General features: G+C 35.3%; 5 protein-coding genes across 12 annotated transcripts in view; 4 read left to right on the forward strand and 1 right to left on the reverse strand.

Moving 5' to 3' along the window:
• Positions 1–6,721, forward strand: part of LOC130614593 (uncharacterized) — an 11,727-nt gene extending 5,006 nt beyond the window's left edge. The window contains exons 6-10 of the mRNA XM_057436022.1: positions 1,156–1,375; positions 1,851–2,071; positions 2,655–2,735; positions 5,947–5,979; positions 6,573–6,721. Coding sequence (XP_057292005.1) covers positions 1,156–1,375; positions 1,851–2,071; positions 2,655–2,735; positions 5,947–5,979; positions 6,573–6,601 — 584 coding nt within the window. The 3' untranslated portion in view covers positions 6,602–6,721. The remainder of the gene's footprint in view (positions 1–1,155; positions 1,376–1,850; positions 2,072–2,654; positions 2,736–5,946; positions 5,980–6,572) is intronic.
• Positions 6,722–14,665: 7,944 nt separating this feature from the next.
• Positions 14,666–18,272, forward strand: LOC130613396 (eosinophil peroxidase-like). Its single transcript, XM_057434747.1, has 4 exons — positions 14,666–15,669; positions 15,923–16,164; positions 16,682–16,908; positions 17,152–18,272. Exons 1-4 carry the CDS (start codon positions 15,418–15,420, stop codon positions 18,270–18,272), a joined length of 1,842 nt encoding a protein of 613 aa, XP_057290730.1. The 5' UTR covers positions 14,666–15,417.
• Positions 18,273–25,757: 7,485 nt separating this feature from the next.
• Positions 25,758–49,802, reverse strand: LOC130614594 (oxidative stress-induced growth inhibitor 2-like). Of its 8 annotated transcripts, none has more exons than XM_057436024.1 (6): positions 49,700–49,802; positions 48,136–48,215; positions 33,327–33,373; positions 28,713–28,806; positions 28,457–28,593; positions 25,758–28,168 (listed from the first exon to the last, which is right to left on the reverse strand). In XM_057436024.1, the coding sequence occupies exons 4-6, from the start codon at positions 28,783–28,785 to the stop codon at positions 26,954–26,956; spliced, it is 1,425 nt and encodes a 474-aa protein (XP_057292007.1). In that variant the 5' UTR covers positions 28,786–28,806; positions 33,327–33,373; positions 48,136–48,215; positions 49,700–49,802; the 3' UTR covers positions 25,758–26,953. The 8 variants fall into 8 exon arrangements, with proteins under 8 accessions (XP_057292007.1, XP_057292006.1, XP_057292010.1 ...); XM_057436023.1 differs by having other exon boundaries at positions 49,598–49,730; XM_057436027.1 differs by having other exon boundaries at positions 48,106–48,215; positions 49,598–49,730.
• On the forward strand, positions 41,969–42,691 carry LOC130613397 (uncharacterized). The gene has a single exon (XM_057434748.1). The coding sequence runs from the start codon at positions 41,969–41,971 to the stop codon at positions 42,689–42,691; it is 723 nt and encodes a 240-aa protein (XP_057290731.1).
• A 13,598-nt stretch (positions 49,803–63,400) lies between the features above and the next one.
• The window catches only part of LOC130614596 (trimethyllysine dioxygenase, mitochondrial-like), a 12,402-nt gene continuing 3,713 nt past the window's right edge, over positions 63,401–72,089 (forward strand). Inside the window, exons 1-11 of the mRNA XM_057436031.1 lie at positions 63,401–63,566; positions 65,272–65,502; positions 66,192–66,273; positions 66,399–66,459; positions 67,533–67,617; positions 68,894–68,963; positions 69,226–69,270; positions 69,770–69,817; positions 70,444–70,613; positions 71,026–71,176; positions 72,032–72,089. The exon at positions 72,032–72,089 is cut by the window's right edge and continues 19 nt beyond it. Of these exons, the coding sequence (XP_057292014.1) occupies positions 65,312–65,502; positions 66,192–66,273; positions 66,399–66,459; positions 67,533–67,617; positions 68,894–68,963; positions 69,226–69,270; positions 69,770–69,817; positions 70,444–70,613; positions 71,026–71,176; positions 72,032–72,089 (961 nt within the window). The 5' untranslated portion in view covers positions 63,401–63,566; positions 65,272–65,311. The remainder of the gene's footprint in view (positions 63,567–65,271; positions 65,503–66,191; positions 66,274–66,398; positions 66,460–67,532; positions 67,618–68,893; positions 68,964–69,225; positions 69,271–69,769; positions 69,818–70,443; positions 70,614–71,025; positions 71,177–72,031) is intronic.

The raw sequence follows: 72,089 nt of genomic DNA on the forward strand, positions 1-72,089 counted from the left end.
GATACGAGATGCTGTTTATGTGTTTGTTACGTTCTACACTGTTGATGGTTTTTTTAATCTTCCTGGCCGTTGTTCTGGATTCTCTTTCAATGAATTTCTTCTCATCCCAATTAAACTGATGACTTCTACTCCAGCTGTGATCCGCAATTTCGTTTTTCTTCACATCTCACTTACTGCGCGCATATGTTCTTGTACTCGTTGCTTAAACTTTCTTTTTGTTTCGCCTATATACACTGCATCACAATCTTTACACGGGATTTCGTAAACAACATTGCATTTTTCTTCCAGGTTTATTTTGTCTTTTGGTTTAGACAAAGTGCTTCTTAGGGTGTCTTTAGAGTTAAGAATGCATTTGATCTTGTGTTGCCTTAAAACTCGACGAAGGATCTCGCTGGTACCTGGTACGAAGGGTAGAAAAAATACCGACAGGATAACGGTTTTTAGGTGAAAAGAAACCTAGGAGAATTAAAAGTTTGAAAAAAATCAATACAAAAATACGTGGACCAAAAATAACAATTCTAATGGCATGCTGCCCGCTAACAATGTTCACTTGACAGTGGTTATAATAGTTGCTTACCGATTTAAATGCGATGTCTTCAACTCTATCTATCACATTAAAATGCAATTTCCTTTTAACTGTCAATTCCGTTTGAAATCAGATTCTTAATGCTTTGAAGTGTGTAATAAATTATCAAAATTCGGTAACTTTTGCATACTATCTATATTAACTTAAAACTGAAAGAGAGTTTTTTAATCATCAGAGACAAACTTACACTAAAAACTCATAACGTTGCCTTTATGGGCAAATCTATTAATCTTATGGTATTATTAATGTGTACGGAGTTCATTGAACTATGTGGATAAAGTAGGAATTGTACGGCCAATACCTACTTTCAGTTGAAAAAATTGTGGTGTATTAATAATTATTTTTTTTTCTGTTGATAATTTTTTTCTGAATTACCATCATTGATATGTACAGTTGCAGTTTTAAGATACCTGTCTTTAATATCTCAAAATCGCCTAGCTTGAACAGGGCAAGGCATCTGAAGAAACCATTTTAGTATTCATAGTAACAATTAAACCTAAATGCAAGTTCTATTCCGATAAAAAAACATTTTCAGTACACCGCCATTGGCCTATATTTCTATTTATTAGTGGGAAGTTTGTATTCGCATAATTATCTCCGTGCGTTGCATGGTGCACCTCCTCTTCGTTGGGATGATAACTTAGCATACAAAGCAAGCAGTTGGGCGCATCATTTGGCGTTATCAAACCAAGGAATGAGTCACTCAAGTATGCAAGGATATGGAGAAAACGTGTACAGCCATTCCGGTGCTTCGTCTTATGTACACAGTTACATAGCTGCACATCGCTGGTTAGTTCTTCCTTAAGTCAAACTCTTTGTTTTTTCTGTTTATCGCTTCACTGCGAGTTTTATTTTTGACTATAACAGTAGCTATACATCAAAGAACAAATTGTGCATATCCATTTTTTTAGTGAACAAAATATTGGAAAATATTTCTCGTCAGTTTTTTATCCACTAAAATTTTTTATCGAATGGATCAAAGTTACCCTAGAAGGTAAAAAATCGTTAAACAATTTAAGAGAAAAATCTTGTGACACGGTCTGCTTTTCTTTTTTTTTTATATACTTCTGTATTTTTATATATATTATATATTATACTTCTATAATTAGCGCTAAGAAATTACTGTTTTTTTTTTTATTTCGCGCTTGAGTGTTTTCTTTGGTTCGCACTGGTGAATCAGATTCACTAGAATGTCTATTGGATGCTCGCCAATACAACCTTTAAAGTAATTTCACGGAGCATTCAAGTCAATCATTTTCTCTAGGTATGAAGGGGTGAAGAATTATGATTATGGTCATCCTCATTTCACGCCCTATGCTGGCACCTTCACGGAAATGATATGGAAGTCAACTACCAGCCTGGGCGTTGGTATTGCTTACCGCCCTGACTCAAAAAGAACATACATTGTTGCTATATATCAACCAGGAGGAAATCTGTTATCTGTTCAAGCTTATAAAGAAAATGTGTTATTGCCTCTCGCTGGCTGTAAGTCTTCAACAAGTTTATTGTTATGGCACAGTAGACATTTTGTCTCATTACTTGTTATTATGAGATATGCGGGGTTTTTTTGTATATGTGTACTAGTTGTTTAAGAGAGTCATAATAATTGTCTTCCTACATCAAACTCGTGATTGCTATTCTTAACTTGTTAAAACCATCTTCTTTACATGTTCATGAAAACTAAAAATGGAAAATTTTTCTCTTTAAAGAATGGATACTTTTTTTGCACTGTTAAGCCAAATGCTTGTGTCTAGTTGATAAAATTAATTTCCCGGAGCCTCTATATCTCAAATGCGCAAGGGACCGAAAGATTTGTTCGAGATAAAGCTATTTAACAACAAAGAAGAATGAGCATAGGAGGAGAAAGGGCAAGAAGGGGCATCAAACTATTTGATAAAAATTCGGTGATGTTGGAGATCAAAACAGGTTAAGTTAAGGGTGAAATATAGTAGGGGTAAAACCGAGAATAGAACAAAGTAATTGATCGAGATAGGCGGAAGTTTTAAGAATGATGAGTTTTCATAAAAAAGAAAGTACACCGTGTGTAACGTTATCAAATATATTATAGTGCCTGCAAGAGTTCCTGATGTCAACAAATTAAAACCGCCGGAATATTTGAAAGCCTCCGATACGTCGCCAATCAATCAAGGTAGGTACAACTTTTTGAGCACGAAAAATACTTAGCGTGTCAATTTTTATGCGTTCGACTGCGTTATGACATAGAAATATGGTGTTACGGCAACTTAGCGGTAGCGAGTAGTAAGGGGCGGATTTACTGACACGAAGTGGTTTTAAAAACATTTATTCAACACTTTCGCGACGCTACAAACAAAAACAAAAAAAGTAAGCTACAAACTACGTATAAAATAACAGAAATTAAACCTAACTACAAAATTCCTGATGCCGAACGGTTAATGCAACATAAAGAAAAAATAACACATACAAAATAACATATACTTACTATAAAACACAAAAATCCCAATACTTCACCTTTACAATAGCACACACATGGCACAGATACTTCACACTAACGAACAAGAAACTTACGCACACAAATTACGACAAATACACGGCACCCAAAAGACAAAACACAAGAAAAACGTTGCATACAATAAACAAAGGCGAAGCGAATACATAAAACATATAGCAAAACACTAAGAAGGAGAACCAAGTGTTCCTTCGTAGAGTCTGAGGCCTACTCGTGCTCATTGCGTGAACATATTGTTATGACAAATCAAGCTGTTTATTTGGGTTAACTGCCTAAAAATGTTATGATTTTAAAAGTAGTTTCTACTGCTACATTATTATTATTATTATTACTATTACTTACCCAGGATAGCCTCTTCAGTTCCTATTGGTACTGCTATCAACGAGGGTCCTGCGAACGGGGTCCTAGCGCATTTAAAGCTCCCATTTGAGCTACGAAAGTCGTGGAAGCACAGCAATCACTAGACAACCTCCTAAGATATCAATCCTATTCTCATGCTGAGCGCTAAGCAGAAACGATAGATTCACACTTTTATAGTCTCTGGCATGACTCGGCCGGGGTTTGAACCCAAGACCTCCCGCACTGAAAGCGAACGCTCTACCACAAGGCTTTCAGTCGGTAAATTACATTGTATAAAATAATTAATTAGGTGATTAACCCTACTATACCTGGGGGGGGGCACAAAGTGTCCGTGGGCTTTTTGACTAGGCATAACTTTAGATACACATGTAAATAAGTGCTAAAATTTTGTCACTATTCCTAACTTTTATTATTGCTTCAATTGAAAAAAAAATTTTTAGAAAAATTTTGTACTTTGCTGGGGGTATTGCTTTTTTGGACGGAGGTAAATTTTTTGGAATTTTGAAAACCGTTGACATTCATGTAAGAATGTTATAAGATGTTTTATTGGGTATATAATTATTTATTACATGTATGTTGGTTACTAAGAAGTAACCAAGGTGTTGCTGAGGTGATATATGGTTACTAGGGACAAAAAGTAGGCCAGATTTGAAGGAAATATCGATCCAGCAAATTGACGTCATTTTGGATCTCAATGACGTCATTATATTGTTTTCCTTACCTCGATTATTTTTCAATGTCATGTTCTACATATATACCAAGTTTAATGACATGAGCATCAATATTTCTGGTAGAACGGACCTTTTTATCTTTATCGTTAAAATAAGAAATTTTCTTCATCCCAATGAGGTCATTAGAATTACTTTTTTCATGTGAAACACATATTTTGGTATTCATTCCACAAATCTACAAAGAATCAAGGCCGTATCATTAGTAACACGCGAGAAATTAAAACGTACTGAAAAATTGGGAAAATGACCATTTTCCACATGTGTGACGTCATTTCTAATCCCTTGACGTCATCAAATTACTTTTTTTTACCTGGATAGAATTTCTAATAAGATATTCTCCAATTGAGCCAAGTTTCATCACTTAAGCACAATTGGCTCAGGATTTATGGCTCGCGGGCACTTTGTGCCCCCCCCCCCCCCCCCAGGGTTACAAGGGCCAAAAAAGCTCAGGTATAATAGGGTTAAACTAATAAAAAGGTCTATCCGATCTCCAATTTCGCTTTCTTACGCAGAAACAAATTATAATTGCAGTATGTAACAAGCTTTGTTATACCACTTTTAATATTCGTGATTTAATTCTAGTATAGCTAATATGGTTCTTAAGTCTTCTAGCTATTCACAGAGCATCTATTTACATAACTCTTTTTATGCAAATAAATTTTTATTCATGTCGACACTTCATAATTCATACATTAGGAACGAAAATTTTCGGACAGAAAAACTTTAGGTTTTTTTTTGTCCGAAAATTTTTTCGTCGGAAATTTGTGTTTGCCAAAAGTTTTTTTGTCCGAAAATTTTGTTTTTTCTAATTTTCTTAAAAAAAGGACCGGTGCATAGAAATTATATATAGGGTAATTAAAAAATCAATAAAAACTTTTTTGAACTTATTATTTTCGTTATTTTCACATTTGACTGAGGCTAACTATAAAGTTGGATACTGAAGACCCATTTTTCGATCTTAATTAAATATACGTACATAGATACTTCTAGCCTTCTTTTTGTGTCGTTTTCGCAAGCATTACTTTTGAAATTTCGTTTAAGTTTGTTCAAAAAACTTCTCATACATTTTTTGACTTTATAAATCTTGTCCGAAAATTTTTCCGCCGAAATAAAAAATTGTGTCCGAAAGTCTTTTCCGCCGCAGTTTTTTCCGCCGAAACATTTTCCGGCAAAAATTTTCTGCGACATACTTTTAGTTTATGAAGGTAAGGCAAGACATTTTAGCTGGAAATTTACGGCTTAAGTTGGGGATATTTTAGTGATTGGAATATATGTCTTGAACAACGTCATTTATGTTTCAAAAAATGTAGGAATGTAGAAAATTCTAATACTTGTTGATTATTAATATTATACGTGTCTAACATGTTGGTTGTTGTATGCGAGCTTTCAAAAATATCATTCAGTATTTATCTAGGAAGAAACTCCAAACATTGTCTTTGTCTTTTTATTCTGAGCGTATTGAAGTGACGTACAAATAATAACTAACGCATCATTGAACAAAATTTTATGTGCGCGCATGCGCATGTGGGAAAACATTAAGTGTCCAAAACTTTGTCTGATCGCGTTTAAAAAGTACTGCGCGCAAAATACCTTTTTACGTGCAACAATGACCCTTTAAGTCAATGTAATGTTAACATGGAATATAAACTTTTGCGTTAAATTATACAAGACCACAAACTACATCATTTACAATGAAAATATCAATTTAAAGTTTTTTTAAAATCATTTTGCAAGCATTGTGCGTACAATGAAGTAATTGTGATGCAAATTTTTATTTATAGGAATGACATCAAAGGAACCTTTAGCGACGTGTGGTACGTTTTGCTTGTTTATTTTCTTTGTGCATTAGCTGCTAAAGCAACAGTTGCAGATTCAATCTGTATTTCGAGGGAAATGGATTTAGATTTGCAAGGCATGGCATGGATAACAATTTTCTTTGCAAATGTTCGTCCTTAGAAACACGCGGTGCAGTGGCTTTATCACCTGTTCTTTCGACTGCGGATCGAATTTTAATTACTGTTAGGCAAACGTTGTTAAAAGTAACACTGTTTTGATATCAACAATATTTTACGCTTTATTTTCCTGTGTGTATGTTAGCCATTTCTCAGGACAGAAGTCAAGGATGAGATGCAATACCTACCCTGAAACTTTATCGTTCATGGTTAATATGCTAGAGACTTTTTTACCAATGTCAAAATCTAAATATTTTCTACTTCACAACAGTCTCAACCGCAGAGCCTTATATAATTTTAAATTATGAACTAACTGTCGCTTTGGCCTTTGGCCTTGTTTCCGCTGCATTAGAAGTAGCCTTATATTTTTTTTCTTTTTCTACCCCTTTTATTAGAATTGTGATTATACATCATAACTTAGGGATTTGTTATTAATTTTAACACCTTTTTCATAGATGGCTGTACTGAAGATATACTTGCATGATAGAAAGTACAAGAAGCAGTATTGGACATGACAATACACGAACACATGTTTTTACATCATTTGTACAATATCAAACTATTACACACATATTTATTTTTGCATATTTAAAGAAACGTGTTTTCCTTTTTTACTACCCGAAGAATAATCTAAGACTAATAATAACGAGTCTTAAGATTTCCACAAAACGTCAAAAAATGTATCAGGTAGGATATTTCTGGGGAACACCTATCAGATTTAACATATTTATTAAGGAACCTTCCCTTCAGAACCAAAGATGTTTCAGCAAAGGACAGCATTATTGTTGTTTATAATAGATCCGTGTCGTCAATGTTGTCGTTGTTGTTGTTGTCGTCGTCGTTGTAGACGTCGTGTATTAATTGTCGTCTTTGCTGTTGTTTTCATCGTCGCTGCTTCTTACATTATTGCACAAAAAATGCATGAACTTTTACTTATTTTATACTTCTCCATATCTCTAAAGTTATTCAACTACTTAATTCGGACTTTTATATTGGGATTGAGGGTTTAATCCACAAAGTTATGCTTAATATTGCAGATTACTCGACCACCGCCTGTATTTACGCGACAACTAACTCATTATATCATCTGATAATGATCATCAGCACGTGAAGATAAACTGAAAAATTATTTTAATGGGCGGGCTTCTTGTGTGAATACCTCCATTTACGATGTGATTACACAATACTGCAATTACTTTCCTTGTTCCGTTGCTTTCCAATTGCTCATGTTGTAAGAATTCCTTGTGGTGTATGACAGGCGACAGGACGATCCACCACGTGGATATAAAATGTAGACCGAAATAAATTATTAACTCCTTCATCTCCATACCTCGAGATAATTAAACATTTCTAAATTAGTCATTATGGGTATTAAATGAGTCGTTATAGTGTATATAAAAACACAGTAAGCTTTTTAAGATTCCCTAAAATAAAATTTCGTGACTAGGGCTTTGGTTGTTTCCCAAAAAATAGCGCACAAGTGAATATTAAAAAGTGGTTATCAAGTTAAATATGCTCAATATTTGGAGCGTTTTTCTTCTGGCAATACTTTGCCAACTATATTCTGCTCAGCCAAATTGGGATCGTCATACTGAACGATATGGTGGTGACAGAGTAGATGGCTACGGACATGGGGAAGGTTACAACCCAGGAGAATATACAGGACAGAATCATGGATATGAGACAAAACACAACAATAACGGACATGGTGTGAACACTTACGGAAGTAATAACGGACAAGGAACGGATTTTCATGGTAGATTATCAACTTCATCTTCTCCTGTTACTGAAGAAAAGGTAAATGGCATTGGTAAGGCGAGAATATTTAACTTTGTACAAAATTGAATTTTTTTAAAGCTTTATTTTTAAACATTTTGTTTGAGATGTTTTTGTGATTATTAGATGAGATTTTTCCAACTTCAAATAATTTATTTTATTAAGTTTTAACAGCTGGCAAGCCAAGGTGTCTAGTGGAAAGCTTAAAAGTAGATCTTTTACGTGTTCTAACTAGCTCAAAGGAAATTTTGTCCGATTGGAGGATTTAAAATTACAACAAAAATAATAACAAAAGTAAAAATCAGTTAGAGGGGCTCATTGATAATTTGCTGTTTAAGAGACTCACGTTTTTAAATACTTTAGTGCCAGTACATTAAACTTGAAGACCCATTTATACAGGAAATTTACCTCCTAATGTCATTATCTTCGGCAGATGGCGGCACCATAAGGCTTTCCTGGGCTTCTTAGTCTGGTTTTTGGCAGTTCTTTATAGTTTACCATACCAAAGACCTTTAAAAGTTGTCTTAGAATCTTTACATTTTTAGGAAAAATCATTATTGGTTTTTGAGATGTATGTCTTAAGAGTTTTGCTAACTACCCATAATTATGACGTCATTAACTAGCTCTAGTATATATGCAATTGCATATTTATAGTAACTAAGTATAAAAATTCATATAGTAACTAAGTATAAAAATTCATATAGTAACTAAGTATAAGAATTCATATAGTAACTAAATATAAAAATTCATATAGTAACTAAATATAAAAATTCATATAGTAACTAAGTATAAAAATTCATATAGTAACTAAGTATAAAAATTCATATAGTAACTAAATATAAAAATTCATATAGTAACTAAATATAAAAATTCATATAGTAACTAAATATAAAAATTCATATAGTAACTAAATATAAAAATTCATATAGTAACTAAATATAAAAATTCATATAGTAACTAAATATAAAAATTCATATAGTAACTAAGTATAAAAATTCATATAGTAACTAAGTATAAAAATTCATATAGTAACTAAATATAAAAATTCATATAGTAACTAAGTATAAAAATTCATATAGTAACTAAGTATAAAAATTCATATAGTAACTAAATATAAAAATTCATATAGTAACTAAATATAAAAATTCATATAGTAACTAAATATAAAAATTCATATATTCACAGAGAACTTACGACTTCTTTTCTTATGTTTATTGGTTAGATCACTCTCGAACTCTTAACCCTATTCGGTCCGGGGTTTTTCGAACATACTATGACCGGGGGGGGGCGGATTCCGCCCCCCCTCAATAACTTTTCATAGGGTTGTTCAAATTGAATCAAACTTGGCACACTTATAGTACGTCATAAAAGGAACAAAATGGCGCCAAAAAAAATTTGCTTCCGTCAGCACATTTTCTGTGACGTCATCAGAAGCTTGAAAATTGTTAAAAATGCCACTATCTGCTTAAAATATAATTACTTTTGTTCTAGAGCGAATTTTTACATTCTGTTTGAAGTTTCTGAAAGCTAAATAAAAGTTATTTAACATATCTTCCGGTTTTTACATGGATCGGATAAAAAATTGCCAAAAATTGCCCGAAAATCCGTTTTTTTCCGATTTTCGGGTAAAATCCGACAAAATCGGGAAATCGGATTAGTCACGTGTTCAAATTATTCAAAATGATTCTTCTTGATGAAACAAAGTTGTGTTGCAAGTTTCAAGTTCTAAGGATAATCCTAACAGGAGTTATTATATTTTTCCCATTATAAGGATTTCATAGAGATTTTTAGGGGTAGTTTCGAGTAATGGCCAATATCAAAGCCTCTGAAAGGTATGGGACCTAAAAAATTAGCATGCAGGTGTCTAATAGATAAATGTTGAAACTCAGTAAGTATCATAGCCATATAACAAAGCAATCAGGAGTTATTAAAAAAAAACCGTCAGGGGGGGCGGAATCCGCCCCCCCCCGGACCGAATAGGGTTAAAATGATCTAAGTGCTGCTGACGCCAGTGCAAATTTTTTAAATGGTTGGAAGTAACCTTGATGGTTGGAATTAACCAGTGATGGTTGGAAATAACTCAATTGATGGAAGTTTTCGGAATTTCAGTAATGGTTGCAAGTAACTTAGAAAAAAGAATGACCCGTGATGAACTTTGTATACAACTCCTCTGTATACAATTTATTTTAATCTCGTCTCATTGGCATTATAGAACGATCAGCTATATTTTGATGTAGTTTTATGTCATTTGCACATCGATTTATCAAACCTTTATTTATTTATTTATTTATTTATTTATTTATTTATTTATTTATTTATTTATTTATTTATTTATTTATTTATTTATTTATTTATTTATTTATTTATTTATTTATTTATTTATTTATTTATTTATTTATTTATTTATTTATTTATTTATTTATTTATTTATTTATTTATTTATTTATTTATTTATTTATTTATTTATTTATTTATTTATTTATTTATTTATTTATTTATTTATTTATTTATTTATTTATTTATTTATTTATTTATTTATTTATTTATTTATTTATTTATTTATTTATTTATTTATTTATTTATTTATTTATTTATTTATTTATTTATTTATTTATTTATTTATTTATAGGCAAGTCCTGGTGTATATCTACGTTAAAACATTCCATTGATTTGATCACAAATTTCAGACGGTATGTCTTTGAAGCTGAGTGCTTCGAGGGCCTTTACAGGGTGATTATGATTCTATTCCAAATCTATACAACATGCTGAAGGGGCAGTTAGTATTTTTTAATCTTTTCGAAGGTTTCTTTCGCAAAACTTCTTTCGGATTCATTGAAGGTTGATGACCTGTTTTGTGCTGGCAACGATAATAAAATCATGCTGAATATTAATTTTTTTCGGTCAGATAAGTCGCTGTTAGCTTTCTCAACGTTTCGGTTTTTTTATGTTGTACTATGCAACAAATTTTCCCACATCTTCCACACTAACTAGTCGACAATCAATATAAGACTTGAACTTATTCACATTGCCCTCTATTGATTCAACTTTGTATTCTTCCAAACTAACAGGGATAATTTCTTCAAGACATGCGAAAAGTTCTTCTGTATTTTTACCACCTCTGAACTGATTTTTAATCGCGTTTAAACAATAAAACACATCTTCGTGATCAGCCATGTTTGTTTGTAATGATATGTTACTTCTAACCACAAGAATTCAGCCGAAATAGCATCGGAATATCAGATTGACTTCCAAGTTACTTCTTTAGTTGAGTTACTTCCAACCATCACTGGTTACTTCCAACAATCACTGGTTATTTCCGACCATCAAGGTTACTTCCACCATTTAAGGAAATAAAATTCACGACGCTAGCATGACCTTTTTTTCAAAGTCCAGAGTCTTTGTCGACGTGGAGTATGTAAAGGATGAAAGGATGTAAGGTGGACGTGTTAGAAAGTTCGATAGGGGAATTTGAACGCTACTCCTTACCTTATCTACGCATCTCAAACAGTAGTATTTTCGCAGCGACCAGGTCCGAGAATTACCGAGTTGATACCATTCTTTCTAAAATGGGTAAAAAAGTGTCATTATCTCAATATTTTCGTGAAGAAGCAGAAAAAGTAAAGTACAATCATCAACGCACATAACAGTTATGAATTACTAAAAGTTATAGTAGTAGTCTGAAAAACTCAGACATGTGGTCAGACGGCCTAAAATGCTCAGACATGAGGTCAGACATCGTTTTCATTACATGAAAAAACAAGCAGTTTAAATTTATATATTTTAAAAAAAAATTTTTGTTCATATTCAAAAAGATAAAATAAATGAATTATGTTTCTATATTTGATTAATCATGGAAAAATGACATTTGATCATGAAAAAATGACATGATTACTGAATTTAGCGGTTAGCGTCTCACAAAGTTTTAGTTTTTAATTGGAATATTACGGTTTTGTTTCGTGATACAACTTCTAGTGTACAACTACATAACAAAATAGAGGATTTGATTTCTAACAAACTCATTTTAAAGTTTTCAAGTTTACCAAATTGGTTGAATCCTATTTGTTTCATTCTTGCCCTTAAAAGCTTTTAAAAAGACTTTGAAAATAGTATTTGCAGTCAAACTTTTGTTTTCGAAAGGAATATTTAGCCACCTGCTGTTCCAACGTTGACGGAGTTGGACACCGATGCAAGAAAATCTTACCCTCTTGTATATGGAACTCAATTTCTATATCTTGAGCTCAAAGTCAAAAACTTATAACACTAAAGAGCTTTTATGAAAGGCTTTCTACTTCAAGCTGCGAAATTAAAATGAACCTTGTAACCGATCTTAAGTATCTTTTTATTAAAATATTAATTGTAAAGTTTTGTGAATTCTTTTTGATTTATTAGTCAGTTCTAATGTCCCATCATATGCACTTTATTTAACTAATAAAAAAAGAACTTAGTTCGTTTGTCATACATATTCATTTTACCATAAATTTTATAATTAGCCCCCAATCAAAGACTTTTAACCATCGCTGGCCATAACCAGCTTAGACAAAATTTAATAAAGATATCACTTTTGCTTTACCGGGAATGATGCCTTTCACATCTTCTTGTTATAAAAAAATAGAATAATATAAAAGTCGTAAGATCTCTAATCTATTTTTTTTTCTAGAAAAAGTGGTAAAATTACAAGGTTCGCTAACAATCTGCCAATGGAAAAATATCTGTGTCTTCTCTACAGTCTTTATTGCTTTTAAACATATATTCGAACAAGCACAGTGTATGGTGTGCTGTTTAAATACTGCTGATTGAGACGAAAATGACAGTAAGGCTATAAAAAGTAAATTAATTCACCATATATACCCTTCATTAAAACACTAATGATCTGCACGTGTTGGTTACAATGCAAATGTAATTAGTAATTAAACCAATCCAATCACCACATGCATTCTTGAGCAATTCAAACAAATTATGACATGTGGCCAAGGTAAATATTGATACGGACGTACATTTTTATTGTTGGAATTCGATATTATTATCTGACGAAATGTGTAAAAAAAGAAACGAGAATAAACTATGATGCATAAATGCAATGCATAAAAATCTGACAAAAGATTACAAAATGCACCTGAGAAAAAAAAAACATGACATTTAGTCTTAATGTTGTAGCTCTTCGCTTTTCTCTGGTCCAACCCATGGGGTTACGTCTGCCTCGAAGTTGTTTTTTATTATAATTTTTTAAACTTGAGGAAATTAGATAAATTGAGATTTTTTATTTTTGCAGGTTTTAAGAACTATCAGTAACGCCTAAATTAGAAAGTTTACTACTGCTTACTAAAAATATAGGGAGACTAGAGTATGTTGACCTACCAAACGTGAGATAAGTATATGAATTTCCTTGTTCAAAGTAATTAAGGTCATTGGCCAGAACTTATAGGAAGGTCTATAGGAAGCAAATTCTTTGTTGCTGTTGTTGATTTCCAAAGTTACAGGCAGAACATTTTGCAAATTGACATCTACACCTTGACGATTTTGTAAGAAGATATTTTATAAGAAAAAAGCTTCACAAACCTCAAAATTTTAGGACAAATGTAAGAAAATCCCCAGCCTTAACGTATTAAGAACCAATTTTGGGAGACTGTGTTAATTACATTTACAGTTAGTGAATCACCATAATTTCAAAACACAACACAATCATAGGTTTCTTTTTTTTTAGTCAAATTATACATTCCAGTTGATTCCAGCAACGTTTAATCCTAAAAATATCAAAAATTTATTTATTAATTAGAAAATTTTATTTACAGCTGCTAATAAAATATCGTAGTTATTTATAAAAAAACAAAGAATATGGAGGAAAAAAATTTGAAAAGAATTTCAGCCTAAATTCAGGCATTCTGTTAAAAATATTAAGGCTCAGGTCAATAACGGTTTTTGTTATAAAAATCAACGTTATTTAGACATGCAGTTATTATAATATGGAATCTCATTATTGGTTGTGGTAATTTATGAAAAGAAATATTAGCTTCCTGGTTACTACGACTTTGTAATTAGCAATTTTGTGTAAACCACATATGGGAAAACCTTTTACTGAGAGATCTTGCGTTATTGTCGAACGTATAATTACAGCACCTAAAACCGCGGAAAAAAAATTTGATAAAACGCTTAATTAAATCTTTTTTCCTTAATTTTTATGTCAAACTCCTTTTAACTATCCCCCCCCCCCCAAAGTCAATGTTGTTTACCTCTAAGGTTTCTGGAGTACTTTTGCGAGCGTCAGCTAGGCAAATACCATCTTCAACATTGACTTTGGGGGAAGGGGGGGAGGTCACAATGAAATTCCCAATATATTTTTTCCAGGGTTGTATTATCATCTATGTATTCGTGATCCATTACTCAACTTTCAGCTCTAATTGTCTACTTTGCTATCCTGTACACGTGTAATAATTACACTTTGATGAGGCTGTTGTGGCGATATTATTAGTTGGAGTTGCTAAACGTCGAAATAATTAAGAGATTTATTTCACAGCAAGCTTTTTCAAAACTCAGTTCTACGTTGAAGTGATTATTTATTGTGTTTCCTTTTGGCTCTGTTAGTTTCTAAATATTTGTAATCTAAAAAAAATTGGCAATTTGCCAATTATTTGAATGTTTAGTAATCTATTTACAAAAACTTTTTTTTTCGGAAATGTAAAAGCTTCGCACAATGGAATCCACAACAATGACTCTTTGTTCTATAACTTCCTACTTCCTCACGTGTTTTGAGACAATCTCAAACCAAATACAATGTATTGTTTTTAGTTTAGTTTTTAGTTTTCTGTGCCAAGAACATGCAATCTATTGTTTGAATCCCTGACAGATAAGAACAAGACAACCTCATCAGACAGTCTAAAAACCACTATTTTGCCCCCATTTTTACGATGTGTTTAGGAAGGAAAGCCATCTGCCTATCAGACTGTGTACGCGGGATTTTAGAGTTCTCTTGGTTGATTATAGAGATTGTGATAATTAGAAGCTACCTTGTTTTTAGATACCGCACGTACTGCTCCTGTAAATTGCAATAATTGCTGAAAGGGTGGTTGTAATAAGCACAAAAAAAAGTTAATTAATAATTAGCCGGCGAGGTATTAAAGCACAAATAATGCAAACGTGTGGGATGGGTGAAATCAATACATTTTTAGTTTCCTCACTTTCATTCATATGACTTGTTTCAATGTGTTTTTAATCTCTTTAATATTCTGTTAACTTCTTTTATGACTTCCTCAAATAATCTATATATAATGCTCGTTACAGTAAATTTCATTCGTCCGTCAATTTTGCTCAGTTATGAGGAAGGTGCATGTTGTGTTCACAATTTGCTTTTTGCAACATTTTTGCAAGGGTTTCATTTATAATCTCGGTATGGTTATTTCATTTATAATCTCGGTATGGTTATTTTGTATTCATGGATTATTTATGCCAACGTAACCTAAGTCGTGTTTTAATTAAAATGCCCAGACAATTAAGTATTCGGTAAAAAATTTCGATCTTTTTTATTTGACTATGCTTCACTTATTGTTTGTTCTAGAAGATACACTGAGTGATTGTAAAGAACAAGTATCTACACCCAATTGTAAAGGAAGACTATACAAACGATCGTGGCGAACACTTGATGGTACATGTAACAACATCCGTAACCGTATTCTTGGAGCAGCATTTACACCAGTAAAAAGACTACTCCGTAAGTTTCTAACCTTTGTGTTTGCACCTGGTCCGGTTAATATCAACGTGCATATGACTTTCGAGAATTCAGCGCTAGAAATAAAAATCAATAAAATAATTTTCTTTCAATTATAATTGCCCAGCATAATAGAAACTAACCAATTGACCATCCATTGACCTATTTAGATCCAAATAATTATTGTTCACCTTTGTGAAACTCGTACATTCAGCGAAAATTTAACTACGGGTTTTAGAAATTTACGATGAAATAGATGTTTAGAAAAGGAAAATGTAAATTCCTTTACTTGGCTACTAACCTATTCCTTTTTACTTACCTTAATAAAACTTTCTAATTGTTTTAGCTGCTGTATACTTTGATAAAGATGGCTTAGATACACCGCGTGGATTTCCTGGTGTGAAATATCCCAAAGTGCCTACACCCCATGAAATGTCAGCCAAATTTCTTACAATCGTGGAAGCTGATTCTGGTAACCAAGGCTTAGTGTCAAACTTGCATATGACGTATGGACAGTTCCTTGATCATGATTTGGATTTCTCATCAAACGCTGGTGGTTGTTTAAATCCTAGGTAAAAAGAATGGTTTAGATGCTCTAGCCATAATAATAATCATAAATAAATCTTCAGTCCATTTTATAATAACTGTACATGTATTGTAACCGGAGTTGCGTATCACGAAATGCGATAAAAGGACAGAGGAACCTGTGGATTTATCCGCTTGTCTTATTTAATAGCTCAAAGTGTCTGTCTGTAATATTAGAAAAGGTTGCTGTCTGTCTGTTTAATGAGAAAATATGTGTTGTGTGTCTATGGTGTGTTTAATGATCTGGCGTGTCCTAAGCAAGAAATTGTTTTTTATTCCAAAGGCCGTAACTAACGCTATGAATTTCTTTTTCCAATTCACTTTGTGTTTATACCCAGAATACAGAAAATAAAAAAATTCAATGAGGGCAAGGTAAAATAAGCCATACATCAATTTCGGCAAAAGTGCGTATTTTTTAAAACATGTTTTATTATAAAGGTTTGTAACATAAAGATGTGAAATTTTTTTTAATATACTCTTAACTAATATTATAATACCTTCTAGATGCAGTCCACATGGTTCAAAAAACGATTTTAAATATCCTTGTTTTCCGATACGTTTCTCCAGCACGAAAGACAAAGGTTGTACGAAATTCATTCGCTCTTTTGCCATGTGTCAGAAAGGAGAGAGAACAGTTCGAGAGCAAGTCAATGTCTTGTCCTCATATATAGATGCTTCTATGGTCTATAGTAATAATAAAACGAAAGCAAAATTGCTTCGCACAAATGATGGTAAGAATTGGAGGATTTATTTTCGGATATTTTCGGATTTTTTTTTGGATATTTTTTGGGTATGTTTTTTCTCGGATTTTTCTCGGATTGTTTTTCGTTGCTGCATAAACTGGTCTTTGCAAAAATCCCATTAATGTTTTTTGGGTCTAATTTTTTTTTTTAAAAAAAGCCTCTGTTAAACCCACGATTGTTGACCTTTGAGTGAAAAATAACAAACTAACATTCTACTTACAATAATTTTAGGGACTGGAAAGTTAAGAGTGACCCCTAAGATGCTTTTGCCGATCGATCTGGAAGCGACAGATGATTGTAAAACACGAGGTGGATGTTTTCTAGCAGGTGACAGCCGAGCAGATGAACATATTGGATTGGCTGGTTTTCACATTTTATTTGTGCGCGAACACAATCGAATTGCTACTAAACTCAGAAAAATCAACCGTCATTGGTCTGGTGAAAAAATATACCAAACAACACGGAAAATTGTTGGAGCTATTGTTCAACATATCACATATAATGAGTATGTCCCTACACTGGCTGACCTAAAACCTTATCGCGGTTACAAAAGTTGGGTTGATCCCTCTGTTTCGAATGCATTCAGTACTGCAGCTTTTCGTTTTGGTCACAGCCAAGTAAAGAATTCATGGGCACAGTTAAACTATAAATTTGAAAAGATATCAAACAACATTCCTCTTCGACAAACATTTAAAAACAACACGGTTCTCTTCAACAAGGGAATTGAACCAACCTTCTTTGGATTGGTTGGCAATACTTCAGAAACAGTGGACACCAACTTTGCTTCTGGGGTTGGAGAAAAACTTTTTATACCACCTGGAATGTCTGGAACCGCTAATCTTGCAGCCATAAACACCCAAAGGGGAAGAGACCATGGATTACCTGGCTATAACGAATATCGAGGTTTCTGTGGACTTGGAAAAGCAAGAAATTTTTACGGATTCCGAAAACAAATTACAAGTCGAAAATCTCGGTGGGCACTTAGAAAGTTATACAAAAACGTGAACAACCATATCGATTTATTTCCAGCAGGTTTAGCTGAGAAACACATGCGTGGAAAAGAGGTTGGCCAAACATTCGGTTGCATTATCAAAGATCAATTCGAGAGAACAAGAGATGGTGACAGGTTTTTCTACAAACGCCCTGGCATCTTTACATATCACCAATTGAGAGAAATTAAGAAAATCACTATGTCGAAGATTTTGTGCGATAACTTAGAAGGTATTGTTTCCATCCAAAGAGATGCGTTTAAAGCTTTCAAGACACATCATCGTCGAGTTGAATGCAGTCACATCCGTGGAATTAACTTACGAGCATGGGCAGAATATTCTTATGGCGATCCAAAAGAATAAAATAATGACAACTTTTTGTAGTTGAAAATCATACCGATGAATATTTGCGTCTGCAAACTGTGGACAAAATATTTAACCCCGCAAATTTCTTGTAACATGACTCGAAATTAATCTCAAAAAAATCAAAATATATCTAATGTGTTTGATTCGACAGTTTTTATTTTATGGCATTTCGAAAGAAGAATATTGTTAAACCTCTTTAAAATTACTGCTTGTATTATGGGCTGTACTAATTATTTTGTTAACTTAGACTAATTATGATAAGTTATACTAATTATGATAAGTTATACTAATTATGATAAGTTATATTAATTATGATAAGTTATACTAATTATGATAAGTCACTGGTTATGAATGCTGTTTGGCTATTGTGATAATTGAATATTCCCCAAGTAGTTACAAAGGTCATTTCTATACTACAATCCTGGACATAATATTATTGGAAAAGGCCAATTTTTTGCTATTTCTCGAAAAGCAAAAATTAGTATGGGTTAAGAATTTGAAACTAACCAAATCACCTAAGTCCTAAGTTCGTTTGCGACAAATGAACTTTGACAAGTTCGTAATGCTCTTGTCTTTTGTAGAAACAGTGTTTATAACTGCTTGTGGGACGAACTATGAAATTTGGCCCTCTTTTCCAATAAATTAAGTCCGGGATTGTAGGTTTACGAATCTTGAACTTGTGAAACTTTACTTGCCAGTGTTTACAGCGGACTTAGGATCTTGGTTGACTCTCTCTCAAACACTTCTGAATTTTACAGGCTGTTGATACTGTTTGTCAACTTTGTAAAATGGCAGAAAAAAACCTTGTCTCAATATTTTTGAGGGGGATTGTAGCGAGCAAAATTTTTTATACGTTGTACGCGATTTACTTCTCCAACAATTATTGTGACTTAATACTTAAATTCTTACATTGATTTCAAAAAAAAAAATAATTTAATAATAATGTTTCTGATTGGTTTAATCACTTGATGCTGATGTAAGCAAATCCATTGGGTCGTTTTCCCAAAATTAGTGTTAAAAAACCTTCGCTACAGACAACTATTAATGCATAATGTATTTTCAGTGATTTTGATTTAGGGCTACTTATACAGTCTCAAAGTTTATTACGTGAGTGTGTTTGGAATACTATACATCGTCACTTTTGCAAGTTTCTTTGATATTCCAGTTATGCATTCAGGTAAAATCATTATAAAGAATTCATTAAAAATCATTAAGCCTTCAGTTTGCAAATGCGAAATAATATACCTTTTTAAGGCTTACATATCCTATATATTTCATTTAGCAAACTGCCACCTTTCACAGAGAACTTGTTTTGCAAGAGTAGTTAGTTCTGCTGCTACTTTGAGAATATGAAAATTAAAGACGAGATTAAAACAAAAAACGCCTTTAATTCGGCAATCCAGACGAAGTTCTCCTTGCTAATTAAGCGTCACGTTAATTACTCGGATGGATATATTAACCTATATCTGGTAACTTATTAAAATTTTACGAACTCGTTTAAATGATAAAAAGGCCAAATAGCATGGCTGATCCAAAATCAGGCATGCATTCATTTAGATAAGGCATCATCATATACATGTTATTCAAAATTTTAGTCTCTTTCCAGAATTTTCGTCCCTTCCCAAAATTTTCGTCTATTAATTTTCATAAATATTCGAGAGGTTTTACAATGTTCAAGTTATTTTTCATAGAAGAAGTAACAAAATATAAAGTCTTTTCAAGAAATTTTGTTAATGACCCTACATTTTCGTCGACCTAATAAAGTTAGCCATCTCGTAATATACATGTTCAGGTAGTGTTTTCCTATTTCTTTTCGCTATTTCTTCTCGCCGTCCGAGATTGCCAAAAAGAGAAAATGAGCCCTGGGGACGAGGTTGATACATGTGCATATTTTACAGACTAACAATATGGTTTAAAATTGTCTAGGGCTTTTAAATTGAAGTCTTCAAAAAGATTCTAAACAACCTTTTCGTTTTTGATTATAACTTATCCGTTATATATGGCAAAGCAGTTTTTACTTTTATCTCACTTTTTAACTTAAAACATGCTGGTAATTGTATGTGTTTATGAGGAATGCGTCAAGTTGCGTGACTTTTAATCATGCTTTGGAAATGCTTCACTTTTCCTGGTGGAAGATTTAACTTGCTCAAATTATTTAAGAAAGATAAAGACCAATTTTGATACACTTTTATCACTTGTCAAATATATAAAAAGTAAGTACAAATATGAGAGATCCCATAACCCTTGAAATAAAGTTAATTATAATAATATTATAACTATCTTTTTTTCTAGGGATATGCGCCTCTTAGCAACCGAAAGGCATGCCAATATCGAGTGCATAAAACTACTATAAGTAAATTTATTCCATAAGTTTGCAATGCAATTTTATGCCAGGCTGCCCGAATAGATTTGTTTACAAAAACAACAACAACAGCAACAACAACAAATAAACAAACGAAAAACACTTTTAACAACTTTAAAATAAGTTCGCCAAAGGTGCAACAAACGAGCTCGGTACAGATTGATTGAGGTGTATTAGGAGTGGAAAAATAAAACTCTTTTTCGTTTGTAGAGGAACATATGATGATATGTCCATTTCAGATGGTTCCAATCTTGATACAGACCAATTATTGCTTGATATTACTTGTAGGGATTCTATGCCAGAAAACTGAATTATGATTTCTTGTATTATAAAGTTCACAAATTTTTGTTCCTTGCTTGACAACCTTTTTAATTGGAAAAATAGATGCTCCAGCCCTTTAACAATAAGTCGCAGATTTTCAAAATTTACTCATTGCATAGTCCGTAGTAATTCCTGCAAAGTGAAGAAGAGATTAAAAAAAAGCATTACCGCTTTCGTCTTGAGATATCTTGGTCAGTCTGATTATAAACGGTGAACCGAGAGAACTTCACTTAAGTAGGTTTTTAATTTTTATTTATGTATATTGTAAAGCAGCCAGAGAGACATATGCCATTAATTTATAGCCCAATGTCTAATTTGTTTTCCATCTATGTAAAGCAAAATAGACATTTTTGCCATGACAACGAACATCTTATTTGCAACATCAATTTAATGACGTCAAATTAAAGAAATGTGATAATATTTGACGTCAGTTTTAAATCTTCCTCTTTCGTCTTGATAAAGATAGTAAAGAGTCGCGTTGATCGGCAAAAAGTCGAAAAACTGTTTAAAGTAAATAAAGTAAGAACACATAATTGGATAAGATGAGTTATCAATCAAATTTCAAGTTATACTTTCAGGTTAGTTCTGTTAAGTTTTTGTTGAGTTCTAATTAAAAACAAGTGCAACAACGAAGGAACTTTTAACTTCCTTCAAAAACAGAAGTATGATAAGCCATGTTTGTATAATGCATTCTGGGAACGTACACATTTACTCCTTTGGACAGCAAACACGCGTAGAGATTAGAAAGATATTTTAATGTGTATTGATGATTTATAATGGTTATCAATCAGGAAATTGAAAACTGCTTGATTATGTTGGCTTTTCCACAAAAAAGACATCTTCACTTTTAGAGTATCTTGCCATTAGCCGCTATCATGAAGGCAAAATGTCCTAGCAACAAGGACATTACGCGAAATGTTTGCCGTACTAATGGCAGTGTGTTGTATTACCACGATTTTTTCTGGCTGTTGAATCATTTTTTTATTCTATCTTTTTTAGAAATTTCTGGAGTTAAACGACCATTTTTGTAAACGAGAAATATAGATCAAAAACATCGAACTTCGTCTTCAACATTCCAATGATGAAAAAGTTGTTTTGAAAGATGAAGTTAAAAGTCTTAAAAGTCAACTAACCAAATATCAGGAAGAACTGCATACGTTGAAAGAAAAGAATGGGAAGGAAGTTGGTTTAGTCAAGAAGGTACAAGAACAACTGCAAGCAAGTTGGAGAATTGAGAAAAGCTTTGAAAGCATCGCAAACAGAGAGAATTCCAATTTCCCGAAAGGTTTTATACACCGAGGTGGAGAGATATGAGAAACAACTGTACATAGTGTCTACACAATTAAAAAGCAAAGAAAATATTGAAAGTGACATGAAAAGCGAGCTTGCTTGAATGAAGGATGAAATCAACACCATCACAAAAAAATTTGAAACAACTACGGTAGAGAGCGAAAAATTACATGATTTGATTGGTTATTACAAGAAGTTCTCTGCGGAGAAGTATGACAGAGATCTGGATATAAAAAAAGCATTTTCACAACTTGAAAAATTAACATCGTTTAAAAGTTGTTTTGCAGCCTTCAAAATGCACAAGAAAAAGAAACTTATCGATACAATAAAAGCACATATTTGTGAGAACTTGTGAAGCTTTAATGCCATCATGCTTGACTTTGATTATCTACAGTATAACAGAAAAAATACAACCAAATAAAAAATAATGATATCTTTTCTCTTTCCTACAAACAAAACGGCCCGTTTCTCCTGCCCTCGGCCCACTGCCACACAGCGCAGGGTACAAAAAGTGCATGGGTATCAAGTTCGTAAGATAGAACAATCCAAAAACATATTAAGGAAAAAGTGCAGGCCAATGTAGTAGCTGCATGTTATAATTTCATATACCAGCAACAAAGAAAAATATTCAAAACCCGGACTCAATGATGTATCTTTGGTACGATTTTTTAACAAGAAACCAATTTGTAACAATGGTAAATGTCCGCAAGACTTCTTAACAACTTTCTTAACAATTTAAGCGGTCCTTCAATAAGAAGTTGACAGAGAATTAAGCAATTGTGGGTAAATACAAGTAATTTGTTTCGCGCAGTTTTTTGGCAATCTTCAAAATTGTTCAACTTTAAGTTAGCGATCGTTATGCATCAATCTCAGCTGGTAAATGCTAAGTCTAAAGTTAGTATGCTTTGAAATATGACTTAAAAGACACTAGTGTAAAAATGAAGGCGCGTGCGAATTCAAAAGTAGACTCAGGAATTTGCTTTGTATTTCCATATAATATAACGTTATAGATAAAACCCTATCAAGTATGTTTATAGACGAAAACTTAAGGTCGTAATGCGAAGATAAAAGATAAAGTCATCAATTTCTTCTACTCGCATTACGACCTTACGTTTTCGTCTGTGGATATACTTAGCATAATATATTATCATTCCTAATAAACACTGCTATGAACGGAACATCTTTTCTAAGCTGAAAAAGTGTACAAAATAAATACATCCAAATTCAACTACAATTTAAGCGTTCTTTAAAAAAATTTTTTTTTGTTTATTGAAAAGTTTTTCGTTTCAAAAAAGTCGTTATTCCAATAAACATAACATCATGATTGCGTCACAAAAACAATATTATTTTCCATTTGTCAGCAAATGGAATGAGGAACTTGTCACCAACAACGCAACCGCAATACACGCATTCTTGACCCCAATGCCCTTTGAGCTCAAATAGCTCAGTAGACAGGAATGGAAATTCTAATGAACAAATATTTCTTCTTTCTCAGTGTCTGGTCATTATTAAATAAAAATAAGAAAAAGCCTTGCGGCTTAAAGATTTCCGCCATTAGCAATAATCTGAACTTTGGAGAGGACTGAGTAATATGGGGGAACAAAATCATTGAATATTCTAAAATTTTAAAATTCAATTTTTGATTATTATTGAAACTGTAAATCATAGCTAACTTAACTTACATAAACTTCATTTCTCTATAAGAACAATTTTTAAAAGAAAAAAAAATAAACCTGCTGAAAATTGATGAACAATAAAAACAAAATGAAAACAACGGCAAGGCTGAAAATTTATTTAGTTTCCATTTTTCTCTGCAAAACAGCTTGGAAAATAACTTTAAAAGTGGCAGGAAATTATTTTTTACATAATCAGTTAAAGGTAACTTTTCTTTTATAACACACTTGTCACGATTTTATAGCTATAATACATTATCTTTCACCAAAAATATTCACCCTCAACAATTCCTCTTTAAATTAAAATTCATGAATAATTAATTAGTTCTGCTGAATATAGCTTTAGTCTACGTGCTTGCAAAATTGTACAGAAGGAAATGACGTAATTATTAAAGGGAACCGTTAATAACATCAAAGATGGCGCATTATAAGAAGATCTTCATTGTGCTACACTGCACGAGTTTTAACTTTTGATAGCATATAAACTTTAAAATAAAGTATTGTTCATTGGATAATAAAACAATTTGTTGCACTATTGGGATTCTTATTGGCTTAAAACTCATTTTAGCCTCGTTCCCAGAAAACAATCTGTCAAAACTAGGATTTGAGATTTAGCTTGGAAAGGTTTCGGGCGTTCAGCCTAGCTGCGCTGCTCTATCTATCTCTTCCTCTATCTCCTCAGACGATATTAAAAATTCCGCCTTTGCTGGCGGAAATCAACAAGAACATGAACCGTAAATGCTCTAATAAATACGCCGGACGTTCCCAGGGCATTTTGCCTTGTTGATAAAGTTGATAGCGGCCACTCCGTAGTAACGGCTGAGTGGGTAAAGACCCTGGGAACGAGGTTGACGCCGGGCGCCTAATTTATTTTCGACTTTATTTGGGGCGTTTATAATAGACGGGCGTTAAACAGTTCGGGCGAATTCGGTGTTTATTAAGAAACTAATAATCGAATGTCATATTCCTACAGGAAATAGCAATTTAGTATTTTTCTCAGCGAAAAAAAAAAACAGAAAAAAAAGTTGTTATTAAGTAAAAATATTGCACACAGTTGGGTCACTTTTACAACAATTTTTGCAGACTGGAAATATTTGGGTGTAATATATGTGGGCGGGTAGTTCTTCCCGTTTTTCGTAAAGGCGGTGGGTAGTACTCGATTTCGCTGCGTGACGTCACGGTTAAATTTTTTTGATACCTTAAAGGTGGGTTTCCACTCAAACGAATGCGGTCGAATCGATCTATGTGGATCAATCGCGTTCTCACTAAAATTGGTTTCCACTTAAATTCGACCATGCTTCGATCGAATGCGGGGTAATTAAATTTATTCCAAAATGCAATAACACAAAAAGAAAAATAATATTGAGCATGTAAACAGATTTTCATGGCAAAAATACTATAAACCAAGTATTTTCGTACTAAAATTTGTGACTTTTTGAAACTTTTGAGGAAGTGACCCAAGGCAAATGGGTGGGAACTTTTAAAAGAATGGTACAAATATAGTTTTGTTCATCGTATATGTGTCATATTTTCAAAGTACATGCTCAATATCATTATTTATCATGAAATTTTTGTTATTGTTTTGAAAACAATTTTCATAAAAACACCATCGATCGAATCGACAGTTTCGACCACATTCGTTTGAGAGGAAACCCGCCTTTAGTGTCACATTCGAACTTTTCCAAAAATATTCGAAATATATTTTCAAATTGCCAGTTGTTTTTGATTTGCGTGTTATGTTGTTCTTTTCTGGGGGGAGGGGGGTTGCACGTGCCTGTAACAAAAGCAAGCAACCAACGAAATTGGGCAGCGTATGCAATGCAAGTAAGAAGCGTGTTTATTATCTTATTGTTACATCTTTTCTATAACTTCATTTTTATTTGTTTTTTGAAAAATATAATACACAATAATAAACAATAACAAAAAAGTATAAAATCAACTTGACTAAAAAATTGATTTATAAAAATTCTGACGGGCGTTACTAATAAACTTCACATAATGGCGTTTTATAAGCTAGCTAAAGTTTCAGCTACCAAACATTAGTTACCAAGGCAGAAAGAATCTAGAGTCTTATTTAACTGAGGTTTAAAAGGTAAACTAATATTTCTTTAATAATAATACTTGAAACTATTTTATAATTTTTCTCACAATAAATAAATCATGGTTCGCAACCTAATTTCCAAATCTCCCACAAAGGTTGGAGAAATTGTGTTTTTTTCTAATTAATCCATATAATTACATGTCTGTGTGTGATTTAAAAAAAAATATTTTCGTTTTTTTAAGAACTTTTTTCCGCCGAAAATGTAGACTCCTCAAACAAAAAACAACAAGAGAAAAATTTTTGATATAAACGTTACACGTGTGACCAACACATTTAAATTGTAAGAATCCACAGACTCGTATTTTAGAAAGGCAAATAACGCACGTTTTGGAAGACTCATTGTCTAATTAAAAATTTTCCAATAAAGCATAACATTTTTAAGAACATGATAGAGATAGATAAGATTAAAATATTGAATTAAACTAGATGGAATCGGTTTTTTTTATGAATTAAACTAGATGGAATCGTTTTTTTTTATATACAGTATCTATGCATAGGGATAAATCTCGCACTTTTAACAATTGATTAAAAAAAAACCAGCGTGTACCAACAAAGTAACTACACTTTTCATAATTGATAAGATCTCTCAGCACCCTAAATACTTGTACCAACACTCCACAAATGGAGGTTAAGCAAACGGTAAACAAATGATGGAATCAACTATAGACGCTGTCAACACGCATCAATTAATAATTTCGTTTTAAATTTCTATTCTGGTGTATGCAAAATAGATTCGTGGATGAAACAAGTCACTTTTTTTCTCTTTTTATATGGTGAAAAATACCAAGCGCCAAAAACCCAGGGTTTTGACTATTTTAGTACTAAATCCGATAATTCCGGGTTTTTTGAATCCGGTATTCGGTACTCTTCCTATTTCGTATTTCCTAATTTCATAATTTAACATCAAATAAAAATAAACAAAAATTCCTACTCACTCGCTCTCGTCAGAAGAACACTCGTTCCTGAACAAACCATGTGTAATGGCTAAAGCGCCGCCTGATATAAATCGAACAAAATTGTCACCTACAAGCGGTCCCAATGCATACAAGCCCTTGCGGGACCTACATTCATACGTAAACAGGTCTATATCTAACGGGTTAGTCTTTATGTTGAATTCCGATTCGGGATCCTCTTTTAACAAATCCGAATTGGGTAAAATAGATAAGTCCGGCAACAGACCGACGTGTATGAGAACTTTGCTGACGTGAATTTTAAATCTAAATTTTTTGTTCACGTGTTCGATAATAACTTCTTTATTTGGCAAAATTTCGGCTAGGTTGTGTTGTGCGTAGGGCGTGTAGTATTCGTTGATCTGCGACTTCGTGGTCATCAGGGGTTTAAGCTTCAAATAATCAGCATATGCGGAGGAGAGCTGGTTTAAGACGAGCTCGGGATCTTTAGCGTTCCGTCTGAACACATGTAGTACTGGTATCTTCATGGACATTAAATTAAGAACGGCATCTAACGCCACCAGGCCGCATCCAACCACCACTACCGGACAATTATGTGAATGAAGAGTTTCTAAATCTGGGAGTTTATGATGTACAAACGAGTAATGTTCACCAGGAACATTCAAATTTCGAGGATGGTTAAACGCGCCTGAAGCAAGTGCAACATTATCTGAGATAACAGAAAAATCTGTCGTTTGGTCTTCCCCATATTGGATTCCTTCGATTTTCCATTGCGAGGAATTCTCCGTTGACTGGGTGACAGATGTTACTTTGACATTGTTCATAAAGAATGAAGACAAATCCATAGCTTTAACGTAATCGGAGTAATACATTCCGACGTACAAAGCATTCGTTCGGTCCGGATGAACAGCATATTTGTGCGAAATCTTCGGCAGGTTAGCCAGCTTCGATTCGTTAGCTTTAAACCAATCTTTAAACGGATATTCCGGCATTTCCAGCCATTGCGCCAGACTGACAGTGAGCTGCGAGTTTGTCATGCGGTGCCACGACCCACCTGGGGGACCAAGTCCAAGCACAATGTGCCGAACCTCGTTCTCCGGATTGTATCTCCACTCAATGACCGCCTCATCATTTGTTAGCATGTCTGCGTTTGGATGGTACAGGTGATCAAATAATATACTCACAGGATTCATCGTGCGCGAGTCGTAAACACCTTCGCTTAACCATTCCAGATCCTAAAACGAAAATTAGCGTAGAGGTAATACGACGGCAGAAATAAGACCCGCGTCTTCCAAAAACAATGACGTTAATTAGTTAATTTATATCTTTCCAAAAACAAAAAAGATGAGAACGACTGTTTAATGAAACCCGAACTGGCGTTGATTTTCAAAAATTTACGACACAACGCTTACTGATAAATATCCAACGATTTAAACGCCCCGACGTTAATTAACACCCTCATTAACGCCAGCGTATAAAAGGAATACTAACAAGTAGAAAAGTTATGAAGGTATGTCACCTACCTCGAGTACCAAGGACTTATTTTGTGACATGTACTTCAGTCGGTCCTTTAAGATGGGATCGTCAATAGGCTTCCCATTGTAATATGGCCAATGGCCAGACAAAAAATACGATAAGATGATAGCAGATGGGCCATTTCCTAAATATTTATGGATTAAAAACACAATAAATGATTTCCAAAACAAGATATGTCGAAATTCTAGCAAGTCTTAAAACTCCTAACTTTTGTTGTTCTTTTTGCATGAGATAACAACTTACCAACGATCACAACATCAAAATCTTTACGGCTGGTCACAGTACCTTCCGTTGACAGTCTTTTTTCTAAGCGCATCTTTACTTAAATCTATAACCACTAAAAAAAATTAAAATAATATAAAATATATATAAAAAAAGCACGAACTATATATAGGAGAGTAAATTCTAAATGCAAACAAATCCTCTTTAAGGAGATCTCTTCAGTTTTTTATACACAAATATTTACTTTTATAAAAAAGTGAAGTGCTTTGACTGTTGCGGCATTAAGAGCATTCAGCAGAAGATAGCACGAGATATATAAATCTACGAAGTCATTATGAACAAGCTAGCAGAAGCAACGGTTGCCACAACAACAACAACAACAACAACAAAAATAACGACAACAGACAAACAACAAAAAAACGACAACAAACAAACAACAAAAATAACAGTAGAGATGCAACAACCATAATCAACTACAACAACAGCAATATTATCAACAAAATCAACACTAAAATTAGATGTATCCACACAATCAAACAAAGACAACGTGGAACAACCAATCAAACTTCTTTTACAAAACAAGAGAAGAAAATCAAACACACATACTAACACTTTCATGGCTCACTGCACACACCACACATACACACACAACCCTTAACAACATTTTAATGAATGATATTTTTAAACTGGGTATAACATGAATACCCCGACTAAATTATTAAAACCGAGAGCTCGCAATGAATAAAAAAACAACTTTAAAATAACTATTCAGAACGAATTCAGGTGACGTTAAAAAAAATTGCAACTTGATTCGATCTGCTTTAGTAGTGAACAACGCGACTGTGTCAATGAATTTATTTCTGAAAACAAGTCATGTGATATGCACACAAAGGAGGCTGAATCAATCCTGTACTTGTCCTTCACCATAATCAATGCCAGCGCCATTATAGCCAATACAACATTTTGTACGTTAGCCGACGATTTGAACTTTAAGGCGAATCTCCACGGGACGATTTTTACGACGATCGTCACCAATACTCAAATTCGATTGGTCGCGATTTTCGTCGTGACGAAAGGTTGAATTGGTTTCTGCTTTTCGTCACAAAAATCGTCGCAAAAATCGTCCAGTAGAGATTCGGCTTTAAGCTGCCAAATCCCGTAACTCTTTTACGACACTGAAAACTTGTCGATTATTATATGTTGTGTCAACAATAGTAAATCTCTTCTAGCGTGACGTACGTGTTTTAAATAAAAATAAAACATGTACAGCAAATGACGAAATAACATTGATCTAATTCTTGACAGCTAGTCATACATACTAAGTAGAGTGTCGACATACAAGTTCGGCTTGTTTATTCAAAACACTATCAACTGTGCGTCGGAGAAAAAACTGTGTCAGAGAGATATAAAAAGAATTAACGATTAGGATTACACAAGATCTGTATAAGAAATTATATCAACATTGTAAATACACATTGGCTTTGCGTTTATTTTTTCTTTCCTCTGGGTCAGCTTTGAAAAGGAGCTGTATATAAAATTTCAAAGATTTGTAGGAAAAGGGGATTGGGTATGGGCATGGAACGACAACAACAGCAGCGCCGACAAGAGCGGCAACAATAACAGCAAAAGGGGGGTTTCCAAACGAATGGTCGAATCAATCAACGTCAATCGACTCGAAAGTAGTATAGCTTCCTACTTTTTTGCGATCGATATTTGATCATTTCCATTAAGTGGAAACCCGCCTTAGGAATGCGACCAGAAAAAAATAAACAAATAAAAAAAAATTATCAGCAAGGAGAATCAAAAAGGTCTTCTTTTCTATCTTTTTAAATCACAAAACCAACTTCTCACAAAAGCTGCAAAAAACAAAAAACTGTTTCCAAAGAAAAAAAAAAGTATTGGATAAAAACGAGCATAATAAATACGGGAAAGAAAGAAAAGGAGAGGAAACATCTCATGCATAGCTCAACACCATTCAGCTTTCAACAAAATTCAATTAGTTTTCTTTTTTTCCCATTGTCAATGTGGATATACAAAAAAACTTGAACTATTTAATATTAACAAAAGCAAAGTACTTATTTGGACGTTGAATAATTGTTCCCTTCTATAAAATATTATTAATAATTGAAGACTTTAAAGGTGAAAAAAATGTTTGATATAAACAGTTCAATCCATATATTATGTTTCCAAAATTAAGAAGTTAAAGCAAGATATTCTTAAAGTAAAGGCTTTTAAGAAAAAATAAACCAACGAAAAATTAAACTCGGCAGAAAGTATCTGTAGTAGAATGAGATCGCCGAAACCAACTTTAATGACCTCAAACATGATTGTTGAAAGTGATACAATTTCTACTAAAGGGGGGGGAGTTTAAAACATGGATTTTTTTATCATCTGAAAGGTCACACTATTGGTTATGGTAATTAAAAAACAGGCCTGTTTTAGTGATGTTTTCAAAATTATTGGTGAAATGTAAATAAAATTTTTCCTGTACAATGTGATAGAAACGTTAGTACCAGAGTCAGCTCCAATCGACACTTAGTAACATAAATAACTTTTTAGAAAAAATCTAAAATATTCACGACACTGAAGCGGAATCCAAATTATTTTAAAGCTATTCAAATTTACGATTGAATATACGTATTTAGTATGGAATCATTGAAAGATGAAAAATGTGGGATATTGCGGACAAGCAAAAAATCAATTCCAATTCATTATCAAACCTTAGACAGCAGTTTTTGCAAATAACTCAAAATTTTGGACTTTGGACTCGATTTCTCGCCGCCTTCTATTTCAAAGTTAGTAGAGTGCTCAGCACTGCTGGATGGAGAATTTAATTCCCTTTCATATGAGCCCAAACTTGATATTCTAAAGTTTAATGATTATGAGTTATGACTAATAGACAGCATGTCGGTATTTAAACATTGTTCGGAGTCTAAGGTTGAAAATGCGTTTAAGAAATGACAAAGCATCACAACTTAAAAAATCAATGAAACACAAACACTAATTACAGATAATTATTTTGAAAAACAAAGGTTAACAGTGGAAGATTTGATGCGAGTAACTTTTGTTTGTTCTACTGATTCAATTACAGCAAAAATAAGACTATTATGAAGACTGTTAGGTATTTTGTAGTCGCTTACAGAGGTCGGTAGTAGTCTCGTACAGAGGTCGGCAGTACTTTTCAACAGAGGTCGGTAGTAGTCTCCAACAGAGGTTGGTAGTAGTCTCGTACAGAGGTCGGTAGTAGTCTCGTACAGAGGTGGGTAGTAGTCTCGTACAGAGGTCGGTAGTAGTCTCGTACAGAGGTCGGTAGTAGTCTCGTACAGAGGTCGGTAGTAGTCTCGTACAGAGGTGGGTAGTAGTCTCGTACAGAGGTCGGTAGTAGTCTCGTACAGAGGTCGGTAGTAATCCCGTACAGAGGTCGGTAGTAGTCTCGTACAGAGGTCGGTAGTAATCCCGTACAGAGACCAGTAAACAATCTATATTTCAAATCAAAATTAGTTAAGTATTTTTAATAAGGTTTTAAAAAAAAATTAGCTAAACTTGGTAATTATGATTTTAGATTAATTAATTTTTTTGTTTTATTTTGATGATTGTCACTTATTTCTAAATATTCACCTTTATTAACAACCGTGTCAAGAGTTTCTGAGATTTTCAATATAAATAGACTTACTAGCTAACTACAAAAACCTATTCTTGATTTTAACAGCAGGTCCTTGACTCACCAATGAAATATTTGAAATTTCACCTCAAGCCCAAAATCGAATTTCTGACCAACTGAATGCACATTCTGAGCATAATTAAACATGGAGAAACTTTAATTGGGAAGAATGCAATACCATGGTTATGAAGTGGATAGAACAGCTGCACAAGCATATAAATAATTGAGATGATTAAAGGATATACAGAACGAAATTAATTACTTAGCAAACGCAATTAAATGGTACTTATGCAAAGAAATTTCTCTTTTGCCATGACCTATCTTAGAAAACGCAATCACCTCTATGAAAATAAACCACTGGCGCGCCATAACCGATCTCCAACATATTGTTTTAAATTCTGCATGATGTATTTCGCACGCATTAAAAAGAAAAAAACTTTACTGAAGAAAGAAATGAATATTAACCAGTGCCACATCTAGAACTTGTTTTAGTACGATCTAAATGGTATGGATGCCAAAAAATGCTCATATTTTTAATTTTAAAATACAGATTTCGAAGTCGATTGATTGATGCAACAATAAGCGTCTGCTTATTGTTACAATGGTGTCCTTACAAAGGGTTCCAAAAACATTTAATTAATTAAAAAACAAACAAAAAGCACACAAACAAAAAGCAAGCACATAAACAAATATACAAAAAAACAAATAAACAAACAAACAAATAAGTAAGTAAGTAAACAACGAAGATGCCGAAGAAAAAGTGAGAAGGATGTAACACAACATGTAACACAAAATAAACTAATTGTGTCTCACATAAACCATTCTTTTGAATTCTCACTTTTTCTAAACAGCAATTTTTCGTTGCAAGTCGTGTGAAAAAATCAATGATGCTATTTTTATTCAATTCTTATTTTTTAAGTTTTCAACGTGACATTCTTCTTTAATAAAAAAGAAGCAAAGCACAAAACGCATACCCTTTTACTGTTATCACCGTCCAACTCCACTCAAACTTCCTCTTTGCCTGAAACAAAATTCAAATATCTTGTTTTACTTGACAACAATAATGAATCAGCAAAAATAAAGAATGCAGCTTTTTAATTGTTAACCAAAATGGAATCTCTTAAAAATGATGGATTTGTTATAATCGATAATTAGCATTTAAGAAACTTAAAAATAAAACCCTATTTAAAAATCTGACACCTATCTATAGGGTCATTGTATTAAAATTAGGAAATGTCACATGACTCCAAAATAAATGGATATAAAGAGATCAGTGGGATTAAATATAGCAAAACTAAGCTGTCAGCCATTGAGCCGTTTTTGTCAGTTTCATAATATTTATTCCAGTTACTGCAACACACGATATTTTTTATAAGAATATCACAATTATAGACTTTTGAAACAAACTTGGGCACTTTTTTTATTTAAATTCATTGTTTCTAATAAACCTAATTCCTTTATTTGCATATTCAAAACTTCCTGTCCTGCAAAACCAAAAAAAAAAAAATTTCCTCAACCCAACTTATCCTTTGATCAAGCTCCGCACATATTATTTCCCTTAATTTTGTGGCTCTTTAATTTTAATGCTAGTCCAGGCGGAGACTTAACACGGAAGGAACAGGCAAAAATTAATAGAATTTTTGCCTGTTGCAGTTTTAGGTCTGAACATACGTAATAAGTGAGGTTTTCACACTTATTTTAGTCTTTTAAAAATACTAAAGTTAAATTCCACTAACAGCAAAAATAGAATGGAACAACAAAAACACTTAAATTGTATTCACCACTTTATTATAATTATTATAATTTTTTTGAAATAATATCAACTTTAAGTTTAAATCATAACAAATCGTAACTGAAATGTTCATCAACCAATCAGAATCCAAAAACTCACAATTGTCCATTCCAACCATTTTAGTTTGTTTTCGAATGGAAATCCACCTATATTTAACAGTTTAATGCTGATGTCAGCCTATAAATACCATTATTTGCAAGATCAAAAGACCTACCACACATACTCTTCTGATTTAACCTGGATGCTTTTGAAAACCTTAGAGGAGATTTTCCTGAAAATTTATGCATCTTGTGTTTTAAACAGTTAGAAAGCTTTTCAGCAAGAGCCCTATTAAATAATAAATTTATTTCTTAATTCCTCATTAATTCGCAAGACATGAAATAAACCAGGAAGCAGATTAAAAAACAATACGAAACTGAGCCATTTTGTAGACTAGAGTACATAGTTTTGTTCTTGTTGAGATGAGAATGATCCTAACAATAAAATGGTCCTATGAATTAGAACTAACAAAATCAGGGTGTTTATTCAACATCATATTAGTGAAACCTTGGAATAACCTATTGATAGAACAGATTGGTTTAAATATAATGCTAATTCTTTTAAAACAATTATAAAATTTAATTCCAGCCAACTTGAAAAGATAAAATAGTTCTGATTGACCATCTAAATACAAAATTTCTGACTCTTTCCTGACATAAGCCTAAATTTTCAAAATTCAGGACCATACCTGACATCCCTGATAGAGTGTAAAAAAATGACTTTAAGTGCTTCATAATCATTTTTTAAATTTAGCACACTATTAATATACATATAAATACAATATCAATTGATTGTTGTATAGAAAAAAATACCACTAAATTATAAAAATGTAATGATTATTAATAGACTTCCCTGGATTATAAATTGAATGGGACTATCATTTTTTCTAGCATTAATTAGGTGGATTAAGGTATCAGGAACAGCTGCATTGTTTACTATTTATAAAAATTTCCTTTACTATTTCTTGGAAATAATGATTAGCCTTTAAAAAGCTGCCATTTTAAATAATTATCTAGATAGCTGAATGGCCACTTCATCTGTAAGAACACAAAGAAAAAGTTGTTGCAGTGCTTACTTATGAACATATAGGGTATAAACCAAAAAAATTCCATCTTCTGTGGGACGTTTGTTTCAAACTTTTTCTCAGCAATACATTTTAAAACTTGTATACATCACAAAATTGAGAAAACTGTTTAATTTTAAATATCACGCTTTTTCTAACAAAGGTTTGCAATTTGTGGTTTTTCAAAAAGTCATCCAAAAATTTTTGCAAGTTTATGGACTCTTCTGGACGTTTTCCTGAGAATAGTAGCTACTAGACACCTGATTGACATATGATTAAGCCCTACACACCTCCTTCAATACTATAGTTATTGCTCAAAACTACACTTAAAATGTTTACTTAAGTTCTATAATAGGTAAGGGGGTTAGGAGTATGACAAAAACTTAAAACTTACACAGCTCAATCCATCAAGAGAAATCATTCATAATTTTTAAAAAATTAACATTAACCCTTTAGTCTGAGTGCTTCCATTCTTTACTCTTTCTTACAAAAACTTGCGCTGGAGTATCTCTTACTGCATAATTTGAAAACTGCTGTAAAAAAATTTGAAATGATGAATAACCTAAAAGCAAAACAGGAACAAATGCCTGATGTTTTAAAAGAAGGAATCCTTGTGTTTTTTAACCTTAGTAGTTTAAAAATGCTAAACATTAAGGGGAAATGTACCCAAGATTATTCTTCTTCTTTACATTTCAAAAAAAGGCAGTCAATAACTTCAAATCTATCTGTAATTTCATTTTACACTTCTAAAAGGAACAGTTGAAAAACTTTGAAAAATGAAAGAGATAAGAAAGCTGGACCGGTGCGGTTGATGAAGTTGTCCTTGATTTTAAAATATTAAATAGCTGGAAATTTAGGTCAGATCCTTTTTATGTTGTTTTCCCAGCCTAAAGCATTCTGAATGACTACTGGAAAGGGCAAATAGAGGAAATTCGATAACTGTTTATGAATAATTACTTTTTAAGGATGAATTAGCTATAGTTTTTGTTGCTATCATCTAAAAATATGTCCATTATATCCAATATTTTGAGTGTTTTTTAGTATTTTTTTTGGCAGTAAAATTTACAGACTAAAAAAACAATACTATAACAATACCTTTAAGAAGGTAATTAACACCTTTTACATTTTTCAAGGCCTCGACTGGCTTTAGTGCAATAATCTTGATTGTTTCTATGCACAATTTAGCTAGTTAGTTTAAAAGGTTTAAAGTTTATCTTGAAAGCTTGATTTAAGGTAAGGGACCGTCTCCATCATTGTTTCATGTTTTCTATAATTGTTTCAAGATCGCATCATCTTTTTTTACGATTTGGAAACAATTTGGAAACAATTGAAATTATTTCATTTTCTTAAGCTCAAAAATGATACGAAGTGGAAGCGAATGGAAAACGATTTCGAAACTATTTTAAAACAGATCTAGAAACAAAACTTGAAAAGAATTACGAAACATATTCAAAACGATTTGTTTACCGAAAAGCAATTAAAAACCAATTGAAAATGTTACAAATTTATTATGTGAAACTTTTTGTTGACATTCCTTTTGCACTTTAACAGATGTTACAAAAATTTACTTAAAGTTAATTTCTTTGAAAGAACTAGCAAAATTGTGTATTCATAGTTTCGATTTAAATGATCTACAGCAATTTTTTTAGCTTTCTAAGATCCTGTTTTGACTGTTTTTAACTGATCTACAGCAATCGTTTTGCTTTCTACCATTCCGTTTTGACTGTTTTTAAAAGACCTACAGCAGTTTATTTCAAATAAATTAGGGATACCAAATACATGTAGCGAACTTTCCTGTCGTTTCAAGTCATATTTGGGTGTTCAATGTAATATTTAAGATGATTGTATAGATATTGTTTTTGTCCACAATGCTCATCAACCTTTCAGCCACCATTAGTTTAACCTTTATGTAAGTCACCAAATCCCATTATGTAGTCTTCTTAAAAAAAGTCTATCATTAAAATAACATAGATAATTTGGTGGGCTATGAATTTGTTGTAATAATAACAAAACCCAAATTGCAACACAGGATTAGTAAATTGCTGGTTTCTTAAAATGTTGCTGATTTGCTTTGGTTCTGCAAAAGTCTGGTGCCTGCCTGCTTTAGTATGTACGTAAATAAACACAAATCTAGGCTTCCTCCTACCTCCAATAGTTGTTTTAAGAGCTTATTTCCACTTCTCTCTGTTGTTTGAGTAAAGTAAAAACATATTGTATAAAGTGAGTTAGTTTATATTTGCTGCTATGTTTTCGTTTAAAATTTGATTAACTTTCTAATTTGACCCTACCTCATGAATTTCCTTTTTCCCCAATATACCCTAAATACTATTGAACAGCTCGTGCAAAGAGATAAGCTGAGAACACCTACACAAAGTTCTAAAAAAGAAGTTGAGTAACTAATAAATTCTGAAAAAATTAAAACATTTGTCGTACAGAGATGAAACAAGGTTATCAACCCTATTTTTTTAATTTAATGTTTTGTTAAAAAGCTTCTCGTAATAGTAAAAACTAATAGTAATATACCAGGTATGTATTCTGAATGTGCACTTGGCAAAGTGATTAAACACTATACACACTTGCCTTATTGTAATAACACGAGCATGTTTTAACAAGTTTTAAAAGATTAGACAATCTTTAAAAAGATCATAGCTATTTGTATGTATTTTTCTAAAAAGATGTTGTTCTTTTTTTGCGTAAATTAAACTTGGTTTATTTTACCTGAAGGAAAAATTGTCTAGTAACGCAATAAATACAAGATTTTATTACACGGACAGATACAACAATTTTAAGAGTTCTTGTTGTTATTACCTGTAATAAATAAATACCTATTTTTTAGAAGAATTAAAACTGGGTACAGTGTTTTGAAGACATGATAGTATGACTGCAAAAGCTTATTACAAGCTCGTGAGCTTGTATTAAAACGCAAATGTGTCCTACAAGAATGGAAATTTTTGCCTCTCTGAGCACCGACACGGGAGTAGTCGTGTGTTCGAATCTCATCTTGGTAACTATTTTTACTTTTTTTTTCTTTTTACTATCTCGCCCGCGAGGACGTGTTTACAGACTGACCTAACTAAAATTGAAATTTCGAGAAATTTTCTATCAATATTATTGCCTATCCGAATAGCAAAATATGTCGTGTCTATAACTTCAGCTTTTTATACACTTTCTTGGCGAGGTTGTTTGCGTATATCATACGTCTTGTTCTAGTATATTTTCCACCTGCAGAAGCGCTTTAAATTGTTGCTTCGGAACACATTATCGTTGTTCTGTCCCATACAATTGGTATAAAACACGTTCATAAATAAACATAACATTCAGGAACTAAGTGTTGATCTTCTATCTAGGCGATTACTAATAAGAGTCACTTGGTGGTGGGGTTTTAATTGTGTTGAACCAGTATCATTGGTAATTCGTTGTGTTTAGTCAGAGTGGTGTTCAATAGTGTCGAGTTGAATCAATCACACTAATTTAGCGTTGCATTATACACAGAAAGAACTATTGCGAAGATAACCTACAGGTTAGTCTTATATATATATTCCTATTTAACAATGGTAGCAGAGGAATAAAAGTGAAATGTCAAAAAGTTGGGTCCCCCCACCATCATTAGACAAAGAGACGAGTTACAAAGATTGGAAAAAAGAAGTGCAAATATGGCAAGCACTGACAGAATTAAAGGCAGAAAAACAAGGGCCAGCTATATTCATGGGCTTAAGAGGGAAAGCTAAAGAATCAGTTCTAGAATTAGACATTGAACAGATAAGTGCAGCAACTGGAGTAAAAGCCATTACTAACAGATTGGACAAAATATATTTAAAAGATGAGAATCAAACTGCTTACCTAGCTTATGAAACCTTTGAAAAATTTAAGCGACCGCCTGAGATGAGTATGAATGACTATCTTATAGAGTTTGAACGGTTATACCATAAGATCCAAGGACATAATGGTACTTCCTGATGGAGTGTTGGCATATAGAGTTCTACAAAGTGCCAACCTTACACCAGAGCAGCAACAGTTAGCAAGAGCAACTTTAAATGAACTACGGTATGATGCAATGGTACGGCAGTTAAAGAAAATATTTGGGGATACGGTGGCCTCATTAGGAACAAATACTGAAGTAAAGATAGAACCAGTTCTTCAGGCAAGTGCAGATACAATTGAGCAAAATTACTTCACTCAAAGAGGGGGATATCAACGCTCAAGGTTTAGAAGAGGAAGACCTGCAACTGCTTTAAATCAGAGATATGCAGGAAGAAAAACCAGACCCAACAATAGAAGAATGAATCCATCTGATCAATCTGGAAGTCCATCAAGATGCAATATTTGCCAATCTATATATCACTGGGCTTCAAACTGTCCACACTCTTATGAGAACCAGGAACCTGAGGATGTTAGAAAAGAGGACAGTCATTCAAGGTTACGTTTTTTGCAAAAATCAGAGAAGATGAAATGCAGTCTCTGGTCGGCGAAACTCTGTCATGTGCAGTTTTAGACTGTGGTTGCACAAAGACCGTTTGTGGTAATACTTGGTATCAATGTTTTATTGATAATCTTGAAAATGATAGATTGCCCGAAGAGCATCCCAGCCAAATAAGATTTAAAAAAACGTGTCTTATCTCTCCACCAAAATTATCATGCAATTTTATCACAGGTGATGGATCGGGTGGAACGGAGGTTAACATTGGCTACAAGAAAACAGCCTCGGCATGTATCGATGCGTGTGCAGCAATGAGATCGAAGAACCCAAAGATAAATGGAGTTACGATTCCTAGCAAAACCGTTGATAAATTCAAATGCTATTGTGAAATAGGCATGACTGATACAATAGGCATACCTTTGAACAACAACATAATAGAGATGGATGGAAAGAAACATGACCACTTGTTACCCCAGGTTGCCTTTGTTTGTGCAAGTACAAAATCAAGAAAAAGTAAGATTATCAAACTTCATCGTCAATTTTGCCATCCAAGTGCTGAAAAATTAAAATCTCTCATCAAAGCATCTAATTCCTTCTTAAATGACCGAAGTGAAGTTATGAAAGTCATCGACGAAGTATCAAACTCTTGTGAAGTGTGCATCAAATACAGAAAACCAAGACCGCGCCCTATTGTTGGCTTACCAATGTCATCAGAATTTAACCAGTGTGTGGCTCTAGATCTTGTGCAACTTTCGCAATCATTATGGTTTATCCATATCATAGATGTTTTTACCAGATTTTCATCAGCAAAATTGACAAAGACGAAAGACAAAGATGTAATAACAGATATTATCTTTGAAATTTGGTTAGCCCGATTTGGTCAACCAAGGAAGTTTCTAGCTGATAATGGTGGAGAATTTGTTAACAAAGTGTATGAAGAAATGTGTGAGCAGTTTAACATAGAGTTTTCAACAACTGCAGCTGAAAGTCCTTGGTCAAATGGACTATGTGAACGACACAATGGTATGATTAAGGAAATGCTGAAAAAAATTATTGAAGACACAAAATGTACACACAATCGGGCACTATTCTGGGCTATAAGTGCAAAGAATTCTTTATCAAACAACAAGGGATTCTCACCAAATCAACTTGTTTATGGTAAAAATCACGACTATCCCTGCATCCTCACTGATCATTTGCCAGCTATGAATGACACAGTTTCAAGCAAAACCGTGGCCCATAACCTTGCTGTAATGCATGCATCACGAAGAGCCTTTATAGCAGCAGAGTCTTCTGAGCGTATACGAAGAGCATTGAGACATAATGTTCAGTGTTACAATGATGAGCGATATATCAATGGAGATAGAGTTTTTTATAAGAGAAAAGACAGTGAAAAATGGCATGGACCAGGCACTGTAATTGGACAGGAGAATAAGCAAGTCCTTGTAAAACATGGTGGAAGTTATGTTAGAGTACACATGTGTCGCTTGCAGAAGTTGGACCAAGTTTTGCATTCACAAAAACCTTTACAAGACACGGAAAGGAGTACTAAAGTGACAACTACACGAGTGAACAATTGCATTCCGCTTGAACGTGATGATGTTTTTGGTGAATATGTTGGTGCAGATGATTTTGACAGTAACAATACAGAAGAACCAGAAAATGAGAAAACAACAAATTTACAAACAACAAAAGAAACAACATCAGACGGTGCCTCAATGAATGAAACAACAACACACAAGATATCAACAAATGAAATCACAACCAATCGAAATGTTAGCAATTCGTCAACAGTCCAAGGAATACCAAAGTTGAAGACAAAAATCATTTACAAGCTAACTCCCGACAGTGAATGGACAAGGGGATTAGTCCACAGCAGAACAGGAAAAGTGAGCAGAAAAGGAAAAGAAGGCAGACAGTATGGTAGCTGTTTGAATGTCCAAAATGACACAGGTGAAATAAATTGGTTAGATTTCAAAAGATGTGTGAGTGACTGGCAACCTGTTGTTGAGACAAACGAAACTGAAGAAGTACTATTATCGACTCAAGCAACTGTTACAGATGAGGTCCTAAATGCAAAGTATAAAGAATTAGCCAATTGGGAAGACAACAAGTTTTCTCCACCATAGAAGATAAGGGTCAATCTCCAATATCCACAAGATGGGTGGTCACAACAAAGAATATAGAGGGATACAAAACAGTTAAAGCTCGTTTGGTCATAAGAGGTTTTGAAGAAGAAGAGGTCAAAAATCTGACTAAGGACTCCCCAACTTTTTCAAAAGAAAGTCTTTGCATTGTACTTACGATGTTAGCAACCTATGAATTGGAATGTCACACCTTAGATGTCAAGACGGCATTTCTTCAAGGCAACCAGATTGACAGAGAGGTTATCATAAAGCCCCCAAAGGAAGCAAATACAACAGGTGTGCTCTGGAAACTAAATAAAGTTGTATACAACCTTGCTGATGCTTCAAGAGCTTGGTATCTACGTGTGAAGGAAGAGCTAATCGGCTTGGGGTTGAGAATGTCTTTATTTGATGCAGCATTATTTTATTGGATTCAAGATGACTGCTGCCAAGGACTGATTGTAATACATGTTGATGATTTTCTATGGGGAGGATCCCATGATTTTCAAGTGAAGGTCATTTCGCCTATCAGAGAAACTTTTCTCATTGGATCTGAAGATTACTCCAATTTCAAATATGTTGGTGTCAATATACAACAATCTAATGGTTCAATTAACTATGACCAAAAGAACTATGTGGCAGGTATGGAACTGGTCAAGATTCAAAACACAACACACAGACATCGTCAACTATCACATGAAGAACAATCAAACTTCCGATGTATATGTGGGCAACTAAACTGGATGTCATCGCAATCAAGGCCTGACATTTCATTTGATGTGTGCCAGCTAAGCACAAAACTAAACTGTGCAGTAGTTGATGATGTCATAAGAGCCAATAAAGTGGTAAAGAAGTTGAAATTGGATCCCAACATTTCCTTGAAATTTTGGGATTACAACTGATCTTATATTCTGATGCTTCATTTGGGAACCTTCAAGATGGCAGCTCTCAAAGTGGAATTTTTATTTTCCTGAAAGGTGTTGAGAATCTTATGGCACCTATCACATGGCAGTCTAAAAAGATTAAGAGAGTTGCGCGTAGCACTCTTGCTGCTGAGACACTAGCTCTTGTTAATGGTATTGATACATGCATATGGGTGAAGAATGTGATAAATGAAGTGTTGAATGTCTTATGTCATACAGATAACAAATCATTGTTTGAAGCTGCCCATTCAACAAAATCTTTGGAAGACAAACGGTTAAGGGTTGATATGGCTTCCCTTAGACAGAGTATCAATCAGAAAGAGAATGAATTGAAGTGGATTTCTACCAAACATCAGTTAGCAGACGTGTTAACAAAACAAGGAGCAAATAGCACACTCTTAATGAATGTGCTACAGAGGGGTCATGAAGAATAATAGTGACCAATTAAATGTTGAGTTATGAAAATTTGAATATTGTGTTCAAAAATTAAGTTTTTTTGAGTTTTTATCTTTTAGAATTTTTATGTTTAAATTCCACACAAGTAATCACACGAAGAAAGAGAGATACATGTAGTGATGACTTAACCAAGACTAGTACAGTAGAGGGTTTTGGTGAAAAGCCAGTTTTGCCCCTAGACCACTGTACTAAGCGAGTAGGAGTCGCTATAAATTCCTCTCAACATTCGAATAACCAACTGAACGCCAAACAGAAAGAAAATAGAGGGAGATTGTTGATCTTCTATCTAGGCGATTACTAATAAGAATCACTTGGTGGTGGGGTTTTAATTGTGTTGAACCAGTATCATTGGTAATTCGTTGTGTTTAGTCAGAGTGGTGTTCAATAGTGTTGAGTTGAATCAATCACACTAATTTAGCGTTGCGTTATACACAGAAAGAACTATTGCGAAGATAACCTACAGGTTAGTCTTATATATATATTCCTATTTAACACTAAGTTGTATATATATTTTCACAATTTTATGGAATACTTGGATTAAATCTTAAAATAAAGGGGGGTAACATCCACTTTAATAATTACCCTAGTATACTTCTGTGAAGGTAACAGGCATATCCGTACTGAAAGAAAACATTTAAAGGAAAAAAAATAAGCAAAAACCTACCTACAAATTTATCATTCACTATAAATAACTTTTTAAAAAGAGAACAGTTTTAATAGGAGATGATACTTCATGCTAAAACTTTAATATTTTAATCAGTGATTTTGTCTACTGTTGATATAACTTTATTTGATGTTTTATTCAATAAACTGTTTTTTAAAACAGCACAATATAATCAAGACATCAAACTTGATAAATTATTCATACAAACACTACAACTTTACATCAGATAGTAGCTTCCATTCTTTCCAACTTCCTGCATTATTTAGAAATTTCTCAACAGGCATATGAATCATTTTATCTTACCAATTCTAAAATATTATCTTGCATAAAGTTTTTACAAAATTAAAAACACATTGATTGGGTGAAGGGTCTCCTTAAGAGACAAGAGAGGAGTTAAACGTCCTCCGCCATACCTTAGTTTAAAGGGGCGATTGTGGAAGTCCCATGAAATGCCACATAGTGATGGTGTCACTTTAAAAAACACCCAGTCCGGTCTGTGAACGGTTGGCGCTAGGAAGGGCATCCAGCTGTAAAACAATGCCAAAACTCTTTATTAATGACCGTAAGAATAGTTAATCAGACAAACTGCGTAAACGGGGCTGGAACTCTAAGGAGTGAAGGTGTCGCGCACGGTAGGACAGATGTCAGATGTGAGCATCGTCAGACCGTAACCCAGCTATCACATCACAAGGTAGATAACACTAGGTTGAGGATGGCTAGTGTAAATGTTGGTACTCTGAGAGGTAGAGCAGGTGAAGTAGTTGAAATGTTAGAACGTAGATCTGTTGATATGTGTTGTGTTCAGGAAGTTAGGTGGAGAGGAGCTTCAGTGAGATTTGTGGAAGGCAGGAGGGCAAGGTATAAGCTTTTTTGGATTGGTAATAGTGATGGATATGGAGGAGTTGGCATATTCGTTGCAGAGAAGTGGGTAGAAAAAGTAATAGATGTTATGCGTGTTAATAGTCGTATTATAGTGATAAAGTTTTTGATAGGTAATAGGGTTGTCACTTTTCTGTCAGTTTATGCTCCACAGTGTGGACTCAGTGAGGAAGATAAAGATAAGTTTTATGATGAGTTAATAGCAGTTACATCAAAGTTTGGAGACACTGAACTTGTCATGGTGGGCGGCGACTTTAATGGTCATGTTGGGAAGTCATCTGAAGGTTATAGAGGTGTGCATGGAGGCTATGGATTTGGGAGCAGAAATAAGGAAGGGGAGAGATTGCTTGAGTTTGGAATGGCAACGGACATGGTGGTTTGCAACACATCATTCAGTAAGAGACAGAGTAGGCTGATAACATATGAGTCAGGTGGTTGTAAGACACAGATAGATTACTTTTTGGTTAGAAAGTCAGACAAGAAAGTGGTAAAGGACGTGAAAGTTATATCGGGGGAAGAGTGTGTTTCCCAGCATAGGTTGCTGGTTTGTGATATTATCTTAAAGAGTGTCAAAGAAGCCAAGGGAAAGTACAGGCCCCGTCGAAAAGTTTGGAAGCTGAAGGAAGAGATTGTAGCAAGACAATTTAGTGCAAAAGTTCAGCAGTTAGCCTACAATAGTCAATGTGATAGTGACAGTGTTGAAAGTACTTGGACTACTTTGAAGAATTGTCTTCTAGAAGCTTCTGATGATACCTGTGGGTGGACGAAAGGACCAGCTAGACATAGACAGACCTGGTGGTGGAATAATGAGGTTGACCAGTGTATAAAGGAAAAGAGGAAACTTTGGAAAGAGTGGAAGTCAGGTGGTAGTAAAAATATTTACTTAGAAGCTAAGCGTCGCGCTCGTACAGCAGTGTATAAGGCAAAATCAGAAGCAGAGAGAAACAGATTTGCAGATGTGTTAAGAAGGGAAGACCAGCGCAATGAGGTATTCAAGATAGCAAAGCAAATGAAGAAGACTAATCAAGATGTTGTAGGTGAGAAGTGTATACGTAATGATGAAGGTGTTTTGGCTAGTACAGAGGAGGAGAAAAGGGTAGCTTGGAAGAATCATTATCAGAGGTTGCTTAACACTGAGTTTGATTGGGACGAGGATAATTTGTCTGATGATGATGTCGTAGAAGGGCCAGCTATGCAGATCAAGACAGAATGGGTAGTGGAGGCTATTAGGAAATTGAAGATTGGCAAGGCTGCAGGAGTATCAGGTATTGTTGCAGAGATGGTAAAAGCATCTGGATATATTGGAGTTGAGCTTATTACAAGTCTTGCTAACCAGATTATAAAGGATGGTGCTATTCCGAGTGAGTGGCAGTCGAGTGTAATAGTGAATTGTTTCAAGGGCAAGGGTGATGCATTAGAAAGGGGTAACTATAGAGGTTTGAAGTTGGTTGATCAAGTAATGAAAGTTATTGAAAGAGTGATTGATAAGTTACTTAGAGAAAGAATTGATATAGATAAGATGCAATTTGGTTTTGTTCCAGGGCGTGGCACTACAGATGCAATATTTTTACTCAGACAGCTTCAGGAAAAGTATTTAGGAAAGAGAAAGAATCTCTATTTTGCCTTTGTAGATTTAGAGAAAGCTTTTGATAGAGTGCCACGTAAAGTTATTTGGTGGGCTATGAGAAAATTAGGTGTGGATGAGTGGCTAGTTACGATGGTTCAGTCTATGTACAGCAATGCTAGAAGTCGTGTCAGGATTAACGATTCACTTAGTGATGAATTTAGTGTAAATGTTGGTGTACATCAGGGTTCTGTACTTAGTCCTTTGTTGTTTATTCTAGTCTTAGAAGCCCTGTCGATGGAGTTCAGAACAGGTTGTCCATGGGAGTTATTGTATGCAGATGATTTGGTTCTCATAGCAGAGTCGATGGAAGAATTAGTTGAAAAGTTTGAGAAGTGGAAGAAAGGACTAGAAGAGAAAGGGCTGAAGGTAAACACAGCAAAGTCTAAAGTCATGATAAGTAGCATTGCAGCCAAGTGCGACCTTGTAGTTGGAAAGTGGCCTTGTGGAGTTTGCAGGAAAGGGGTTGGTAGTAACTCAATTTTTTGTCAGACTTGCAAGCATTGGGTACATAAGAAGTGCAGTAGTATTAGTGGAAGGTTAAGAGCTGGCATACAGTTTGTATGCAAGCGTTGCAAAGGTGAGGTTATAGAGAATGAAGTATTTCCAGCTTTAATGATGTACAACAGTGGCTCGTTAGAGATAGTTAAGAACTTCTGTTACTTAGGTGATATGTTGGGCAGTGAAGGGGGTGTTGGAAGAAGTGTTACTTGCAGGATAGGTTTTGCTTGGAAAAAGTTTAGAGAGTTACTTCCTTTATTGACTAGCAGAGTCCTGTCAATTGAGGTAAAAGGTAGGTTGTATGAGGCCTGTGTAAGAAGTGTTATGTTGTACGGTAGTGAGACATGGGCAGTGAAGCAGGAAGATCTTGACCGTTTAGAAAGAAATGATATGAGAATGGTTAGGTGGATGTGTAATGCCAGTCTGAGAGACAGAAAGAGTTCAGATGAGCTAAGAAGCAGACTAAGTCTCCGTAGAATTAAAGATGTTATCCAGATTAGAAGATTGAATTGGCTGGGGCACTTGGAAAGAATGGAGGAGGATAATTGGGTAAGAAAGTGTAGAGACTTGATAGTTCCTGGGGCAAAGCCCAGAGGCAGACCGAGAAAGACTTGGCATGAGGTTATAAGGGCAGACTTGATAGAGAGGAAGTTGAGTTTAGATCTAACACAGTCTAGATCAGATTGGAAGAGGGTCATTAATATACCCCGTCCAACCCATGCTAGCATGGAAAACGGACGTTAAGCCGAGAATGATGAATGATGATGATGATGATTGACAAAAACATGCAACACAAAGAGTGTCAATGATAAAGACAACTATGGCAAATAATATATGTTTACATTTTAATGTACCAATAGTAATTTTTTATTGAGTACCATTACGTGACAGAAAATTTTATTTAAATATTTAGATTAAAATACACAAATAATGTGAACTCACCCTACAAGAAACTTATGCTTTGTGTACCAAGAGGAAGAATAAGAAATGTGACAAAAGTACAATATCAATTAATAATTCCACTCTGATGTTAAATATAGGGTACTCACGTAAGCATAATTATTTAACTGCCTATTAAGTATTACCCTTTTAAACAGACACATGAACACAAACCAACAACAAACTGGAACACAATTAGTAAAAAAAAATTTTCATAATAGATTAATACTGTATTTTCCCAAAAATAAATTTTTGCTTTTTTTAATTTGGAATGTTTTAAAACAAACCTACATGAGAAGCAACACAAATCATGAAACTTTCCACCCTTACTGTGTTGTAACAAATGAACAGCTTTCTCACCAGTTCGTGTCAAATGCTGATCCATCTGGAAACAAGGTGGTGTAACATCTTTTGCGTCAGCATGTTTTGGTCAACGAAATCTTAAAAACAAATAATTAAAGAAACTAATAACATCAATAACTACATTTTAATTACAATTAGGCACTTTCCAAGCTGTAAAGTAATTGTAGATAGTATGTATGCACTGGTCTTGATCAAAAAATGTCAGTTTTTCACTTTTATTTTCAGAGTTATGTCAGTGTACAACACTGACCAACAAAAGAGCATTATTAGGATTATATATTTGATTTATACTTGTAGTAAAAGAAGTGATCATACTGCCCCATCAAACTTAATGGCTTCAATAACAGCAATCAAAGCTTTCTAAAAAACTGAAGCTATTTCAAACTACAAACGTGTCATTTGTTCAGTGTGTCAAATTTTGGCCTACAATATAGTTTGTTAATTTGAAACCAATTTTGGCCTCAAACAGTATCAAGCTTGGAAGGAATCAAGATCTTGATGTCGCCATTATTTTCAGCATATTTTCTTTGTTTAGCATGCCAAATTTTATAGCAAAATTATATTGTTTCTAATACCAATTGTTAATTGCCGATATGTCACCTTTTATATAACACTTCAAAAGATTTCATGAGATGTGTGCGGTTTGCCAACACACACGCAACAACTGCTCAGAGGTGCCATTAATAACATATGTGAAACAAGATGTTAGCTTACATACAATTCAAAAAATATAACAAAAAAATAAACAAATTTATAATTTGTAATGATAACTGGCCACAAGCGAATTCGAAGTAGTTGGTGTATTCGTTAACAGCTTCTTCACAAGGGCTTTCATCACGTCTAACGGAAAGGATTGATGAGAAAATCTAATTGTCGGAAAAAAGAAAAGAGTATCGGACCTTCCATGCGCATCTCTACTCTTGGTTTTAAAATTAGAGAAGCTCTTTCCTTATAAAACAGAACCACACAGGATCTGAATTGTATTGGCCTTTGGAAAAAAACATATGATGTAATCCCCTTTTGCACACCGGAATCAGAGCCACCAAGCATCGATTTTCTGATTAAAATTGAAGGGTGCATAGATATGGAACTGCAAATAAATAATATACCCAAATTGAACAAACTCTTTCTAGTTATTGCAGGTCAACCTTTATTGCTGTCCTAAATTGACCAAACACCCTATATATCTTTTTAGTTACTACAGGGCAACTTTTATTGCTGACTGAAGTTGACCATATATTGTCACAGTGTATAAAAGATATACCTCCTTATTAGGAGTTAATTACATCCTACTTAAGCGGCAAATCGTTTATTTAAACTGGTTAAAGTAAAATATTCTAAAATTTACACACTTGAGCCAAAATTTTCGCATCCTTTTTTAGTGCTGAGAAGTATATGTGACCCCGCAATTACTTTAAACCAATAAAAAAGTTGATAAAAGGAACAAATTAAATATTACTATGGCCCTGAGATGTCACAATTCTCACTTTTATTTTTGACAGTTCTCATTTTTATTTTGACGGTTCTCGTTTTTATCTTCATAATCCTTGCTCTTGCTTACCGTACTCCTTCTATTCAACGCCCACTCTCTATTTAACGCCCTTTTCCAATAGATGCCCACCCTAAAACATCAAAAACCATGTAAAAGCCCCCTTTCCTATTTAACACACCACTCTCTAATTATTTGGACTTAGTGTGTCACCGTTTAGTACGGAAGCCGATAGGTGCAAAAAAACTTTCCCGAAATAAGTGAAAATCTCTTTCAAAATGGTGAAAATCTTTTTCAAAATAGTGAAAATCTTTTTCAAAATGGTGAAAATCTTGTTCAAATTTATGAAAATCTTTTTCAAAATAGTGAAAATCTCTTCCAAAAAAGAAAAAAATCTTTTTCGAAATGGTAAAATTGTCAAAAATATTTCTCAAAATAACATGACCCTAACCTCGTTTCCAGGGTATTTTATATCTTGTATCGAACACAAGAACACAGCGAAAGGCTGTGACCGCAAGGCGTAAAAAAGGCTTGGTAACGAGGTACAAGACCTCATCTCTTTAATCTCCAGAAAATACAACCGAATTGGTATTTGGTAGGTGAATTAATAAGAAACTAGCTATTTTAGCAAAATTACAGATTATCTAACTCTAAAAAAGAAGTAACACAAAAAGAAGTTAACCTTTATTTTTCCGCATGTGATAACATGACGGTATACAAATGCTTGGCCGAGTGGAAGTTCTCAGGTTGCGACATTCCCAGAAAATCAATCAAGTAGTTGAAGTATTCGTAGTAATTATTCTCGTCCTCATTTTCTTGATCGTCACCGGAGATGAGTTCATCCATTTCATCCAAATCATCACTATCACATAATTTCAGACGACTCTCCCCTTCAAATTTTTCTGGGAAATGGAACAATTCATCAGGAATACTAGAAACCGTGTCATACCTGGACTTCCGAATGAGGTGGGAATTCCAATGTTCTGTTACCTCGTCAAGATCATTCTGTAACACGGAGGCAAAACAGTACTGGAAGCAATAAAACTCTAGCTCATTAGCAGGATTATATAATCCATCATTAACCATTTCTTTAAAGAAATCTATCATAAAAGAGCTTCTATTTCGGCGAAGAAATGACCACCATCCCTCAATCCGTTGATTACTGTGTGAAGGACCGTACATTTGTACCTGCGTTCTCATCACCGTGATTACGCCGCAAATAACATTGAATAGTAGCTAGAGTTACATTTTCAGTACCACAATCACTCCTCACTTTCTCTGGACATCCACCTATTTCTCGGACGGCATTTAAAAATAACCGTGCAATGACTTCTGGATTGTTATTCGAATGTACTGCTCTGAGCCATATGATTTTTCGGCTATATCCGTCAATGCAACCATGAATTGGTAATCCATACGGCTTTAACTTATCGTAACCATCTACGTGCCACATATCGTTCGGTCCTCGTACATTATAACGCCTTCTCACTAATCTACGTTTCCCACTTTCTATGCAACCTTGGGGGTCAAGTTGTTTCAGTTTAATCATTACAGCTTCTCTTGGGACGAAAACGCCATAAAAAAGTCTTAGCCTGCTCCACATAGTCCTGTAACCGTTTGTCCTAGTGGGGCCTTGGAGTTCATTTCGCATAGCGTTTTCCATTCTAGACAACGACTTATGAGTCAAGCAATTTCGGCGTTTTAAACCCAGAGCTTTTAATCGTGATTTCAATGTTCGCAATGACATTTTAAATCCATGATGACAGTGCAAATATTTAAGTCATGTTCGAAAATATTCTGAAATAATCAAATCATGTTCATTGGTTGAGACTTTTGCTCCACAGTATAGCAAAACAGCAGAATAGGCAACACCGAGATCGTTTTTATATTCTTTCACGGTAAATGAGGTGCCTAGCACAAAACGAACTGTCTCACCCGACTTGTAAACGAGCTTGAAATGATTTAATTCCATGTCTTTAAATGGAAATGATGGATTGTATCTTTTAAATTTTTCGAATATAGCTTTTTTTAATTGGAAACTATCCCAATTGACATCAACTTTGACTGGTAGTCTGGATCCTCTGTCCTGTTTTAAATACCCATTCACATTCTGTACTATTGAGGCATATATGGTTGCTTCTGTAATTTCTCTCTTGTCATATTTACCTTTCTTCTTCAATGAGGTGAAATTACTAGCTCTGTTATCTTTTTTACGCTTGAAAAAATCACTAAATGACATTGGTTTGTCGTCATTGACAGGCTGATCAGCTTTAGAAGGAGCTGCGTTACCACAATGACCACAAAATTTTCCAGTCAACTGCAATCCACACTCAGAGCAAAACATGATGAATATATAATAAAGCTAAAGGACAATGTCCATGGAATACTGCCAATTAACCTACATTGCTTAATTGGAATAGCTAGCTGAACTAGGAGAAAGAGTATTATATAGTTTATTTTTAGCAGTATTCCCTGGACTGTCCATTTCATTCTCTTTACTTTACTTTTCCCGCTAAAAAAGGGAACTTGAGGGTACCGCCATTATACTCGGCACCAGACCTCAACTCGTCCCAGTTCTATTTAGAGAAACATTTTCACCATCTCGGGAAACATTTTTACTATTTCTCGGCAAACATTTTCACCATTTCATATAATATTTTTACTATTTTGAATAACATTTTTACTATTTCGGCAAACATTTTCACCATTTCGAATAACATTTTCACTATTTCGAATAACATTTTTACTATTTTGAAAAACATTTTCACACAATTTTGAAAAAGATCTTTTGCACCTATCGGCTTCCGTATATTTCTAGTGATAAGTTTCAAATCAAGAAAAGCAAATTTTTTAAAACATCAAAAAATGTTTTAGAGATAGGAAAATGTTCGTTCTAGCGCAGTCGACGACGACGACAAGGGAAAATCCCCGAATTTCCCGAAATCCGAAATCCCAATTCCGACAAATCCGAAACTAAATCCGATTCCGATAAAATCCAACGCATGTGCAATAGCGACTAACGGGAATAATGCTGACATCAACAAAAATAGAGGTTGCGCAGTTGAGTAGGGGAAAGTCCCATACCCAAACTACGACCGCGCCAGGAATTTTATTGGAATCAAAAAATCTATATAATAAATGAATGCACATACTGTGAAATAGTTACACGCTATGGCGAAAACCCGTGGACTTACGGCTATTCCAAGCTACGCAAAGCCGACCTTGTTGCTTTATTGGAGGCACCCCCACGACCTGTTCCCGCGTCAGAACCAAGACCACAAGCATTTACACCAGATGCCTTGGATATATTCGAGCGCCAAGAGATGGCAAAAGCCCGTCCTATTAAGAGTAAGATTAAACCTCGACTCCCTACACCCGAAGCTATGAATGTATTTGAACGCCAAGAAATGGCGAGGACACGCCCAGTAGTCAAGAGTAAACTGCGAGAGTGGTCTGACTGGCTTGTGAACTATGTACCAGAGGGTATTAGAAAGTCGGTGCAAGGTATATATGCATCAGTAAAAAATCGCATCCTTGCTCTTTATGATGGAGCTAAGAAGACACTGATGGGTGAAGTCGAAGAAGAGGCAAGGAAGGATGATGCCAAAGACGAGCAGCAATGGAACCAAGTTTTTACACCTCAGGAACATAAGCATGCTCGCCATAGGACCTTCAGAACTAAGGTGCAGTGCTCCCTCTGGATTTTATGGAAAAAGCCAGTGGAGGGTACTAACGAGTTTATCGAAGTTAATAAAGTCTTTTATAGCAACATGACACCGGTCTTTCAGGGTACCGTCGTGGACAAAGTGCTAGAATACGATGTTTGCCCAAGTCAAAACGCATGTGGACAAAACCAGCGCTGCCCAAAAGTGGCTTCACGATCGGTCGAATCATGCATCTCGACGTGGACTTCCATAAGCTACGATTAACAAGGGGTTCCTCATATATCAAAGCACCAAGTGGATAACCACCAAAAAAGCCATTATTAACCCCGCGAACAAGGACGAGGAGTGTTTTAAGTGGAGCATGATAGCTGCTCTGCATCATAAGGATATAACTAGCGATCCACAGAGAATCAGCAAGCTGAGACCATATGCGGAGCGCTATAACTGGCAGGGCATCAAGTTTCCCACAAGCATCAAGGATATCACCAAATTCGAGAAGAACAACCCGGACATCGCGGTGAACGTCTTGTACGTGACGGGGAAGACTTTTATTATCCTGCGTCGATCTATACACAACGGGCGCGAGAAACAGGTTAATCTGCTACTCCTCATGGACGATAAAAAGAGTCATTATATAACCATCAAAAATCTCTCACGGCTCCTGGGTAGTGAGATATCAAAGAATCATGCAAAGATGCACTTCTGTATGAACTGTCTGCAAACCTTTCCAACTGTTGAGTCGAGAGACAAGCACTATACCTACTGCAGGGACAACGAAGTGGTCAAGATCACGATGCCAAGCGAAAAGGAAAAGTGGAAATATTACAAAGATGGTCAGCAGCAATTTAAAGTACCCTTCGCCATCTATGCGGATTTCGAGAGCCTGTTGATCCCAATGAAAGAGAAGGCGAGGGAGACCAAGATAAAAAAGCTGAACAAGCACGTACCATGTGGCTGGTGTACATATAGTACCTTCGCCTATGGTGATATATCATATCCATTGCAGAGATACTGTGGTAAGGACTGTGTGAATATGTTCGTTCAACACCTGGAGAATGAGGTAAAGCGACTCTACGCTACCTTCCCACAGCATGACATGCTGCCCCTAACGGAGGTGTTACAAAGAGAGCACGAAGCGGCAAAGACATGTCACATCTGCATAAAACCATTTAACGATGACCCAAAGAACCGCAAAGTTCGAGACCACTGTCACTACACAGGTCTATACAGAGGTGCCGCGCACAACACCTGCAATCTCAAGTACAAGATACCCAGCCACGTACCCGTGATCTTCCCCAATCTTTTAGGGTACGACGCCCACTTGTTCATTCGAGAACTGGGGGAGAAGTAGGATACCCAGGACATTGGTTGCATCGCTGAAAACACAGAAAAGTATATCTCCTTCAACGTAAAAATCAACGTACCCATTGCAGGCATGGGGTACGGTGATGGTGAAATGCACAAGAAGATCGAGATCAGGTTCATAGACAGCTGTCGATTCATGGCATCAAGCTTGAAGAAATTGGAAAGCAACCTCGATGATGAACAGTGCAAAAATCTACGTTGGTATTTCGCTGAGGATGACACCTTTAAACGCATGCGCACAAAAGGTGTATATCCCTACCAGTACATGGATGGCTGGCGACGAATCAAAGAGAATGAGCTACATCCCAAGGAGGCCTTCTATAGTAAGTTGAACATGAAGGGAATCAGCGACGAAGACTACGAACACGCTCAGAAAGTCTGGAATGTCATCAATTCGAAGGGTGCCTAGGTCAACATGGGTGACTATCATGATATGTACCTCGTCGCGGACGTCCTGCACCAGGCCTGGCATGGACGGCAGCGTTGAAGTACACCGAGATCAAGCTGGAGCTGCTAACGGATCCCGACATGCTCCTGATGTTTAAAAGAGGAATTCGAGGTGGTATAACTCAAGCTGTGCACAGATATGCCAAAGCCAACAACAAGTACATGGGGGATCAATACGACCCGGAGGCTGAGTCGTCATACTTGCAGTACCTCGATGCCAACAATTTGTACGGCTGGGCCATGTGTCAAGATCTGCCAACGCATGGGTTCAAATGTCTGTCGAACGTTGAGACCTTTGCAGAGAAGAGGATCGAGAAGCTCGTCGCTGACAACAAGCATGGATACATCTTGGAGGTTGACATGGATTATCCAAAGAGCCTGCACGACAAGCACAATGAGCTGCCTTTCATGCCGGAGCGCAAGATGGTTCACAGGGTCGAGAAACTGATACCAAATATCGAGCACAAGCGGAAGTACGTGGTACATATCAGAGCCCTTCATCAAGCTATAAAGCATGAACTCGAGCTTAAGAAGGTGTATAGAGTCATTCAGTTTAACCAGAAGCCCTGGCTGAGGGGTTATATCGACCACAACACGGGGCTTAGAACGGCTGCCAAAAACGAGTTCGAGAAGGACTTCTACAAGCTAATGAACCTTTCGGTATTCGGTAAAACTATGGAGAATTTGAGGAACCACCATAACATCCAGTTGGTTACTAACGAAGAGAAATACACAAAGCTCGTCATGAAGCCCAATTTCAAGGGTGGAAACTACTTCAGCAGCCATCTCATGGGTCTGGAAATGTGTAAAACAGAGGTAAAGATGAACAAGCCCGTGTATATTGGTCAAGCCATATTGGATAACTCAAAAATCGTGATGTACAACTTCCACTATGACTATATGCAGCAAAAGTATGGTAGCAAGTTGCGGATCTGCTATATGGACACGGATTCCTTCGTCTACCACATCAGAACGGAGGATTTTTATCGCAATATTGCTGATGAAGTAGAGGCACGCTTTGACACGAGTGCCTATAGCAAAGATGACAACAGACCTCTCCCCATTGGTAAAAACAAGAAGGTGTTAGGCTTGATGAAGGATGAGCTGAATGGTAAAATCATCACAGAATTTATCACATTGAGAGCCAAGCTGTATGCATACAAGAGTCTCACGAAAGAGGGCGGCGATCGCAAAGCTGAAGGTGTGAAAAAGTACGTAATCAAGAAATCCATCACCTTCGAAGACTATCAGCGCTGCCTAGAGGATGGCGTCGACATATACAAGACCTGGGTCTGTATCCAAAATAAAAGGCATCAAATCTACACTCAGGAAGTGAACAAGCTGGCACTCAATAAGGCGGATGACAAACGGATCGTACAAGCGGACCAGATCACCACGCTCGCCAGGGGTCATTATCGCTTAGCGGTCAAGGAGGGCAAATAAATGGATTGACTTGGGTATTCTCGTATACTCAGCTTTCGGAAAGCTATTGACGCCTCTGCTCATTGCTGCGCATACGAATAATCACACATAACTCTCCTCGAAGCAAGATGGTGGAAATGAGCAAGATGGTGAATCCGACTAAAAAGAAGTGATTCTTATACATCTTGGACCTATAAGAAAAATGAACGAAGAACCTAACCAAGTTATTACCAAGAAGAACGAGGGTCGTGTTGCTGCTGGAAAGAGACTTGCAGAATGGAATCGCAAGGACAAGCTGGAGAAGAAGAAGAACTTGGACAAAAGTACTTCCCAAGAGAGTCAGGAACCTGCGCCAGGTTCCTTCAAGTCCACAGGCAGTGTATATATCTATGGGGCTGGAGGTCCCTTTGCTATATTAGTTTGTGTAGGCAGAGCTTATTATATTCTACGTGAGCTGCCCCTTCCCGAGCCGCCATCGCCCGATAGCAACGCATCAACGCGTAACGTAGTTCCGGGAGTACATACGGCGCCCATGCACAAGCCCGGTATTGACGCTATTATTCACATGCGATAATCTATAATATAAACATGAGTTCTAATGGTACGCCTCTGCAAAAAGAGATAATTGACGCTCTGTATGAGACAGTCGTGGACCTTGAATTCACATTCGCCTATGCCATGGTTGGCAAGAGGTTCCTTGGGATTAGTAGTCCAAGCACTAAGCTGGACACCAGCGATGTAATGAAGATGATCGCTTATTTTTCAGCGGGACGAGGAAGTCGTGAGTGAGATGGCTGTATCAAAGGGATGGATTCCCACGAGTATAGTCTCGAAGAAGTAAGCTGTCCAGCGAAAAATTTGTGTATATCAGGTGGTATACACAAAATGGATATCTCGGAATGAGTACATCCAAGGTTTCCGTCTGCCCAAGGCAGATAGAATAAATATGACTCTCGATGTGATCCTTCAACCTCATACTGCGATTTTTAAAGGGCTTGGATTTGCTTGAGAACGAGTACAAGCACCACTATCTCTACGTTGTCATACTCTGTCCAACGATCCGCTGCAACAAGACCTACCTCGAGAGATCCTCGCTTTTGAAGGATGAATATGTGTTCCTCATAGAGGCGGGTGGTCAACTCTTTTACTGGATTGAGCAACTATCGAAGCTTCTAGCCGATGAAGAGAGCCTGTTCGACAAGAACAGGTTCTCTTCACCGACAAGTCTCGACAAGAAGCGTCAGCCCTTGCTTGAGCTTGCCATCAGCGGGAGACATCAAAAGCATAGTCTCTGGCTCTTAACGCAGTCTTACAATGCCCTTCCAAAGAACCTAAGACGTCAAAAAAGCAATTGTTTATGTGGTACCCCCACGGAAGGAGCGACATGAAGCTTATTGACGAAGAGACGAACATGATCTCGGATTGGGAGTCGATCAAGACCCTGCTGAAAAAGTCCAAGCATGCCTGCTTGTGCGTGAGATTAGAACACCCTCGGACCTGGAAAATTTTGGAATGACACGGACATCGGTTGTACCGGCGGGTATAACTGAAATTGGAGCATTTTGCCTTGACTTTCAATTAAATAAATGACTTGTATTAAGAAATTACGAGAGGAAGAGATCCGGAAATTGGAGGAAGCAATTGAGGACTTGGAAGCGAGTCTTGAGGAAAGAAATTGGGATCTTTATAGGATGAATCTGAGGGATAAGTACAACAACCAGATCGCTTTAATTGCGTGCGTCTCCTCGCTAACTCTTACCATGATCTGGCTAGCGAAAAAAGGGTGTTGAAAAATTCCAAAGTCGTATCGGGATATCCCGACCATTTCACGCCATTTAATAGGCATCGTTACTAACGACCCCTTTGGCAAAACTAAAAATGCTAATGATGCTTTCGTAGCATTGGACGGGGCCTTGGACCATGCGTCGGACGCATGGTCCAAGGAAGTCGCTGGAGATACGATTTCGTGACATTAGACGGTGCCTTGGAGATCGTGCGTCGTTCTAGAAAGCCCAAAGCCGTCGAGCTTATGGGGTGGCTAGCGAAAAAGGGTGTTGAAAAATTGTAAAGTCGCATCGGGATATTCCTGGTCGTAGTAAATGTGAGCCAAATGGCTCACATTTTCCCTCGTTCGGCTCCCGCCTCCTAAATAAAATATGACTGAGGACACAATTAAGCAGCTTATGGAACGGATCGAGAAAATTGAGACCGAGGTCGCGTATGATAACATTTCGAACAAGGAACCATCCAAAACGGATATAGATTGGTGGCTGTTGAGCGACATAGCGTGGGATTTGCGCCAAATTTGAGACCAGGCAAACTGGATTAGGAGGCTTGCCATTATAGGTTCCACCATCATGGTGGCTCGCGTAATATATAGAGGGGTATGATACAATTTTACCGACAGAGGCCAGGGCCGCAATATTAAGGTGAACCACTGGCTCACCTTGACAAACCTACAAATTACCATTCATATACATGCTCCGGAGGTACTTCAACACCCTCTGGTACTAGCATGAGCTCCTCCGCCACAAAGCTTCGATCAGGCCCATCCGCAAGATAGTATAACAGCCTCGTACCTGTCACGATACGTTCCACTCTATACGTTTTCTTGCTCCACCAAGTGTCGGTCGCACGTCTTTTAGCATCACTGTGCTCTTCTCCAGGTTGCAGCAGATACAAGTATAAGCCGTCATATGGCAGAGGCTTTTCCTCCGGGTGGTGCTCACTTTTCATAAGCGGGACTTCATCCAGCTTGATGGTTTTTAATGTTTAATGTCGATCATAGCCGTTTTGGTGTTGTTCATGCTTCTCACGATAGTGTATAAGTGTTTGACCCATGTGGTAGTAGTTTCGTCAGAGGCAAGCTCTTGCGCATCTTGGGGCTTGAACAGTCTCTCCGCGAGTACCTTGTTGTAGGACTCGACAAAAACTGTGAAAGTATGGTGGTACTTCGTAGTTGCCCGCTTGATCTCGACCTCTTTGCCTTCTAGCAGCTTCGTCACAACTAACTTGAATTCGCTACCGTTGTCGCATTGGAACGTCTTCCGATAGCGGAGAGGTCCCGCTTTGTAAATGTCCTTGATCATATCGGCTACTTCGCTGGCTTTTTTGGTTCTCAATGGTCTCGCTACCTTGTACCTCGAAGCCACATCAATGCCCGTCAAAATGTATTTTTAGGTGCTGCCATAGAGTTTGTCATGGGGCATATACAGCAAATCAAACTGATGCATTTCATTCGGCTTTGAAATTATGAAATGAGGGTAATTGATACGCTTTTGCCCTCGAATATGCCTGAGCCAGAGCAGTTGGCGAGAGAGCCAATGAATAACTCTCTTCTTGGAGAGACTACTCTGCTCGGCGAGCTGTTTGATTGCCTTTCGGCCAGTCCAGAGGTGTTCCGGGGTATAATAGATTTGGTTTAGCCTTTCGGCTTCTTCCTCGGTAACGATATGATGTGATTTTGACATATTTATTGTATCTCAAAATGCTTAAGCATACTTGTACACCACGAAACCTAAAAGTGGTAGCGAGCCCACGATGAACTTCAGTTCGCCGTCCTTCTGTTGCTGCTAAGGTTCGTAATAGTCCGAGAGCTGCGGAGCCTTCTCGATCGTCGCGATATAGTACTCTCGTATATCTTCATCGAGCTCTTTCAAGCTCTCACCCGCTTGACGCTTGAGCTCACGCTGCTTGTTGTACCAATCGATTTTGGCCTGTCTGTCCCGAGCCCATTACGCTTGGGCAGCGTTCATCTGTTCCACAGCCTTGTCATGACGCTTACGCTCTGCCTCGCTATGCCCGCTGAGTTTGCTGAATAGGAAATTAGAGCCACTAAAGGCCAATGCATTAGTAGCAGCGCCTGCTACGAGGACGCCAATGCTTGCCATTTATTTAGTAAGCCTCAGGCTAACTAAATACTTTTTGCAGAACTAATACTCCACACTGTGAAATCTACTTCCAAGGATGTTCAATTGAGCATCTTGGAGTATGTAAACATGACACTTAACTTCACCTGTACCATCTGCCTTCTTAGTTATGTGGAGAGTTATCCCATCATTGACGCGTTGAAAGGGTCTACCTGAACCGTGCAGGTTATTATCCGGGGCACTGCGAAAATCAATGAATAATAACTGATGGTAAAAAACTGCCCTGCAGTCACTTGGTGTTTATCGTGACTAGCAAATAAGTCCACTACCTGCTCGTAGTGATCATTCGGTAACATTGTTTGTGAGTAGAGCTGCGAGGGTTTACCCTCCACAGTGGCAGAAAGAGCCGTTATTTTCGGGTTATAAAAGCTTTCATTTGCCCGAGCATATGCTGTAACAACCCCAGGGTCTTGAAAGAGTAGGAGTATACCCTTGAGACTCTTGACTGGAGTTTTGACAGACAAGTAATAGCTGGTATCTGCCTTTTTCATAGTTACTGTCTTGCTTCGAGTAGACGCTCGTATGGTAAAGCTAATTCACTGTAGCGTGATATCATGGGGCTCGCGAGATCCTCATTGGTTACCGCATCGTACATTACCTCTATATTACTAATCTTATAGATACTATCCGCTGGTTTCGCAGCTGTAGATCCCAAAACTGGTGTACCACCATCCTCTATAACTTGGTCATAAGGTGCGAACCGTATAGTAAATTGAAGTCTATCATGTAAACCCGCCGAATAGAATGGTAAATCCCGGGTCAACTTAAACATTTTTCCGAGTGGTATGCATCATCTATCCCTTCGCGGATCAGGTTATTTTCCCGATCATTTTTTGGGAGCCATAGGTCTTTGTATGTTGCGAAGATATTGTAGTCAGCGATGTTCTGGATCTCGTTGCTGCCAAGTGTTATACGAAGATTCTGTAACAGGGCCTTCCCGATGTTTGAAACGATTGTGCGTTTCGTATTAGTCCCAGTGAGTTCGAGATCGAACAGGAGCTTTATGCTCCCTGGGAATATCACATCATTTGGTCCAACTTGAGGCATATCAACACATAGCTCTGTATTCTGACTAATCGTTGCCCGGATGTGCAACACTTTTACTCGCTGCTTCACGCCCCTCATAGCCAGCATAGTCTTTAATTCCTTGTGTGGATCAAGTATACCGAACATTACTTTATTTAGAGTGTTTTTTGAAGGTGAAATAAAATGCCGATTAATCCAATATATAAAGGAGATGACTTTACGTCAAAGGAAGGCATTCCAGACGAGTCTGAGGAGTTCAGTAGCGCGAGTGAGATCCTTCGGCACGAGGATATTCCAGGAGCAAGAACTACACCCGCAACACCTTCGGGAGGTACCACGACGGGGTAACAACAACAGCTCACGGTAAGGCAGGAGCTAGCAAGATCTAAAGTTGATAGCCTTTACGAAGCCCTTAGTGATGAGCTGGGAGAGCCGAGTGCGAGATACTATAATGAGTTTGAGGTCGACGAAAACCATCTTCTTTACGATGGTATAGACCTCACGAAAAGGAATGGTGAACTGAGGAGCGTTGCCGTGCTACGGGATAGGTTAGCTGCGAGGCGATTGCAAGCCACGACTATACTACACCACACAAGGGCAGTAAGACGATGGCCAAGAGGCTCCTTAACGAATTGGATAATGTCAATGAAAAGTCTGATGACATCGAAATGTTGCCGCTACTCGAGAACGTGCTCGATGACACAGAGAGCCTGATCGAAGATACTTCCTTTAGTGGGGATATCACAGAGCGTGAAAGAAGAGGGTTAAACCGTGAGCTTCAAACGTTACGTGGTAACCTCAAGCACTCGAAAGGCAAGATGGTTTTCTATGACAGTGAGATCGACAAGGCAAAAGCCAAGGTAAAAAGGCTCGAGAGCAAGAAGCCCACGCCCAGGGCATGTGAGAAACAGTTTTTATTTTTCTAGTTTTTGTAACAGTTTACATAAATTATTTAACCAAAGTACCCGTGCAAAACTTTAATCCAATTAATGTGTCACAAATTCACAAAAAATTAGAATAATTTTTATAATACAAATATAAAATGATCACGTGACAGAAGAAAGCGAAAGGAAATTAAATAATGGTAGATGTAAAGTGAAAAATTCATTCACTTCAAAAAGCTTATTCTGACCTTGCAGAAAATATTTTTTTCGATTAAAAATTGTCGAGTTACATCCGAGATAGAGCGTAACCACTCCAGTTCTTAATAATTCTTTAAAATCCGGGAAAGTTTGTTGCGTATATCGGAAAAGGGGGATGCGGGACATGCGGGATGCTGATGACCGGGAACACGGGATGCGGGATGCTGACCGGGACACGGAATACGGGATGCAGGATGCGGGATTCAAGATGCGGGATGCGGGATGCAAAAAAATCATCGAAATAAAATAATGACCATGCCGTTACCAAACATACAACAGTTACAAATGCATGACTTGATTTTTTTATTTTTTTTTTTTCGCTTGCTGAAGTTAACGTAATAAGAAACAACTTGACATTGTTTGACATTGAACTTTTATGTATCCTTTGGCGAGGTTGAAATATCTAGCAACAAATGTAAATGCCTTTGATCTGAAAAAGTAGTGCTTTTTCCGCATTCCGCTTCCCGCGTCCTTCATCCCCCATCCCGTATACTGATAGGTCATCCCGCATCCCCCATCCCGGCTTTTTTCGATATGCCGAAAGTTTGTTTACACTGGAAAACACGTGATGTTGCAGTTGCGAAATGTTTACCTAGCTTATGTTGTCCCAGTTTTTTTTTGTCATTTAGTCAAGAAAAATACTATTTTTATTCAATTACGTATAGTAGTGTGGTTATTAATGTTTCGATAATGTTTCTTTTTGTTTACCTTGTTATGACAATGATGTGTTTCACTTAATGCGATCGCTTCAGTCGCATCAATTTTAAAATTCGTTATTATTTCTAGAAATGCAAACGTCTAAAAAAGACAGTTTGTCATCTGCCTCTACTTCGAAAATAGACTCCTGGAATTCAACATGGTTGGATACCATCTTTGGAATGTACCTTCACAATAAATCAGGAAAACTAACACTCTATTCCAGCTTATTCTGCGATCAAAGGAGGTAAACATCACACTTTTATAAGAGTTTATTAAGGATAAATCACGTTCTTTCGTGGTAACTTTTCTTGCCGTGTTTTGTTTTAATGAAAAGTACACTTGAATATTTGAAGAAAATTGATATAAAGGAAGTTAAAAAACGGAAAAAACATGCTTTCGTCTCAAACAAATTCTTATAAAAACATGTTTTTTCCCTCCTTTTTTTCTGATATTGTAAAAGGATTTAGAGCCGTAGGAACACATGTACAATTGAATTATTGTAAAGGTGTATTAAACAAAACAAAAATATCATCAACGTAACGTTTATAATACTTCGGTTTGAATTCAACTCCACATTGGCTAAGCCAAATCTTTAATAATTAAAAAAGAACGCATTTGCTAGGGTTGGTAATCCCATTGCAACATAATAAACTTGCCTTTAGTATTTTCCATTAAATAAAAAGATTGACTTGGTCACCGCCAACATTAGAAGCTCCTTAAATCTTCTTTCTTGATACCATTGATTTTACCATGAGGTAGATAGATGTGCATATTTTACATCGATAGCCTCACTAATATCGAGGGATATACCCTGTCTATTATTTCCAGGAGGGGCCATGGCTTAGATGGAGAGTCCTAGAGTATTTAATGCTCATTTTGAGCCATACGCAGACCCAATTAGGGCCTGCGCTCTACTAGACAACTCCCGGCAACATCCAACAGCCCACACATGGAGCCATCTCCCCAATTTCCCTCATATGGCTTGGGTTAACCCAGGGCTATGGTAACATTCACTCACCCATGTTAAATCGTCATCAAGAAAAATCGAACCCCAGTCTCCCGCACAGAGTACGAGAGCTATAATCACTAATCTGCGCCACAAAGGTGTTGTGGATATTTCTTTAATGATATAATCGATCCTTTCTGTGAACCATCTTTTGGGGGCAACGTTAATCCCTCCCTCCTTCCCTAAACTATTATTGTTGTTGAGTCTAAAGACATAACTTACAAGGGTGTACAAAATTATCTGATGGAGATACAGAACAAAATATGAATACAGGATAAGCATAAGGGTGCCAGTAAGAAGAAATAAGTCATTCAATTCTTTTCATTTTAAACATGATTTCAAACTAAAGCAATTAACATTTGTCTCCGCCAACTGTAACTTAAAAAAGCTGCCTTAAACAGATAAAACTAGAGATATTTGTTATAGACAGATTCTGTCTATAACCGCTACCAAAAATGGCTAAAATTTATGGTTCCCTTTTGTGGCTGTTTAAGACAGGATTGACTGTATTTCACTGCAATGTATCATAAGCATTGATGTACTACATGAATTCCATTGCCAAGCGCAAAAAAAGTTATATTTTAAAATTTTTAAATGCAATTTATTTTTGTGATTTGTTTTATTCAGGAATTTGTTTGTCTTTGTTAATTGGTACTAATTGGTACTCACCAGGCATCTATAGTCATGCCGTAAATGGTCTAAACTCCCCATAAATAGGACTGCTAGAAGTTACTAATTAAGCACTTGTATATATAGTTGTGCTGTTTTGTTATAGATGCATGAAACAAAATTTTTTGTCCATCATATTGCTTTATCATAGCAATAAAAACAAAACAGTGATGATTATGAATAGCCAGACACAGTTTATACCATTGTTACTGCTAGCTATATAGGAAATGCTTTTTTATTTTCACAATACAGGTATTCTTCATGTCTTTTTTAGTATTCATAAACATTGATACTATATAAGCAGATTGTTCAAGATGAATTTAGTAAAAAGCTGCAGCAAATTATTCATCCAGTCCAGACCAATAATGGGGTGTCGGATTACAAAAGAAAGCTTTGTTATCTCAAGAGGTCTCAGTTGTACTGGAGTACATAGAAATGTGGTAGACGTAAAAGAATCTGGGAAAAGTGTGACTGTCACATTCAATAATAATTCAAAGCATGATTTGTGAGTACACATGATTTGTTTTCTGTTTTGGAACACTACACTACAATATGGACGGGGTGGATGCTTCGAGTATGCAGGTACTAGCACACAGGCCACATATGATCTATTTTTATCGTACATGATAAATCTGGCTTGGTATTCAAGAAATGAAGAAAATATGTTGAATTAGCTGCCGTATCAAACGTTGATTTTCTATCGAAAGGTCATTGCTTTGCTGCTAATTACATAATATCTTGAAGATCAAGTGATTAGTTTTAGTTACATTCATGAAAGAACTTGACAAAACTTCAGATTTATCTTGCTTCTCCACCACAAGCATTTATTCAAACAAAATAAAAACCAAAATAAAAAAAATCGATATATATAAAATAGAAATTTGAATGTGAAGGAGGGTCACAGTAAAAAAAAATATCTCAATCATTCCTAAAGTAGATCACAGAGAAAAAACAAGTATTGTGCAATACTTAATGCATAAAAAAAATGTTCCTCCATTTCAAGAATATAATTGACTTGATTTAATTCAAATTTAAAAACCTTTAAAAAAATTTAAAAATTATGCCCAATAAATCCATCGAAACACCTGCAAAACAAAGTTGCTTATAGCTTTTTTTATGTAGGATGGAGAAATCAATTGCGTCATAGTTTTTTCATTTGATTTGCTAATTTTTTGATTTCAAATTTTTATCTAGCCATTATGTATGGTTGCGAGATCATTGCAGATGCAAAAAATGCTTTAATGCTGCTACAAATCAACGAGAAGTTGAAAACATTGTAAGAAAGTACACTTCACTGTTTTGATTTTAACTTATGAATGACAAAATATTCTAAACAAAAATAGTTTTATCACTTGTGCCTGTCAACCTGTCAAAATGGGAATTAATTGGCTTTTATTTTAGATTCCTGTGGATATACAACCTAAAAGTGTTGGAAAACTGGATGATAAACTTCAAATAATATGTAAGTTGCATATTCAAAGATTATAACCACTGTATGTATGCCAAACGTACAGTAAGAAATATATACAGGTAGAAATTATTTTGAATGTGCATGTATGTACTTGAGCAAAAGAGAAAAAAATATATATAACATGCAATTAATACCACTTTGGCAAAATTTATTGCCTATACTTCAAGTAAAAAAGGGTAAAAGAAATATTATAACCAATTTTTTCTAAAAACCAGGCATAGTTGGGAAAATTGTTGTTTTTTCTTTAATTTTCCTTTTTTATAGGAAATAGATAAATAAATATGAGCATTTTATTTACGTGAATATGTTTTTAAAAAATCAAGTTTAAATTGTCCTAAATTACTTTTTGCTATATGTGAGAAAGATCAAATATTTGTTCACACATAATCATCTACAGTATTAAATGTTACTACTCAATTAAGTTCAAGGTTACAATGATAGCAGCCTCCAAGAGGAAACTGATTTTTGTATGTAGTTAAAAGATTCTTTTAAAGTTTTTCTCTGACACTTCCCATAAGGATATTCTTTCTTTCTTTTTTTATTTTGTCTTCTGAAGTGAATGTGTTTTACAGTGAAATACATTACAATCAGTCAACAGTAAATTAAAATGTCCTATCATTGTCAAGTTTTTACAACATCAAAAAAGTGAAATCTAAAATAAAATTTTTTGACTCCCAAGCAAAAAAGAAAATTGACACAAAAATGCTTCTACCAAGCAAGTGCTAGTCAAAAAAAATTGTAGAAGCTGTGTCATCTAACGATAGTGATGTGAGCAATAACTTATTGACAAATTTTCTGCCATTGGACCATTGATATAAATATGTTAAAAAATCTTTACCTATAACAGAGCAAAAACACTTCAAAACTGGTCTGGGAACATTGTGTTTATTGTGCATTGCAAAAATGAAGCATGCGACACATGGCAATGGTCAGTACTCAAAAGATACTATAGTTTAAACATGTTATTTAGTTGCAATGTTATGATCTTAACAAAGATTTTGTCTAGTATTTAGGCTGTTTATTAAAAAATTTGTTTGCAGACGTAAATTTTAAACTTTCCCTAGGGAAAGATGATCATGTCACAACATATGAAGGATCGTGGTTACAAAAACATCATTATGGTCAAACCTACAGCTCCATTTTGTTAAAGTAAGATTATTTTATATTCTGTTTACAGCTCAAAAGTCATCACCCACCTCTAACAATATTATTTTTGTTTAATCTCGTTTTTTATCAATCATTGCACCTTTGAGTACAAAGTTATATCAAGCAACATTTATCATACATTTAAACCCAAAGCATATCTAGCAAATAGAGTTTTCAACTTATTGACATTTAAACCTTGTAAACAAATTAAATCTTGTAAAAAATAACTTTATAGTTTTCCTTTTTTCCTATTTTTCCATAGATTTGTTTTCAATTTAAACTAAAATATTTTCACTTGTTGTCATTCATGTCATTCACAATTTTTAGAATTATTTTTGGCACCATTTTAAACAACTGTTTTTTTCTTTAACTTGTGCACGCTTTATTATTAATGCCCTGTTTTACAATTTTTCCTTCTTATTATTCTGTCTAAGTTAAATTTGTCAAAGAGGACTACAAAAAAAGCTGTTGATTTTTTATTTTGGTGACTTACACAAAAGTTGAGCTGATGTTGGGGTAGACAAAAATAATGAGGAAAAAAAGATTTCTTTGATTTCATATTGTATACCCAAATAATACGACAGAAAGGTTCTTTGCAAATATTTGATGTAATTTACCTTAGCACTTACCTTGATTTTAAACCAAGTTTTCCGGTAAAAGAAAATTATTTTCTTCTAAATTCTGCACAAAAACATACCAAATTAAACTTTTTAGAGGTGTTAACCACTTCATTCTTAGCTATTAAGAATAATATTTTTAACAAATACAGTCCCTCGTGTTGTCTTTGCTTTCTCATCAAAACAAACTTTTATTTCTACTGTTATATACTAATTATATTTTTCAGACTGTATAGCTTCTTTTACCACTAAAAAAGAATACTGAATAATACTGAAAGATAATGTATCTATGGAGATAATGTATCTATGTAGATAATGTATATAAAAATGTGGCATGTGTGAAATATGGCAAATGTGGTCTGGCATTTTGTAGCCGTTTTAATTTGTAACTTACATTTTACATGCCATATGTAGTGGTTTATTTCAGTTTTAATAAAAGTATAGTGTTTCTTTCTAAGTTTGTGTTTACTTAACTTTCATACTCTTTTTTAAGTTATGGATGCTGATTCAATATTAAACCAGATACTGGAGTAGTCACAGCAGAAAGCCATTACATAATGGCTATCAATATAGCACTTTATCAATCAGTGAAATGCTATCTCTGTTATTAACAATGCAGATAATGGAAGACTTACGTTTTACGATTTATGTATTCTTTTTAGTGAAGTTGATCAATATTTCTGGGGTAGTGAATTGAAGGTTAACATGCCACCAACTGTAAATTACACAAAGGTTTGTTAAATGTTTTCACACATCAAAATCATCAAGTTATTCTCCAAATTACACAAATTTTTGTTAAAGGGTGTTTGCCAGCTATCTGGAAAACTTCAAAACCCATTGTTCTCTAGAGAAAAAACCTTAAATTATGATTATTTCCAAAAATATTTCTGTCTAGTTATACTTTTTCTCATTCTCCAGAACATTTAAAACAACTGAAAAACTGAGAAAGAAAAATTTATTTTAGCAAGTTATTAATTTTCCTTTTTTATCATAGTTGTTAACAGAAGATACCGAAGTTTTAAAGTTGCTTGAAACAATTGTAAGCTGTGAGTTAGATATGGAAGACGAGGGTCAAACCTGATTTGTATTCTATTTATTTTATTTATTTTTAAAAGTGATATCAGGTTCTGAAATCATGTTTTGAAGTTGAGTTGCGAATGCGATGAGAACTCCATTCCAACGCCGCACAATCTAATTCTGTATAAAAAAAGCTACAAGTGTTATCACTACTCTTGGTAACCTAATTGTATTTTGTGTGTGGGGTGTGGCGAAGGATATTTTGAGAAGAAAAAAAATCCGGTTTGACCCTTTCGATATCCATATTTCTTTTTTTTGCTTATACTGTCTATATTAACTGTCTTCTGAGAAAACAAGAGATATGTGTTTAGATATAAATTTTTATTTGTTGCTTACTATAACTTTTTCACAGATGAACCTTCACAATTAGTGTTACTTATGGTTCTTACAAGAGTGCTAAAATTATATATGCGTGTTCTAGGTACATATTGCATGTATATATTTATATTTCTTCCTCCTAGACAAAGTATGGTTTTGGCTTCGTTTCAGAAACTCCTACAACTGTAAAGGTGAATCTTCCTGAGGTTATTTTTGTGTAAAGTTGTTAGGCGAGGGTTTATATTTTATTTTTCGATCGCCAACAGTATTAGTCAGCGACCAGCTGTGGTAGCATGCTCTGTCACGTCACGGCATAGGTTAATGAAGAAAGATGTCTAGAAAACAATGGAAATAACTATGGTTTAATGTCAATACTTGCAAAAAGAAATCATTTAACAACAGTGCTGACTGCAAACCCTGATAAGTGAGCAATTAATTTTCATGTGTTAATTGTTTTAATAAAATGAGCATCATAACCGGGCCACAATTTTGATAAAATTTTATTGGGACAAAAAAGCAACTTCTGAAAGTAGTTTTAAATGCACTTTCATGTGCATTATGAACTTGTCAGTGTTGACAGCAGATTTAGAATCTTCTTATTCAGTTAGTTGCTGCTAACGTCGGTATAACCCCTCTTGTCAAATTTCAAAATGTGTGCCTTACTATGAGTTTCAAGCAGATATTCATCTGCAATGTGTGCACATTGCTTTAGGTATCATATAGCACTGCACGGACATTGCCTATGGTGTCTTCATATATTACGTCTTTGATCAGCAATGGAATAAACAGATTAAAAGAGAAATATTTCTTTTCACAGGGGATGCGAGATGTATGCGATACGATTGGACCAGTCAAGCACACGTTTTATGGTGGTGTAGTTGAATTTTCTAACATTTCGCTTGATCAGCTAGAACACTTCGATACCTCATATCTTAACGTTTTATTGAACGGTCATACTGATGGCACATACTTTTCAGATGCACCTGGGTAAGTAAAGACTTGTTGACGTTTTCATTCTAGGTTGAAACATCTGTCTCGATCATTTAAGCACAACATTTGCAGATTCTAATATACGCTTTCTCACATGATGAACAATTTGTTGCATTTTTCGTGCTGCAAGTGTTTTTAGTGCAGGCCTAAATAGGCTGAAACTACAGATTTATCCACAATTGTAGCCTTAGTACCACACCCTACTGGACAAGTCACTCTTTCTGAATTAAAATATCAGAGTTCCGTAAAAGTAACTTTAAGCCTTTTTCTTTTTAATTCCCCAATATTAGCTTTCGTGACACCTGCAAAATATACAACTGGTAAATAAAAAGAAGACTGAATAAATGAATGAATGATTAGGAACGGGGTTAAAATCTAAACTTTACAACAGAAGTAAAAATTTTGTTAGGTTGCAGTTGTTTCATTGCCACCAACATACAGGTGGTGAGGGAGGAGAGACACTTCTCGTGGATGGTATTGGTGCTGCTTACAAACTAAAGGAGTGTGATCCTGAATCGTTTGAGTTTCTGTGCTCTAAAGCACTACCAGCGCAATATTACGTAAGTTTTGTCATCACTGAGTATATCGCGTTTGTCGTTTGTTGTCCGAGAAACAACCATTATCCTTTACAGTGTGTTTACGCTTAGCGCGAATTCACTGAGTAAATTTTTTTGTGTAATTGGGTGACAAATGAATTGCCAAATTAATAAACACTAATACGACACATTTAGATTTTACGTTGTGACGCTACGACGTCCCAACATATATCAAACAGGAAACGTGTAGAGAAGTAAAAGTCGACGAAACGAAATACAACAGTTTAAAATGAGAAATTCTAGATGGTGTATCGTAAGCACCAAAGCTTTAGAATAGTTAACAAAGTTTTCAATTTTGCTTGTTGTAGTTGTTCATTGCATTGCGCCAGGTATTTTTTGTTTTACAATTAAAATCATTTGCAGCGGCTGCCAAGGAGGTGAAAAAAGATTTGACTCCTTTGCTAGCCACAGCGTATGGAAATTAGGAGAAATTACCATAGCTCTTGCGCGTGGTCAATAATTGATCTGTGTATTAGTTAGTTTAGTCAGTCGATTTATATGTGATTTTTTTGACACTTTTCGACACTTCGCAAAGTAGCGTAGAAAAGATGTGTCTCTATAAATGCTTCTATTTTGCGGCGACACTAATTTAGTCCACTGTCATGAAGATAAATCACTTTACTGCAATAAACCAAGAATTAGGTAGTACCAACTAATGGCAAATGGTTCTTTAACACCAATAAGAGCTCGTATGTGAAAAGAGCCCTGCAAAGTAACAGCTGACGTAAAACAAACCGATAATGAAGCGATAATGTGCTCTAAAAACCTGCTTTTTACCACTACTAAACCATGTGAGAAAAATGTTTTTGGTTTGTACAGGAACCTGGCAATTACAACAAAATATTGGATACGATGATAAAAATTGATCCATCCACGA

This window comes from Hydractinia symbiolongicarpus, chromosome 11 (assembly GCF_029227915.1).
Source record: "Hydractinia symbiolongicarpus strain clone_291-10 chromosome 11, HSymV2.1, whole genome shotgun sequence".
Classification (NCBI taxonomy): domain Eukaryota; kingdom Metazoa; phylum Cnidaria; class Hydrozoa; order Anthoathecata; family Hydractiniidae; genus Hydractinia; species Hydractinia symbiolongicarpus.

Excerpts from the sequence above, each read along its gene's own strand:
- LOC130613396 (XM_057434747.1), top strand. The coding sequence starts at position 15,418 with ATGCTTCACTTATTGTTTGTTCTAGAAGATACACTGAGTGATTGTAAA. Across the intron at positions 16,165-16,681 it reads GGTGGTTGTTTAAATCCTAG|ATGCAGTCCACATGGTTCAA; the intron begins GTAAAAAGAATG and ends AATACCTTCTAG. Across the intron at positions 16,909-17,151 it reads ATTGCTTCGCACAAATGATG|GGACTGGAAAGTTAAGAGTG; the intron begins GTAAGAATTGGA and ends CAATAATTTTAG.
- LOC130613397 (XM_057434748.1), top strand. The coding sequence starts at position 41,969 with ATGTTAGCAACCTATGAATTGGAATGTCACACCTTAGATGTCAAGACG.
- LOC130614594 (XM_057436024.1), bottom strand. The coding sequence starts at position 28,785 with ATGCGCTTAGAAAAAAGACTGTCAACGGAAGGTACTGTGACCAGCCGT. Across the intron at positions 28,594-28,712 it reads TTTTGATGTTGTGATCGTTG|GAAATGGCCCATCTGCTATC; the intron begins GTAAGTTGTTAT and ends ATAAATATTTAG. Across the intron at positions 28,169-28,456 it reads ATAAGTCCTTGGTACTCGAG|GATCTGGAATGGTTAAGCGA; the intron begins GTAGGTGACATA and ends TTTTCGTTTTAG.